General features: G+C 29.2%; 4 protein-coding genes across 7 annotated transcripts in view; 3 read left to right on the top strand and 1 right to left on the bottom strand.

Moving 5' to 3' along the window:
• The first annotated feature begins 15,926 nt into the window (after positions 1-15,926).
• Positions 15,927-16,854, top strand: LOC105136332 (uncharacterized). 4 transcript variants are annotated; one of them, XM_011041627.1, is made up of 2 exons: positions 15,927-16,391; positions 16,422-16,854. In XM_011041627.1, exons 1-2 carry the CDS (start codon positions 16,137-16,139, stop codon positions 16,776-16,778), a joined length of 612 nt encoding a protein of 203 aa, XP_011039929.1. In that variant the 5' UTR covers positions 15,927-16,136; the 3' UTR covers positions 16,779-16,854. The 4 variants fall into 4 exon arrangements, with proteins under 4 accessions (XP_011039929.1, XP_011039930.1, XP_011039931.1 ...); XM_011041628.1 differs by having other exon boundaries at positions 15,927-16,366; positions 16,403-16,854; XM_011041629.1 differs by having other exon boundaries at positions 15,927-16,364; positions 16,407-16,854.
• A 26,229-nt stretch (positions 16,855-43,083) lies between these two features.
• On the top strand, positions 43,084-43,889 carry LOC105136334 (Plant invertase/pectin methylesterase inhibitor superfamily protein). Its single transcript, XM_011041631.1, has one exon. The coding sequence runs from the start codon at positions 43,147-43,149 to the stop codon at positions 43,738-43,740; it is 594 nt and encodes a 197-aa protein (XP_011039933.1). The 5' UTR covers positions 43,084-43,146; the 3' UTR covers positions 43,741-43,889.
• A 15,045-nt stretch (positions 43,890-58,934) lies between these two features.
• LOC105136335 (ARM repeat superfamily protein) lies at positions 58,935-68,892 on the top strand. Its single transcript, XM_011041633.1, has 18 exons — positions 58,935-59,570; positions 59,653-60,175; positions 60,268-60,528; positions 60,731-60,822; positions 61,570-61,779; positions 61,855-62,259; positions 62,960-63,123; positions 63,321-63,414; positions 63,555-63,611; positions 63,983-64,117; positions 64,258-64,326; positions 65,369-65,482; positions 65,731-65,892; positions 66,044-66,172; positions 66,563-66,664; positions 66,763-66,842; positions 67,333-67,479; positions 67,851-68,892. The coding sequence occupies exons 1-18, from the start codon at positions 59,070-59,072 to the stop codon at positions 68,431-68,433; spliced, it is 3,828 nt and encodes a 1,275-aa protein (XP_011039935.1). The 5' UTR covers positions 58,935-59,069; the 3' UTR covers positions 68,434-68,892.
• An 806-nt stretch (positions 68,893-69,698) lies between these two features.
• LOC105136336 (3-oxoacyl-[acyl-carrier-protein] synthase II, chloroplastic-like) overlaps positions 69,699-72,089 on the bottom strand; it is a 6,292-nt gene continuing 3,901 nt past the window's right edge. The window contains exons 10-14 of the mRNA XM_011041634.1: positions 71,208-71,362; positions 71,037-71,117; positions 70,677-70,736; positions 70,437-70,570; positions 69,699-70,116 (exon numbers count right to left, since the gene is read on the bottom strand). Of these exons, the coding sequence (XP_011039936.1) occupies positions 70,454-70,570; positions 70,677-70,736; positions 71,037-71,117; positions 71,208-71,362 (413 nt within the window). The 3' untranslated portion in view covers positions 69,699-70,116; positions 70,437-70,453. The remainder of the gene's footprint in view (positions 70,117-70,436; positions 70,571-70,676; positions 70,737-71,036; positions 71,118-71,207; positions 71,363-72,089) is intronic.

A 72,089-nucleotide genomic window follows, 5' to 3' on the forward strand; every position in this document is an offset into this window, starting at 1 on the left:
CGCAACAAAATAAAAAGGAGGAAGAATCACCATGAACCACCACATGTTTTCCGCATCCCTACCACTAGAACCGTCGTAAGTTACCGTCAGGCTAGCTTCCCTTCCCTTCTTTTCCTTTTTGTTATTCTTCTTTTTTGTCTTCTTTTTTTTCTTTTTCTTCTTCTTCGTGGTCTCTATTGTTCTGCAAAATGAACAATGGAGAGCTAATCCACTATTCACTAGGTTAAACAATGCTGACCAAGACCAAAAATAGCTGAGTCGGGTCCGGTCTAGTCCAAAAATTAAAAAAAAAAACTTTTGGGCTGATGCAAATTTGATATTAAAATACCTGGTTTTCTTTGAAATGTTATAAAATTTTCAAAACTAAAAAAAAAAAAGAAAAAAAAGAAGAGCTTGTTTTTATGCAAACGACCAAGTCTCTCAAAAGATTAAAAAAATTGTTTTTATGCATACGACCAAGTCTCTCAAAAGATTAAAAAAAAATCATATCGTATTTTCATATAAAAATTGAAAATATGTATTAGCATGCATTTTGGCTTTAATAATCAATTTATTAAAGCCATGAGAACTAGGCCAATATTTCAAAAATTCAAAAAAATATTTTGTTTTCTTTTAGTATTTGGGAGGCGAAACATATATGTAAGATATATTCTTGATATTGAATAAAAAAAAAAAAACAAAAAAATAGTTTGTTTTCTTTCACTAATTGGAATTATGAACTTAAACGTAAGATGCATTCCTAAATTTTTTTTACATTAAAACTGTTAGGTTTTTACCCGATAAGATAAGGACCTCCTTATCGAGGAGAACTTTTATTAAGCTATAGATGAACAACAATTAGAAATACAATAACACCACTTTTTATCAGGAAATCAAACAATACAGCTTACCTTAGAAAAGGCATAATTAAGGTGTTAATATATTTTCTTTACACAACCAATCCCCATACCTGATCTTTGAGACCAGTTAGGGTTTTCAATGACCAAAATACTAAGTGGCGACTCTCATTCCTTTTTTCCACTAATAAAAGATAAGAATTTCTTATCTTCTCCACTTTCCTGATACAAGAGTAAACGATCATCGTGTCGCCACACACGTGCGACAATTACTATTTTTTTATAAGAATATATCTTCTTCCCTAAAGTAGAAGTTGAAGTTTCAAAATATTATTAAATGTGATTTATCCATAATCCTTCTCATTAATTTTATTTTAAAAAAATATTTATAATAGTCATATGATTACTAGCACCAAAATTAAAATACCAAATACCTTGGTCTTATTTAGTTGAGTTATGTGCCATCGAACTCATCAAATCTCCAGTAACTCATTCCTTTTCTATAAAGTTGGCTTTGTTACTAGCTTTATTTGATGGTGATGATCGACATTCATTGCTATAATGTTTATATTTATGATATTTATATCATTAAATGTTTTTGTTTTATCAATATTTTAATGATTATTGTGTAATCACTTCTCCTTTATCTTAATTTTTTCACGAAACATTATTTCATTATCCTTTATAATTATATTGTCCTCTTTCTCCTCTAAATAAACCTTTCCCACCTTTGACTTTAGATTTTGAGAAGTTAAGACCTCTTTCTTTTTATGATATCCCCCTATGCTTATCTCTATGTATTGATATGCAGTTTTGAGTATAGTGCTTGCTTTAACATTTTATCTTCTGAACATTTTTTTGATAAAAAAGCTATGATTTCAAATATTGCTTTATCAAAAACCTACTACATGATTGCTTTGAATTTATAATCTTTCCTTTTATCATCTTTTAAGAGTTTTTTTTTTCCTCTTCTTTGAATGATACTTCTATTTATTTGTTAACTAGTTTTAAATACCCATATTCTACTATGTCTGACATCTCTTAAGAACCCAATAATGATCTTATTTGTATGTACCAATTGTTATAATTGTGTTTGTGGCCTAATAGATTGCTCAAATTAAAAGTTAAACTAATTGCATGTAGGTTCAGCCTTATTGGATTTCTTCATCTTTTCCAAGTGGCTCCTTTTGACTTGACTCGTGTCGATTTGACTTGGTTAAACTTGGTTCAACTTGTTAATGTGGTAGGTGACATAGAAGAAACATGGATGAGCTGGGCCTAGAAATCAAATGACTAGGATGATTATTGAGTAGGTTGTGTGGATGGTGTGTATGAATGGTTTGAGGCATGTGCAACCGATTTTGAGCTTCTTTTTTATTATGATTATCATGATAATGTTCTTCTCAGCATCATTGTGATAGTGTTATATTCAAAACTCGTGTTTTAAACACTTTGATTTCTAAGTAAAAAAATCCACCCTCTATTTTTGTTTTATATGCTTTAATACCACTTGTTGGTGGAATGTGTGTTTGAAGTCACTATTGGTGTACCTCTAAAAAAACGAAATTCACGCAACAAACACTAAAATCAATAAAATCCATAAGCTTGTAAATCTCTCCTTTTAACTCTGTGATTCTCTTGATTATTCCACACACTTAACAACGCATATTACAAACTTATTTATCAAAAATGAAATCCTAAAAAAAAAATCATTAATTATATCACTTACTATACATATTACAAACTTAATACATGCCTAAAAAAAATCATTAATTATATCACTTACTATGTCTAAAACTATCTTCTTCATCCTTCTGTAATGGTTGCACCTACCATTATTAAACTTTCTTCTTTTCTAGAATATATGGGTATTGCATATTAGTTGCTCATGAGTCAAATTTATTCGTCAAAATTGAGCACCTTTACTCCAAACATTCATAACTCTAATTTGGATGTTTAATTGGGTTGTAAGATTAATAGAAAGCTAATTTGATATTAATGAAATATTATTTTTTTTATTCTTATAAAAAAATCAAATAAGTAAAACAATAAAAATGGAGGGGTTTATATCATGTTGTCTTGAATTGTTTTTTTTAGGAAGGGGTTTTATCGAATCCTTGGGTGAGAAAGGGCCAATCAAGCCAAAAAAAAAACTAAGTCATTTCATTTAGGTTTAAATGGGTTAATGTCTTATCTAATTACTAAAATAAGTATAGGGTCTTTGGGTTTTCAATCAACACAATGCACCTAACCCATTTTGATTATCATCCCTAATTTTCTCTAATTAAAAATATCAATACATGAAATAAATAAATAAAATCTATTTCATAAAGCTTAGCTAAACCTTTATATTACACAATATACTAAAAGGGTTCAGTACCATTGTTACTATTTACATAAGCACAAAACACTATGAATTAGAATAGTATAATAGCAGCCCAGCTCTTAACACAAAGAGTTGCAAGAACAACAAGGGAGGGGTAAGGATATCTTTTCACTAGGGTATATTTGGCATTGAAGGGATGGTTAGAGAGAAAATAGCCAGCATAAGTTATAGTGGGCTGCAAGCCATGGGGAGCGGGCACCTGGCGCTAGTGCTGCCCATACAAGGACACCTAGTGCTTCGGCAGCCTTGTCCTTGCGTGGGGTAGACCCAAGCGCCACCTAGCACTTAAATCTTGGCAAAGACCCGATTGGCTATGGCAACCCCAACACCACGTGAAATTAGGGCAACCCAAGCGTCACATGGCTCAAAGGCAGCACAAACATCAGGTTTTCGCTTCTCATTGTTATTATAATATATTACTTATAATAAAAATACTAATATTTATACCACAACTGATAATATTTTTAATATTCATTTTATTAATTATAAATAAAATAATAATATTTATAGCAAAAATAATTTTATTTTTTATATGAATATTTTAAATTTTAATAAAAATAATAATATTTTTAATGCAAATACTATTTATTATAATAAAATAATAATATTTGTAACACCATGAGGTAGCACGCCTGATTGCTAGGGAAGGGTGGCCTAGCACCACGTGATGTTAGAGAAGACCAAGCATAGGTGTCCGCTTTTTATTGTTATTATAATAAAAATAATATTATTTGTGTTATAGTTATTATTTTATTATTATAATTAAAAGTATTAGTATTAAAAATAGTATTATTTGTATTATAATTACTTTTATTTTTATTATAATTAAAAGTTTGAACACATTCATGTCCAACCCCAAGTTGAGTCTGGACACGTCCACGCGCCAACTCCTAAATTGGATCTGGACCAAGTTAATCTAGACACGTCCACGTCCAACTACATGTGTGTTAATATAATAATATGTGTTATAAATATTATTATTTTTTCTTATAATTCAAAGTATTCATATCAAAAATATTATTATTTGTGTTATAAATATTATTATTTTTATTATAATTCAAATTATTAATCTAAAAAATATTATTATTTATGTTGTAAGCATCCTTGAAATTTTTAATATTATTATTTTATGTTATAAATATTATTATTTTTATTATAATTAATAGTATGAATATTAAAAATATTATCATTTGTGTTATAAATATTATTATTTTTATTATAATTAATAGTATGAATAAAATAAATAATAAATTTGAAAAAAAATTAGTATTATTATTAAAAAATATTATTTTTTATATTATAAATTTTTATAATAATTTTTATGAAAATAAAAAATAAACTCTTGATGAGCGTGGGCTTCCACCTAGTTAGATATTAGACTAGTCCCCCTGTGAGCCCCGAGATACCAACCACCATGTACAAGTAACCTTTGGTGGTCTAAAGATGCCGAAACTCTTCTTGGCTGCAGCACTGAGGTCATGATGGCTCTAGTATCTCTGAATTTGACTTGGCTTTTAGAAATTAGACACAAGTCAAAAGTTATACATGTTGATACCCGATTCTTTTTCCTCAACTAGGCTGATATATCCCACGCATAATCCGGCCGGTTCTCGATTTGTTTTGACAATCTAGTTGGATTATCACAGAAGTCTTATACTATTTTCAACATAGGTTTTAGGTATAGTTGTTTATGTAATGAAAAAAAAGTAAGCATAAACCTAGATTTGAACTAGTAACATGCATGAATCCATGTTAGTAGCTATCCAAATAAAAAAATAAAATGAGTATCTCCTGATACAAGTGTCGTCTTACTTTGAGGAAGGGACATATGCAGGAAATTTGGAAGAAGGTTGCTGGAAAGAAAGCTTATTGCACTTTTAACATGGATATAGACTCTTAAAACCAAAGTGTGCACGTCTCCTAATTAGTCCTAATTAAAATCAAAGTCCACGCCGAATGGAGATGCAGTGACCATATTGTTTGGTGATGCTCATGGTTTTCAAGTTCCTGGTAAAGATCAGTTAGCTGGCTGGTATTGATCATTCAAAAAATAAAAAGTTGGTTGCAATTTAAAAAAACAAAGTTCGTGTTGATTCAAGGTTCAACTTCAATTTTGTTTTGTTTTTCTTCTATTATATATAGAAATCTCCACGACCAACTACTTGTTTATATTTTAACGTAGAGATGTCTTAATTACAACCCGAACTTTGACTAGAAAAACCTAAATGAATTTTCTTAAAAAACAAAAATGAAACAAAAAGGTGAGCTTTAGTCTATAGTCTTCCCATTTTGATTTTATTATAAAAAAATATTAGAAAATAATATAAATTATATTTTAAAATCTCACTTAATAATTTAAATTTTTAAGTTGAATTGGTTCTTTAATATAATATTATAGCCTTGATAACTAAGTAGTCACAAGTTCAAATCTCGATATTTTCATTACTTTATAAAAATTAAGTACAAAGTAATGTAGGTTTCTACAAGTTTCGAGTTCAAAGAGTTTTTATTTGAGAGGATATGTTAAAAAATAATATAAATCATATCTTGAGAACTCACCTAAAAACTTAAATTTTTTAGTTTGTTGGTGTAATACATATAATCTCTTTCACCACATCAACAATTTTTTAGTTAAATTGTTTTTCTAACAAAAATTCTTGGCCTAATACATATAATCTCTTTCACCACATCAAAAAACATGTATGTAAAATCTTAATTTTGTTAATTGTAATGTCAAGGGTATAACAAATAGGTTTTAAGGTGTGAAAATCAGTATTTTTAAAGTATTAATTGTCTTGACTATATTTATTGCAAGGTTAGTGTAATATACCTTCATAACATATTAAAATCTTATACTTACAGACATTAATTTCTATAAGTTTATTGATAAGTTCTATTTTATTTATGATAAACATAAATAAAGAGTTTATAGAGAAAAATTAGGAAGGAAAAAAGATTGTTTCTAATTTATTTTTATCAATATCAAACTAATATTTAAAAATAAAATAACATTTATTTAAACCAACATGTTTATAAAATTTAGAGTTACACGTTTTCATACCAATTTGTCTATAGAGTTACTATAAATTATTTAAACAATTTGACAATAGATGTCATGTATAATTATTAAATTAATTAATTCCAAAAATAAAAAAAAATCATTTATATTAAATAATATCAAGTGTCAAGTTAACTACCTTCTATACAAGCTGTATTTTTAAAACCATCAAGACCAAAAGTTATGAACTTGTTGAATTTAAAGTGTTCTCATGTATTCTTTCACACGAGTCAAGAACATCACGTGAAGTATGAGTTAAAATGGTCCAGGTCTAAGAATGCCTGAAACTGCTATGGAAATTTCAAATTAAGGTGGATTCATGAGCTCTGTGCAATTTTGACTCTATAATTAAAAATAATAATAAAGCTTGAGAGTAAGAAATTTGATTGCATAATGTTTCAAAAAAAAAAATTATTACAACAAAATGTAGTAATGTATTAAAATGCATATTGATAAAGTTAAAAAAGAAATCAAGCAACCACTCCAAATGGTAGCTTTCCACGAAAATGTGTTCGATTTTGTAATAGTTAAGTTAGCCTCTGTATTCCAACCACTACCAATAAATAATTAAAGTATTGTAATAACGTGCTAACATGTATAAAATCATCATGTCGTATATAGTTCAATAATTAAAGGGATCGGTCCTAAAAATAATAATAACTAATGTTATCCATTAAAATTTATTTGATGTTATGATTAAGATTATTTTTAAATAATTTTTTATATTAAAATATATGTTAGTAATTTTTTATTTTTTAAAAATTATTTTTAATATTAGTATATTAAAATGATTTAAAAACACAAAAAATATATTAATTTAAAATAAATAAATAAAATTAATTTTTTAAAAAAATACTTTTAAAATACAAAATAAACAGTTTTAACTAATTTTATATTATATTGTGTGTTTTATATGAGATTGGGTAATTTTTAAATAATTTTAAATAATTTTAATAATATATTATTTTAATATATTTTTAAATAAAAAAATTTAAAAAATTATTATTATCGTGATTCCAGAGAGCTATTCAAGTGAGTGGGGGGAGCCATTCTAGAATAATTATATATATCCACCATGTACGGTCAAATACACCTTTGGGAGAAGAAGGGAAAAAAGCAACGATTTGTATCAATTTAAAGAAGAAAATATATAATTGCATAATAATCTAACAGGTTGCCAAATTATCCAGCTATTTTGTTCGCTGCCAGTCCAGATCCTTAGAACAGAATGTGGTGGATATGCACTTATATTAAATACATTTCAAATATTTCCAAGTCATACTGACTTTTCAAAAAAAAAGAAGTTCTTATTGCTTTCTCACCCGATTCATGTTCTTTGATGGCTTCCAAGTTTCTAAATTGGAATTGCTTTTAGATCATATCTCGACCTAGCTAGACCATTGATTTCAAGCAAAAAAGTTATGAAAATGACCTTTGGAATTTAAGCAAAGGTCTCATGAAGTGATATATTATTGGGTGTGAACTATGAAAGGTTTGAAAATTGAATAAGAAGTTTGAACAAGCTCTCCAGAGTTCGTATAAGTGTGTATAACTTCAACCCCAGCTGGCCCATTAAACCACCATCAACGGTGCTTGACGCCAGAGGGCGACCTTTCTCGGTGCCCAATCTCAGCAGTCAGCACTGGCATCTAGGTATTCATAATCACACCCCTGGAAAATGCTTAGAGACGCATGCACACATGGAAGATTGAATAGCATGTAATAACTTCTGTATATCTTGATCAAATTAAAAAAAAAATATAAGAATGCTCCGTTAAAAATAAAATGAAATTTATATGGATACTTGAAAGGCATGTTTGAAAGTGTTTTATAAGTTGTTTTTTAAAATATTTTAAAATATATCAAAATAATATTATATTTTTAATTTTATAAGTTGTTTTTTAAAATATTTAAAAATATATCAAAATAATATTATATTTTTATTTTTTTAAATATATTTTTTATATTAGTATTTCAAAATGATATGCAATCATCAAGAAAATATTAATTTAAAACTAATAAAATATAATTTTTTTTTAAATATGGTTGTACTGCAATGTGAAAAGAACATAAATTAATGTGAGGTATCTTAAAGAAATTATATGGATGATATTTAAAGTATTTATTAATGTTATAGTAATATAGGATGCATAACCCAGCATATTATATTTATATTTTAGTATTTGATAATTTTATCTTTAATCACATGATAAAACTAAAAAAAAAAAATCTTAGTTTTTTTTTGGTTAAACAGAACACCAACCCACATGCATTATAATAAAAAAATAAATAAAACCCTTTTTATTTCCTTTGTCTATGAAATAAAGACACAAAACTTTCTTATAATAATAAAACGAGGTAAAACATTTAACTTCAATTTCTTTCTAACTATACTTCATAAATATATTATTGAGGATTTTTTATTAGTTATCATTTCATGTGTGTATAATTCATTGATGTAAAAATGAATTACAAAATATTAATTTCACTCCAAACCAACGGATTTTTTAAAAAACAAAAAAAAATAGAATTTTTTATTCATGCAAAAGACTACAAAAATTCAAAAAATTGTCTAAAGAAAACCTTTTATAAAAAAATTTAAGAAAGGGTTTTTTGGAATCTTAAATTATCTCTATCTTTTAGACTGAAATTGAGTGAATCAACTTCATAACTTGTTTTGGACAGTTTTTTTTATTTTTTTTAATGATCAGTCTAATTTTATAATTTTTTTCCCTACATCTTTTTTATAAAAAATTTTAAGAAAGGGTTTTTTGGAATCTTAAGTTATCTCTATCTTTTAGACTGAAATTGAGCGAATCAACTTCATAACTTGTTTTAAACAGTTTTTTTTTATTTGTCTAATTTTATAATTTTTTTCCCTACATGATCTTAATTTTAATAATGAAACAAAATGATGCATGAAGAGAGTAGACATATTTAGATTGACAACCTAAATATCATATGTACATAATAAAGTTTACGTGTAAGTTAATAGTTTTTTTAAATAAAAAAAGATTTAAATCGATATTTCATGAATTAGAAGAAAAAAAATTATTGATTCTAAAAAATCGACTAGTTCATTTAATAACTCAAATGATCAATTTTATCTAGAATAAATAAGAGATAAAATTATAAATAACCAAAGATTGGCAAAGAAAATGCCTCACTAGGCAGGGAAGAAACAAAAAAAAAATGGAAAGGGGGGATTAGGGTTCTTTCTATTCTTTCTATTTTCTTGGAAAAGGTTAGCAAATAGAGATTAAAAGAGTTGTTGAGTGATCTAAAGAAAAAAAATTAGGTGGTTTAGAGGATTTTTAAAGAGTTAAAAAAGTTAGGGTTAGGGAGCTTAGGAGAAAACAAAGAAAAGGGAAGGAAACTCGGTTTGTTCTTTCGTTTCCCACTTGGATTAGCATTCAATTAAGGTGAGAAACTCATTTAAAATATTTGGTTTGAATGATTATGCAACATTTGAATGGATGAATATGTTAGTGTTTATAGATGTTGAATTTCAAAATTTTGTTAGCTAAAATGTTCAATTATAATGGAATAATATTTAATGATATGAAAATGGTTAGGTGTCAATTTAATTAAAAGAATTAAAAAGAGGAAAACTTTATCCTCGGTATAGTCATTTTTAAATTGCCTATGAGAGGAAAAATGAAGAAGTGTAGGGAATATTTGATTGGTTAGAATTTGAAGACCATTTTATCACCAATTATCAATTAGGGGCACTGAACTTAAATATGCAAGCCTAAAAGAATTTGATGAGGAACTCGTGCATGATTTGTAAGTTTTAAGTTTGGTTTAATAATGAAATGCGGAGGAAATGATAAATTTATTTTCATTTGATGTAATTAGGATAAAAATAAAAATAAAAAAAAAACTTAGAATATAAAAAAATAAAGTGAAAAGTCTAGTGTTATTGAAAGGGGTTAGTGTCGACCAAAAAGGAAAAAATCGAGGAAACTAAAACAATGCATAAATATTATTTTTAATACTTAATATAACATGTATGGTGATGTGGAGAATGAATTGAAAATAAATGAAAATCTTGCCTGGTAATGAAAAGGTCATTTATATCTTAAATTATGACTATTAAAACTTTGTAAGAATTATGAGATTTTAGAGTTATGTTGAATAATGGTTTGAGAAACAAATGTTAAAGAAAATGAATGAGTCTTTTTTTATAAAATTTTAATTATTTAAAAAAAATTGATTTATTAGAGTGTTATGTTTAATGATGTTATAGAAAGTAAAAAATATAAGTTTTGAAAATAAAATTTTCATTATGAGTTAAAATATTATTAAAAATTAAGTTGTTTGGTAAACTTATATTAAATTACTAAATAAATAGTGATGTGGATACACATTGATATAAAAGATACTACTGGAGTAAGATCCCAAGTCAAAGAGGTAGGATCTTCGTGAGTAGCATGTAGGAGACTGACTCTTTTATTATAAACATGTTAGAACTATTAATGATAATTCATTTTATTTTTCATGAAATTGAATGTATTTAGTTGTATAGGAAGTGAGATAAATATGGAAGGAAATACGAAACTGACTAGTTCTCTGTGTAATACTAGAAGCATCAATTTAATTAATGATCATGAATATAAAATTGACTAGTACTCAATGAAATATTAGAGACATTAATTTGATTGATGATCAAGAAAATGAAATTGACTAGTACTCATTGTACCACTAAAGCTATTAGTTTGATTATTGACTGGAATATAAAAATTAATTAATACTCAATGTAGTATTAAAGATATTGATTTAATTAATAACTGAGAATATAATAATGACTAGTACTTAGTGTAGTACTAGAGGCATTAATATGATAGATGACTAGGAGGTACTTAGTGTAGTAGAGGCATTAATATGATAGATGACTAGGAATATGAAATTAACTACTACTCAACTTAATACTAGTATCAATTCAGTTAACATCTGGGATATAAATTGACTCTTGGAAAGAAAAAAATACAGACATTGATTTAATAATTGGTTTTCTGTTTATAAATTAATTAGCAAACTTTCTTATCTTGCTATATCATATTATAATTAATGCTAATTGTTATAAATTAATTGTTTATAAGATCTTGATAAACGTATGATGTGTAGTAAATCACTTTTGTAATTTTGTTAATGGATATTAAAGTTGTAGTTAGGAAAGATATAACTCATTTTATAAATTCAAGTATATTTCTTTTGGCATGCAAGTAAATTTTAATAATATGATATATAAAATATTTTTTATTAAATTATAACTTCAAATTCTTAAATTAGTCTTTCTTTTCATTTATGATTACAAATACATGAGATTTTATCAAACTATTTGAAAGAGAATTTGTCAAGCCAAGAAATTAAGTGTTATATAATAAGTAAATAAATGAATAAAAAATAAATAACAACAAGGTCAATTTTTTAAAAAAATTGGTTGACTGATTGGATTTATCAATTGATTCCGTTAACTATTTAATTAAATTAAACAATAAAAATTATTATTATCTCATTTGGTTAATGGAATTGGTCAATTTTTTAACCTACCAACAAGAGAAATTATAGAAATATAGAAACAACCAGTTGATCAAATTATTGAGTCGAATTACTCTAATTCACTATTATCATTAATAACGGGCTATTTATATATAAAAGAATTTCAAATTTTGTGTTTTATTTATTTTTATATAGAGTAAATTGTGTTGCTAAAAGTTGGGATCTTTATATATTTAACTCAACCTATTTGACTTAAAACTTGGATAGCAGTTAAACAAGTTAGCTTGAATTAAGTATAATCTTAAGCAATATTATTTTTTTATAAATAAAATAATGTTATTTAGTATAAATAAAAAATAATTTAAAATGAAATTCAATTCAAATTAAATTATTAACTAGATTAACTTGATGGGTTGAACCCGTAGACTGTGTATTCCATTGTTGAAACAATTGAGTCATTAGATCAATTCCTAAGGCTTGCTGAATTCTAGCATGCATCTTCAAACAAATCTTTTGAATATTCAAAGATCATCAAACGTCCTAAATGCTAGGGGCCTTAAATCCAGTGGGAAATGGGCTTAAGGAAACAAATTAGGGCTTTGAAGACCCAAATCATCATTCTTTTTCAAACTCAGACAATTCTTTTCGATCAATCTAATCCTTTTTATAAACTGAAATACATGGGGCAATGGCCTTTTGTATTCTTCAAAACCCAAACTAAAATCAATCCAATCTATTTTCCAATTCAAATACGATGGGTTATTTGGACACTTGGTCTCACTATAAGTCTTTGGACTTCAGTCTCATTAGTAAATCCATGCATTAATTTGGATCATAGATAAGCACTCTTCTCTAATCTCTTTAGTATGCCCAACTAATACAAATCCACCAATATTAATTACAAGCCCAAATATAATCCTTGAGAAAAATTCATCTAATTATGAGCCCTTTTTTATATATAATCTTATTAAAAAAAGATTTAAAAAAAAATGAGTTTCGTTATTTAAAAGAAATTCGTAAATACCATACCAATACTGTGGAACATGGAAATTATTTTGGTAATATCTCCACCGTACCACCGATAAATATTTTTAACAAGGATCCTACTCTCATTTAGTAAGATAATAGCAGTTAGAATTATGTAATTTATTAATAGTTTTATTTTAATGATATATGATGTAAACAGAAATTAATTTATAATATGAATAAATCTAAAAAAGCTAAATATAATTGTGAGTGTCAACCATAATCTACTTATGTGTGCGTTTTTTTTTTTTTTTGGTTCAATAGTAATTCATTCAATAGTTTTTCAATGGAAACTAAATTTTCCTTGGACGATATTAATAATGCTTTCTTCATGTCGACATGTTGCATTTTAAAAATCTCAATAATTTTTCTAGAATGTTGAGCTCAAGGTTTCAATTCGAATAATTAAAAAATATATATATTTTTTAACCATCACTCCACCTCCTTATAATTTTTTAATAAATATTAAAAAATTAATACATGCTATTCCCATATCAGTACGTCAAAGTCTCGCGTGCCATCACTCCACCTCCTTATAATTTTTTAATAAATATTAAAAAATTAATTAAAAAATTAATATGTGCTATTCCCATATCAGTACGTCAAAGTCTCGCGTGCCATTCTAGAGGCACAATATAAAACATGTTTCAATGGCCAAAGACTTTCAATTGTTTGTCTCATTCGATGTATTAGATAGTTTTTTTTACTTGTAATATGTTGTGTATTAGATTTTTTTACTTTATAAAAAAAATATAAAAATACTAGGAAGTTAAAAGTTTAATGTATAATAAATGAAGAATTTTTAAAATATTGAGATTGTAATAAATTAAATGATAAATTTTTTAAAAAAATATTGAAACACTAATATATTAGATTGATGAGGATTAGTCATGTTTAACCTGTAAAATTCTTGGTTTAGGACATGAGCATGTGACAATATTATGGAATTCAAATCAAAATTTTTTTAAAAAAATATTGAAACACTGATATATTAGATTGATGAGGATTAATCATATTTAACCTATAAAATTTTTCATTTAGGACATGAGTCTGTGACAATATTATGGAATTCAAATCAAAATAGATTAGGAACTTCAATTTAAATTAACCTTATACAAAAGGCCTGAAATGAAAAAAACATTCAATAAAAAATAAATAATAATAACTCAAGCAAACCTAGAACAATGTGAAGGCTTGAAATGAAGAAAACATTCAATAAAAAAAAATAATAACTCAAGCAAACCTAGAACAATGTCTCATTTTATGATATTTAAACTAGTTTTTTAAAGAAGAAAGAAAAATTCAAAACTCGTGTGATTTATCTGATTAAATCCATTAAATCGAATTAATTTAATAATATAATTGAAAAATAAATAAAAAATAAAAGTGTGATTTATCTGATTAGATCCATTAAATCAAATTAATTTAATAATATAATTAAGGATGGTTTGATGATTTATGTGGGATGGTTGATTTTTTTTTTTAAGATTGTGATTGTTTTATAGATATTAAATGTTGATGCATGAGTTACTTTAAGGTTGGTGTTGATTTAAGGTGGTTTGATGATTTATGTGGGATTGTTGATTTCTTTTTTAGGATTGTGATTATTTTATAGATATTTAAATGTTGATGTATGAGTTACTTTAAGGTTGGTGTTGATTTATTTTGATTAGTATAAAATTTATGAATTTTAAATGATGTCATGATCTAACAAGACTCATGAGGATTTTTTATTTTACTTGGTATTGAGTTATTGCACTATAATTTGTCTTGAGATAACATTTAAATGAATTCGTGATCTAACAAGACTTACTTGGTATTGAGTTATTATTGCACTATAATTTGTCTTGAGATAACATTCTGATTAAAATAGTTTGATTAAAGATGGTCTTAGTCTAAGTTAAATAAATTTTTAAATTTTATTGGAAGATCATCTTGTCATTAATTTCAGGTTCTGTAATTTTTATCTATTTATATTTAATATTTGAAATTATAATCTACTTGTAAGATGCTTTTTTAGTATTAAGTAAATCAATTTTCTTCTAAAAAGCAAAAAATCTTTCTTTCAAAAACACAATTTTATTTTAAATTGCATAACCAAGTCTCTCGTAAATAAATAAAAAATCATACTTAAAATACACGGCATAATTTAACATTTTTAAATACCAAAAAACTAAAAAAAGAGTTTTGTTTTTATCTTTAGATGCACTTATCAATTTAATAATCAGTTTATAAGAGTTTTGTTTTTATCTTTACATGCACTTATCAATTTAATAATCAGTTTATAAAATCTATAAGAACTTGATCTATATTTTAAAAATACCAACAAAATATATTGTTTGGTCCAATATTAAGGATTGTAAACTTATACAAAGATATATTTATAATATCAAAGATGTAAAAAATATATTTTGAATTTAGAATGATTAGTTTTGATCTTTAAAATTAAATCTACTCTACTAAAGTGAATTAACTTTAACTGTTAAATAAATTAACAATTAGAAAATATAATAGTACTTTAATTTATATTAAACAAACAAATAATTCAATTTAGTTTAGATTCGATGTATTATAAGTAATACATTTTCTCTATATACAATTAATTTTTTTATTTAGATTTTAAGATTAGTTAGGAGATTAGTTAGGATTTCTAGAGATTAAGGTATTAAATGATGACTCTGATTTTTTTTTAATAAGAAATAATAATGTTTTTCTAGTTAGGATTTCTAGAAATTAAGGTAATAAATGATGACTCTGATTTTTTTTAATAAGAAATAATAATGTTTTTATTTTTTTATTTATTACTATAATAATTTTAATTTTAAAAGAAAATCATTGCGACACCGTATAAGTGACACAATGGTATATATCCTATTTAACTTATTGGAAGATGTCTGTGTGAGAGAATAGATGTCAGAGTAAAATATTACTGAAAATAGAGGACCCAAAATGCACTTTGCTCATTTTATTTATCTCCTTTAAATCAAAAGGAGGATACGGGACGAGCAAGAGGCCCAGCCTTGACCGTACACGTGTCATATAACATTCAGTAAAAAATTAAAAAATCCAAGTGTCGAATTTGGTATATATTTGGGATCTACCACGGCGAGATTAGCAATTTAGCATCTTTGCTCTCGATTCTCGGCATCTATTGTCAGATTCGACTCTCTGGTCTTTGATTATAAATCCAACAGTCCACATTAACCCACACCTTAACATAAATAAGCATTCACCCTCCTCACTACCCTCACAACCTCAAAAACTACAGAGGAAAGGCGAACATATTTTCGTTTTCGTTTTAGCTTCTGGGTTTTCATTTTCTTCAATCATGGATGTTTTAGATTCTCCAATTGATGCTTTGGCTTTTGATTATGTGAATCTCGGGATTCTTGCTATCATTAACAATTTATGGACGTGGGTTGCCGTTATAACAGCTGCCGTTAGCTTTTGGAGGATCAGAGCCGCTGGAGCCGTCAAAACGCTGGCGGAACCATCACCTTCACCGGATTACATTGAACGCCAAATCACTGAGTCATCTCATCCCGAAACATCATCATCATCATCATCAACAACAACAACAACATCAACATCATGATCAACAGCAACAACAGCAACGCCTAAGTCAGTTACAGAACCAGCAGCTCCCGGTTCAGTGAGTTCAAGTCCATCCGTGTTTGAAGACAATGGACCGAAAAAAGGGAAGTTTGTGGTGTATTATCAAGATGATGACAGACAAAATGAAGGTAACCTTGACGACGACGACGAAGACGGCGAGGAGGAGTTAACGGTTCTTGGAGAGTGGCGTAGGTGTGGGGGAGAGATAACATTGTGGGAGAGAATGTTGAGGGTGAGCATGGGGGAATATGGATGGTACAGATGTCAGGATTTGACGGTCATTAACGGCAACGTTGTTAGGTTATGGGATGGGGTTAGAAGGGAAAAGAAGAGCTCGGGCAGTGTCGCTTGGTAGGTGGTCAGAGAATGTTTAGATGCTTGATTAAGTTGTTTTAATAAATGTAAATACATCAATTGTTGGTTGGAACAACCATTGAATCCTGGAAATAAGGTTGTTAAAAAAAAAATTAACACGATACGAATCCTAAAATTATAAATTTAAATTATAAAATTATAAGAAAAATATTTTAAATAATTATATATTTATAATTTGAATAAAAAAGTAATTAATAATCTAACACAATTAAAAAAATAATAAAAAAATTTTAAAATTTTTATTTTATTTACATTGATTCTTCTCATTAGAAAAATTTTAAAAATTTTATTTTATTTACATTGATTCTTCTCATTTTTGTACAAATTAACCTATTTATTTTGTTATTTATATTATTGATGAGAAATGAGTTCCTTTTAAATTTTAATAAACTACAAGGATGAAGTATATTAATTTATAATTTTTATTTTATACATATGCCAGTTAAAATAGAATAATATATTAATTTATACGTTAATAGTTTATATAAAAAATTGTAAAAAATAAATAAATATTTTAATTTTTAAAAAATAAAATTCACAAATAACTTGATTCATTAGAAAAATTATAATAATTAAAATTAAAAGTAACCTCTTGATTATCAAATTACACAAATTTTATAAAATATAAATTTAAAATAATAAAAATATTAAGATACATATTATCAAAATATATAATTTTATTTTTTTCAAACTCATAAAATCAATCTAATTTTACAAATTTTACCAAATAAGTTTAACCAAATTTATTAATTTTTAATTTAATTTAACATACATATTTATAATTTTATGTGTCAACAACTCGCTCGCTCGCTCGCTCTCTCCCTCCCTCTCTCTGTTTTTTTTTTTTTTTTTTTTTTTTTTGTGACAACCTTACCTGGTAGGTAGCCTTTAATGTTTCAATTTTCGGTTTCCATTCCTCTTCTTTTTTTATATATATAATTATGAAATATCCTTAATCATTAATTGCTAGTACTATACTATACTGCCGTTTCATCTAAAACGAAAAAAATTGATAAGGAGACGCAAGTGTTAAAAAAAAAAAAACAAAGCAAAAACAATCTAGCTTGATATGTTTCATTAATTGAAGTAATATAAATAAAGCAATACAACTATAATAAATAAAAAAATTAAAAAAATTAACAATGTAAAAAAGAGTTAAAAAAAATTAATTAAGATTAATATATTAAATCTACAATTTAATTGTGATTAATGGAAAAAATTCTAAAAAATTAATTGAAAAGGTAGTGAAAAAATATACATATTAACTCATGTTAATTTACACCTTGTAATTATTGGAACAAGATTGTAATAACTTAATTGAAAAAAAATACAAAAATCAAGTTTTAATAAATAAAATATTAAATAATAAAATTAAAAAAATTAAAAATAACCTTGAAAAAATAAAAATCAACTTGTGTTAATTTTCAAAACTTGTAACCCCCTTAAAAAAATAAAAGTCGACTTGTGTTAATTTTCAAAACTTGTAACCCTGTTAATAAGTGAAAGACAAACCCTGTAGAAAGCAAATCTAAGAAATAACAAAGCAAAATTATAAATTAATAAAATATCAACAAATAAAATTGAAATAAAAATGCAATAAAAAAACTTCAAAACAAAAAAAAATAACAATTAAAAAAATGAGAGTTAGATTTGACACAAAAATAATTTAAAATCAAATGAGGAGGGGTAAAAAATAAAACTAAAATTTAATTAGAAAAGAAAAATAATAAAAATAAAAATAAAAATTAAATTTAATATAAAAATAAAAATAAACCAATTGGGGTCACAATGAATAAAAAAAAGGACCTGGATACCAAAAACACATAAAATAACGGATGTACTCTTTAGCAAGGAAAAGAGAGGAAAAAAAAAAAAACACTTGAACCAACCAGTGCTCACGCGCGGCACTGCTGAAAAGTAAAGTGTCGAGCAGCCAAAAGACAAATCGGCATGAGATATCGACCAGGGGTCCGTAGTGGTGCCGTTGAGGAAAGGGTGCCAAAATCACGAAGGCCACTATTGCAGATGTTGTGTTCATACGTTTCATACGTCCCGAGAGCGCTCTGTGGACATATATTTTCGTCGTCACAAACAAACAGATGCTTTGGGGGACACTAGACTAGGACCTCTGCTCTCTTTCTCCTATGTTTGCCTCTCTCGTCAGCAAATTATCAGATCCAAGAACAAAGATTTGGCTGGCAACGTTTTCACAACGAAAAACACTCTACCACTTGAACTATACATGCATGCATATTCAAGAATGAATGGATAGAATTTAGATATCTAATTCCATAGTTTGCTTCTCTACACAAGAGCCGCGAATCATTTGCACAATGAGGCAAAAGGATTGTTAACTAATTCCTACGGATCAAGCTACATGAACCACAAACCAATCAACCATGTGTTATTATGTCAAATGAATTAGATGGGCCACCGAGCATCTTTATTTTTGTGATTTAAAATTATTTTGATAAATATTAATCTCTTTAATTTTAAATTAATATTTTTTTATGTTTTATGTATTGATTTTAAAAATAAAAAAATAGTATTTTAATATGTTTTTAAGTATAAAACATTCCCATGTAATAATTGCATGTAGGATGTAACTATCGAATTTTGAGAATACCACATATTTACAGGCGGGCTATTAGTGGTTTGTTTCATTTTGGCCTCATGGTTCCAGAAATATATTGAACTGTCTCTCTCTCTATATATCTGTATAGATTTTGCTGACCTACCTCCTGTCCGCCAATGAAATAATAGCAGCGGCCATTGGAGGTGGTGCTCCGTTGTGGTATATTCCTTTGGAAAATCAAAGGGGCCAAGGCATCTTCCCGCCAATAACTAGGATATGCCATGCAACAAGCAGCCATTTTAATCATAGCCTCTCCTTATCTTGGCTCTTTGAAAATTCATTCCTATGATATAACGAGAGGCCCCTCTCGGGATATTCTTTGGCATTTTAAACATGAATCGCAGCCTCCATGCAGGTCGGCAGGTTTGATATACAATTTGTGATTGTTTTGTAGACCAAAGTTCTTATTTTCTCGCTACTTTTTTATAGAAATAGTGATGGACAATTTCTAATGGTAATAATGAGGAAATATATTTTGTTGATAGTTTTCTATGAAAGTGCTGAAGGAGTGTAAAAAATAATAAAAAATCAATAAAAAAATCATTGAAAATTCTATCAAAAAGTCAACACGTCATTATTTACTAATGAAATTCCAAATGAGATAACTCCATCAACAAATATAAATAATTTATAACAATCAATTCCCTCCCCCCTCATTCTTCTTCTTTACCATCCTCCTGCTAAAACAAAATATAGGTTGCTTCTTATTTCTTTACAAATCTAGCCACCCAAACTCATCGGTGTTGATCTACATCTATTAGTAGTTTCAACATTTATTGTTGATTTTTTTTTTTGTGAAGTTTTGATATACAAAATAAGCAAACCTACCTATTCTTTTGTGATCCATTTATTTTTTTTTGTTAATTTATTATTATTATTTTGCATATTTATAGTTCTCTTATATATTTAAGTGTTTCAAAACTTTTTCTTAAAGAAATTTATTGTATTAATATATGATTTTTATGTTATGGTTTGTTTGAGTTTTTGAGAAAATTAATTTTTTTTTGTCATTTGATAAAATTAAGTTTGATTTTGTAATCTAGATGTGTTATAATTGCAGAAATGATGGGTTGTTTTAATGGTTATCAATTGTATTTTTTTTATTTTATTATTAAGTTGAAAATTTAGATAAATTTAATTTTTTTATGGAATTGATATAATTAATATTATTATATATAAGTTTTATAAGCAATGGGTGATTATTTTTTGATATATTGAGATTCACCTGAAAGTTTTATAAGCAATATTACATTCAAGGGGTTGATGGTACTTTTATTAAATTTTATATCTTTTAATTTAAAGAATATTTGTGCAGGTGAAATTAGATGTTCATATGTGAAGTGTAAAAATAAAATGTTCTACCATAAAGATACTATGATGATTCATTTATTTAAAAATAATTCATTAAGAAATACTTATATTGGTTTATAGAGAACTTTATATTCCTTACAAATACCATTATCAACATCAACAACCACCACAATAACCACCAGTATAAATACCCAACTACAACAACTCTATAAGCAATAATGATGACAACTAAACTAGGAGAGATTAGAAGAGAGAGGAGATTAGAATAGAGGAGAGAAGACCAAGATCTTTCCCAATAATAATCTCCCACCTTTATTAGCGATTGTTTTATAGCCATAACAAAAGAAAAATGAAAAAAATACAAATCCAAACCAATAAACAACGCACTTCCGACATAATTAGAGCATTTATCCACACAACACCAGTCATGGTAGTGCTTGAGCTACATATGTTGACATTATCGAACTAGTTCTGGTAGCATCCAATTAACCTAGCTATTTTAGAAAGTCATTTCAAACCTTAAAAATAAGCTTTTGATAAATTTTAATGTATTATTGATTTCTATGCATATTATAATGAATTGTTATGATTATTAAAAATTTTGAGGTCCATATTGATGTGTGGCAATTCTAGAGTCATGATGCCATCAAAGATTTTTTTCAAAGGTGGAATAAGGTTAAATCAATATGCCACGATCCTAGATGTAAATGTTTTAAACTCATAATACAATTTTATATATGTTGGCATTGTGCTTGAAATGTTATGATATGCGTTAATGGTGTTAATATGTAATATTATGGTGTTTTAATAGTTTTATTATTTACTAACCAGTTTAAGATATTTATATCATCACTAAATGCTTTCCTAAAGTGTTGATTAATAGGTAATGAAAATACTTAATACAATACTTTATTGTATTTAAAATATTTTTGATATATCTTTCACTTTGAAATATGGTGGCTTTTTAATAATTTTATTATTCAGATACCCATTTATGATAAATGAATCATCACTATGTGCTATCCTAGAGTGTTGATTAGTGGATAATGAAACTGCTTAATACACTACTTTATTGTATTGAAAATATTTTTAGAACATCTTTTCCTCTTACAATGTTGTTGTATATTAATGGTTTTATTACTCACAATCTCACATAAAATAAATGAATTATTATTAGGCGTTGTCCTAAAATATTAATTAATGAGTAATGGAACTTATTAATATATTACATTATTGTATTCAAAATATATTTGAAATACCTTTCTCTTAAAAATATTATAATGTATTTTATTATTCACAAACTCATCTAAAATAAATGAACTATCAATAGGTATTGTTCTAAAGTGTTGACTAAAGGGTAAAAAAATTACTTAATATATTATTTTATTGTGTTCAAAACATCTTTGTAATATCTTTCTCTTTGCATTATTATGGTGTATTAGTGATTTTATTGTTCACATACCAACTTAGAAAAAATGAATTGCCATTGAGCATTGTCCTAAAATGTTAATTGATAAATAATGAAATCTTTTAATACATTACATTATTGGATTCAAAATATTTTTAAAATAACATATAATTCCTTGTAATTTTGTTTTTTTAATATGTATAATAATGTTTTTTCTTTGTTTTTTTCACAATACCCCAACAACACCCTTCAGAACTACTATTCCAGTTATCCAATTAGTCACTTTTAAAACGTAAAGTCACCTATGGTGACAATATATTTTTAAAAATTTATAAATGAAAATATTTGTAAAATCTTGACTTATGTTTTAATTGCAAATATTATTTGTAAATAATCCTATTGTTGTTTGAACATGAATGTTTGACATTTATAATAATATGTGTTTGATTATTTTATATATATTTTTGTTTCAGACACCTTTCTTTGAAAATGCAAATGGATTTAGGATGAATCGGTGTAATCTTACCTAGGCCTATTATATGTAAATGGTAACACCGAGACTCATTTCAATCAACATAATTTGATATGGGTTTATGCTCCTCAATTTCTCACCATCCCGTGAGTCCAATGCTCACTTTTTAAAAGTGAGGATTTGACCTTACCATCAAGCCTATTTTCAAATCAATATTTTGGTTTACTCTATTTTTTTTTACTTTTAATAAGAAACATATATATACTAGTTTAGACAAACTCGTAACGTATAAGTATATTAGATATATTTATCATTAAAAAAAAATAAAAAATAATTCATTTTAGATAGGATATATGCAATGATTATTATCTTTCTATTATATGACAAGTCTGTTATCTAAAATTTTAAAAGTCTAATTAAGGTTTTTAGTCTCATATAAGTGTGGTGATTTATTTTTAATTTTTAATTATTTTTATGGATTAACTCGAATAAATCTTAAATATCATTGTTTTAATATTAATTTTTTTATTAAAATTATTTTTTAAGAAACATGATGGCGCCGACAGTACATTTTGTGCACTGTACGCTAACCAGATGAAGCAATTCAATAGTCTTTTGCTAATTGATCTCATGAGCTCGCCAAGGGACATAATTACTTGGAATTGGCAGATGAATTTCGTGGATGCTAATTGCCAAGCCCGCGCCCTTAAGCCGTGTCCTTTGTGACGTAACATCTACAAGAAAGACAATAATTAGGGCAATGGCATGCTCAAGGAGGCAAGAATCAATCAATTTTGCCCTAAAGACGGAGGGGTCCCATCATGACCAACAGAAACATCCATTAAATTGGAGAGGACCCATCCTATTGCTGATGGTGGCTCTACAACCCTACCTCTCGACTTTGCCGATCGTGATGGCAACTCAGCTTCACATGCATAGACAAACAACTTGCAAATTCCAGCCATATTAGCACGGTGGCTGTCCCCTCGGGCTCTCTTGTTTCTAGAGCACCAAAGGAGACCCTAGACACAAGTAATCACATGACGTGGTGTTTGTCATTTCACGGTCCAACTGTGATTTTTTTAAAATTAAAAGTGTTTTTAGTTTTAAATTATTTTGATATTTAAAATAATTTTTTTAAAAATAAAAATAATATTATTTAAATATATTTTTAAATAAAAAATACTTTAATTTTTTTTTTAATATTTTCAAACAAACACTAAAAACTAAGTGGAGTATGGTGATGTCCGTGTTTTTAACCTTCCAATCTATACATTGTAAGTCCACACTATTTATATCACGTACGGAAAGTATAATATATAGATCAATGTCTCCCTTCAGATGACGGGACTGTCTTGATTAAGGGTGATTATTTTCTGTTTAACTTAGTTTTTACCTTTAAAAAACAATCAAACTGGAAAAAAAAAACCAAAACCGAACCGGAGTCGATCCAAACCGACCAGTTTCAGTTCAGTTTTTGAGGTCCAAAACCTAAAAAACCTATGGTTTTTTTTCTTTGTGACTGAAATGTGCCTCAGTTCAGCATCAAATTTACTCCCACAAAACCTCATTAACATCATAAAAGGAAAGAAAGAAAAGGAAAGGAAGTCATGTTAATTGTTATCTTCTCTAAAAAAACACAATTGCCAACATCATATGTTGGATATATGGACAGAGAAGGAATGAATCTTGGCTCTACTATAAAAAAAACAAAATGCAAAGGAAACAACAACAACAGCAAATACAATCTTCATATCATAAGCAGTGAAATTTAATCACTCTGGAAAAATCCCATCTTTTTTCTCTATTTCCCCATCACCATCATCTCCATCTCTACCCCCACCTCCCCCACTACCAGAATCCACCATTGCTTTAGTCTCTCCATCAAAATCCTTAACCCCATAACAAATTAATCTCTGAAATTGAACCAAAAGTTTCAATCTTAGTGAGGTTTTAATTTTCAAGTTGGAGTTTTGGAGGAAAAGAGGAAATGATTTGGTTTATTTTTAGACATTATCTTTGTCTCTAAACTTTTTGAGGGAGGGGGCGACTGTGTCACTATGGATGAAAAGGTTAATGGGAGGGGAGGGGGCAACTGTGTGAAACTGAAAGTGAAATAAATGAAAAATGGTTTGTGCTAGGGTTAATCGTTAATGTTAATGGCTAATGGAAGGGAGGAGGTGGTGCAGCTTTTTTTTTCATTTCTAAACTGAACTGCTTTGGTTCTGTTCGGGTTGGCTGGTTCAGGCACACCAAAACTGCAAACTGAACCGAACTGGATATCTTTTTAAATTTTTTAATTGGTTTAATCAGGTTTTTTTACTGGTTCAATTTTTTCAATTAATTTTTTTGGTTTTTTCTGTTAAATCAGTTTTTCAGTTTTTTTACTCACCCCTAATCTTGATTATGTTCTAACCAGTTTACATAGGATAGCACTATAATGCATATTTGATCAAAAACCATTTACATAACAAAAAAAAAATATTTCGGGTATTGAGAATTATTTAGTATTATTATTTAATTCATTTTAATGAATCAATCTTGAAATTTATTTACCTGACTCTTTATCTAATATAAATCTAAAATTAAATTGTATGGGACTTGTTTTAACTTGACCAGTACAAAGATAATCTGATTGACCAGTAAAAAAATAAAAAATAAAATTCAGAAAAAATAATGAAATTAACAAAAGAAACCTCCCAACTTAACTCTTTACTTGGGTAATGTTAAAATTAAATCATGTGAAAGTTATTTCGGGTGTAACCTAGACCACTTAACCATTTCAAAATAACTAGTAAAAAAATTATAAAGATGAAATTGAAAAAAAAGGATGAAGATAATCGAAAAAACCCTTTAACCAGATTCTTTGTCAAACTCGAGTTTGAAATTAAATTACGAGAGAGTTGTTTCAATATGATCTAGTCAATTTAATTAGTCTAAAGGTAACCTAGATAACTATTAAAAAATCCTGAGAAAAAGATATAAGATCGAAAAGAAACATTAACAAATAAAAAAAAAGTTGGACTAGAAAAGAAAATAAAAAGAAGCTTAAAAAAAAAATTGGACTAGAAAAGAAAATAAAAAGAAGCTTTACTATTCATATAAATAATGAAACTCCATTAAATATATCTTATCTTTTAATACGGAAAGATATGAATAATGAAACTCCACTAAATATATCATATCTTTTAACAGGGAAAGATAATAACATTTAGAAAAGATATCTATACCTAATGGAAAGATAAAAGATTATCATATTGCAATTATTTAAAGTCCAAAAAAATGTATTTGAACAAAAGCATGACTTAATGTATTACATGTATTATTCTAGTGAAACAAGGTTGGAATCCTAGGACTTTAATTTTTTCCAGTATAATTATATAATAAAAAAATAAAAAATTCATCATTATTAATAATATCTAAATTAAAAAAAAATCATATTTAGGCCGAATTCTAGCCCAAATAGTAGAGATTTTCAGCCCAATCCTAAAACTAACCTTGATATGTCTAATATTGCCCTAACACCCTTTACACTTTTTTTTTGGGTTACTAAGAGCTACACACATAAAAGTTTCTAGCACATATTTTTTTCTATACACACAAGACTTTTCATAAGTAGAGTAGACCATTTTTTATGCTAATAAAACTGTTCATCATTAATATTTTCACCAATAGCCTGCATAAAACAACAACCATGGCATAACATATAACCAACAAGCAATCATAATTATAGCAGCTCATAAATTTCTTAATCAATGATATTTTTTTTATAACAAAAACCCATGATTTGGGTATATAAATATACTTAATCACTAGGCAAAATCTAGATCTCATCTTGGCCATAAGCCAACAATGCAAAGGTGCCACATCATACCACATAAGTTTATCTACTGAAAAGATAGAGCTTGGCTTAGCAATTAAAAATAAGGTTTGATAACACACAATCCCGCTATAGGCTATACAAAGCTAGCTATATAAGACCATATCATTATAGAACATAAAAAACCGATCATTCCAGGCTAACTATAGGCTATAAATTCTTTTTTTTTCAATACATTTTTATTTATATATTCTTTTACACACACCACTCTCTTTTTAAATCTGCTGACTTAATCAACGGAGAGTCACTTGTTCGAACATGTGACTTGTTTAAAGCTCATGGATTCGTGGTCAAACCTAATTACACTAACAGTTGGGGATAAAGCAATGTAAAATCCAATTTCTATCTAAAGTTTTTTTGATTTTATTAGTGGCACGATCTATAGGGAACTAAAAAAAAGCTAGTTCATTCTCTCTCAATCATCATACTTTCCCATAACTTACAAAACTTTAGGACATGAAAAAATAATTGATCTTCCTGCCACATAAAATACAACTCCTTAAGCTTTTTAAAAACTATCTCATTAAGTGCAAATGCTCAATAATGTTATTCTAGACATAATAGAACAGCCGCACACCTTTTCATTTCATGAATAGAAAATGCAATGTATAACTTCATTACGTATACTAAAGGTCATAGAAAGCTCGAGTTTGATAAAAGTTTGGGAAAATAACTTTCAAAGTGTACTCGATACTCCTACTTTATGAAAAAGTCGTTGTTTCTATAAAAACACACTTATCCAAAAATCATATCTACTAGCATGACTATCTCCATCAATAATATTCCTCAACAAAAACACTCAAACATGAGACAATATCAATGATTGTATGGTACTTTAAGAATCAACACCATTTCCACTATGATACAGACTCTCTACTCTATCACAAAGTATTACATATTCATCTTTTCAAATATTGTGTCACTGTGAAGGCCAACTTTAATAATTATGATAGTCTTACATATCCCAAAAAGCACATCCAAAGTGTCACAAACATCCTAAACCTTGTCGCACAAAAATATAACACAATGTAAAAAGTTATCCTAATAATATTTCACGAATCTGCTAGTATGTGGTATCATAACTTGAACCCAACTATGTCATTTGCTTTTATGATTTATGTGTTAAGCTCATTTGTTATCTCAACATTAGCATTCTATCTAAAAAGAGCATGACCAAGCTTTTTCACATCACTTAATGATAAGATGAAAGCATCAAAGTTTATCTTTAGACACTTAACAAGAAAATGTTATACATGAAAAATCTACTAAAAAGCAATTATTTTTAAGAACTTGATTAGTGAAGTCTATAACTACTCATTATAATGTAATCATTTTTAATAGGACTTATATATATATAAAACAAGTAATAGATAGTTATATTCAAGTAAAAGAAATAAGTGTCATATATATATATATAACAAGTAATAGATAGTTATATTCAAGTAAAAGAAATAAGTGTCACCAAATAGAAACAGCATCATTTTCAAAAATTAGAATCATTTATATATATATATATATATATAACAAGTAATAGATGTTATATTCAAGTAAAAGAAATAAGTGTCACCAAATAGGAACAACATCATTTTCAAAAATTAGAATCTCTATGTTGTCATCAATCTTCTACTAAGGCATTATCCAAAAAAAACACTAAGGGATACATTTATGATTGCTTAATATTTTTTGAGCTCCTAACCACTCACATATTTGCTGCTATTTTATACGATATTCACCTCCAATAAAAAATAACACAAACACAATAAATCATAATATGTCTTGTCACTTTTATTGTGACCACGATCATGACACTGAAGAATATCATGCCCTAAAAAATAAGATTGAAAAATTGATCGCTAAAGGATACTTTTAACAATTTATAAAGAAGAAGCTGTAAAATAAATAAACATTAAAAAAACTTTGTCATATACTACTCAAAATCATATAATTTTCAAAATTATGTCTCTATCTTTTAAAATTTTTAAATAAAAATAGTAATCTTTTTTATGTCTTAAGTGAGAATGAAAATTCTATATAACAAGATTTCTATGACTCAATGAAAATCTCTATTATAAGATCTTCATGTCTTTAAACGTATCTCTATAAAAAATCTTCATAGATGAGATCTTTATATCCCTATTGATATCTTTATAGATGACTTAATGAAAAAAATTCATCGAGGATCTTTATTTAAATCTCCACATCTCATACAACATTTTCTTATATAGTACTTTTTATGATTACAAAGCATTTTTTTTCTAGATAATAATGTTCTGGAATGAAAATTGATAAAATCATTTCTTATTTATAGGAAAAACTCTCACGGTAACAAAAACCACAAAAATAAAACATTTATTTTTTATGAAGGCACAATTACAAAGGCATAACCACAAAGAAAACATTTTTCATACATACCTAGGCACAAAGGTAATGTTTATATAAGGAGTATTTTATTCTTGCACTTTTATTGGTTAAAGTTTTGAAACATGATTATTTAAAAGTCTTGGAGGGAAAAATGATAGTGCCTATTTTTTTTTAAAAAAATATCAAGTTGCCAAAATTGTCACAATTTTTAACCCAATACTGACATCAATCCCAGTTTATCCAATCTTACCCTGATATATCTTTTTATAAATTTTCTCGAGTTTTTTAAAGTCCATCGCTATATGCACAATCTTTTCATGAACACTTTTTTTCATACATACACAACTTTTCCTATGCAAAGTAGACACCATTTTATACATCAATGGTAATACTCATTATTACTAGCAAACATGAAACAAACAATTAAGGAATAACACAATAACCACCAAGCAAAATAAAATCTAGCTAGTCAATATGCAAAATCCAGCTCCTGTCATTAGCTATAACCTAGCTATCCAAATGTGCGAGACCATGCCATGCAATACAAATTTTAGCCATACAAAAGATAAAGCTCAACTTAGTTATTGAAAGTTAGGCCTAGCAACACACAATTTCACTTTAGACCCTACAAAACCAGCTATGCAAAACCATGTCACTTTAGAAAATAAAACCATGTCATTTTAGGAAATAAAATCCAGTAAGTCAAGACCATGCTATACAAAGTCATTTATATAAGGTCATGTCATTTTAGGCCAGCTTTAGGCTATAAACTTTTTTCTTTATACATTTTTATTTCTACATTGTTTTTCATACTCACCAAATCCATCTTGCACTTATTGATTTAATTATTGAAAGATCTTTTATTTCTACTAGCAACTTATTTTGAATGAAAATTTATGAACTTGTGGTCAAGTTTAATCACACCAACATCCTCAAATATAACTATAAAAAATTCAATTTTTATATAAAATTTTCCTGATTTCACCAATTATATAATTTAATGTTTATTCAACCTCTAAACGAAGTAGAAAAACAAGGAAATATTAAGGGAGTCAATTATTTGATTTGGGTATTATTGTCTTAATCATGCATTAGCATAATTTTATTAGGCTTACTAAGGAACTTAAATACTTTGTTTTTTAATGAGATTATAGTTTATGTTTTCAATATCAACAAATGATCTTTATCTGTAGCCTTTTTTTGTCATAAATTTTTTCTTGTCTTCATTATATATCCTATTATCATTTGATTAAATAAAAGGAAGATGCAAAGGTTTCTTTACAACAATACTCAAGTAGTGTGTTTTTCTTATTTTTTAAAAATATATTTACATCAAAATTATCAAAATTGTTTTTTTATTAAAGTTTCCTATTATGATTTTTTTAAGTTTGTTGTCTATAAAATAAATATTTTGGCTAAAAAAGTACCAAAATAAAAGATGTGGGTTAATAAGTTGAAGGGATTTTGGTTAAAAACAATACCTTTTTTATATCTTTATTTCAATATATATATATATATATATAGAGAGAGAGAGAGATAAGTAAAGAAAAAACTTGAAAGAAATTCAAATTGTTACTTTTCTTAAACAAAATTTATCAGTATATAATTACATAAAAAGTTTTATTGTGCCATCCAATAAATATTTTAATTTATATTTCTCATTTTAGTTTTTTAATTTTAAAAAACCAGATCACTTAAAAAAAACTTAAACTTGTATTTTTCATGATGTTATTTATTGCATATACCATTAATGAACAATACTATGCTAAGAGAAAATTATTGATTTTATTAAAATGATGTGTCTATATATATTATCACCCTATTTTACTTGTTTTTTTTTTAATTTAAGAATTATTTTCATAAAAAATATGTTCACGTCTTATGTAAGTTTAAGAAATCATAAATTATTTAGTTTAAATAAAATAAATTTGTTTAAATATATTTAGTATAGTCTTTATTGATATTTTGTATATCAAAAGCATGCATAACAATAAAATATAACCAAATCTTATTAACCTGCTTTAAATATTTATATGCATTACATAGTAACTAGGACAACATAATTGTACAACATATTTTCTTGAACCTTTTTTATACCATAAAAAACAATTATAATCATAAACACATTGTTTTATCAACTTAAGAAACTCACTTCAAGCTTCAAATCAATCGGTGGAAATCTAATCCATCAATTTGTAAATAAAGCTAGCATAAGTATATATCAAAGCTCGATGACTCATTGTTTATACATAAAGATTGAAAAAATCAACAAAAATAATTATAAAATAAAAACTCAAAAGAAATAATTATTTCAGATAATAATTATAAAGGAAAATGATGAGGTTCGATTTTATCTCATGGGTTTGAAGGCCAAGTCAAGGTCTAAGATAAGATTATTAATGTCCTGGTTATGACAATCTAATCCATCTTTTCTTGATGAAATAACTGATAAATTATTCTCAATACTCATAAAAGGTTCCCTCCTTAGAGTTTTGGGATTTTCTAATGATTAAGTTAATATCATGTAAGAGAAAAATAATCTCATTTTAGAAGAAAACCCTGGAAATAGATTTATATTATTTGTATTAGAGAATTGAAACTTATTAGAGGTGGTTATATTGGTTTCTTTTATAGCTTCAAAGATCCCCTTGTTCATGAAAAATGAGAAGGTTCATATATCAACAAAATATCTTTCACTTACCATGATAAAATATTTTTGACTCATTAGAGTAAAAGATACCTCTAATTATGAGTCTAGTGGTTCACCAAAACCACACACAAGCCTGAGCTCATCGCTTGGTTGAGTCTAGTAATGGTAGGTCTGATATTTTGTTGGATCCACAAAAACCTAGACTTAACATTTGGTTGAATCTAAAGATGATGAGTCTACTAGTTTGCTAGACTCATATATATTTGAATTCAATACTTGGTTGAGCCTATAAATGATAGTTTATTAGCCTAAAATTTGTTCATTTATTCATTATGAAAGGATTTATAAAAAAAAAAATGTTAATCCGTCGTTAAGTCATTAAATAGATATGCAAATCTATATAAAGGGGAATGAAAATAAAATTTAATAAAAGAATAAAGTGTTAGAGCTTAAGTAAAATTAAAATTAAAAATATAATAATTATAATAAATATTACAATGTGTTGGATATTCATTGCAGATACTAGCATTGTTCACACATATAGAGATCATTATGGATGATCCTAATCATTTTTTGATAATTCATTTTGGTCATCAAAGTTTTATTTTAGATAATTTGATCCAAATTTAAGGCTGATCTCTTCTAATTTCTTAGTCAATGGTGGGATTGGAAGAATTGGTACCAAAATAAAAAAGATATTAAACATGAGTGGAGTTCTAGAAGTTTTGGAAAAAATACACTTTGGTCCTCTAACTTTTGAAATAAGACAAATTATATGATTTTGCTCCCTCTATTTTTTTAAAATTCAATTTTAGTATAAAAATTTATTTTTATTAGTTTTTAGTCCTTAGTTGAGAGACGAGGGAGAGAAGTCGCTAAATTATAATGATAGAGAGATAAAAATATTATGGACACCGATTTACACCATTGAAACGATCAATGTTTGTATCAAATGATTTTATCTGATGGGGAAATTCATATTAAATGTTTTTTCTATCTTTAAAGTTCATGAGAGAACATATTTAAGTTCAGTTTTATTTTTAGTTTTGAGTTGATTTTAGTTTTTAAGGTAATTTTTTGATGTGTTAATGTAAAATGATTTTAAAAATAAAAAAATTATTTTAATATATTTTTAATTAAAAAATACTTTTAAAAAATATTTTATCCTACTCTCGAATATAATTTTACTAAGCAATAAAAGCCATCATTCCATCAAACCTTTTAGGAACCAAGTTATTATTGTAACTAATTTCGGTAACGAGGAGAGCAGCTGGCATAGCTACCACATGCCTTGAGACCATGAACTCGTCATGTTTTTTTGAATCTCCAATTAATGTTGTGTTGCCCCCAAAAAACTACATTAATTGCAACTCCCAGTCCTCTACCATTTTTTTTATCCGTACTGCCCCTTAATATTTTTCAGATCTAGAAATACCCTCCCCCCTGGATGGTTAGAAATCAAACCGGAATCCGATGAAACTCCTAGCTACATTTCTTATTTAACCACAAAAAATTGCTAAACTCATAATTTCCTCTTATGTTATCCTTGATTTGTCACTTTAGCCCCTGTGTTATTAATTAAGTTTACTAAACCAATACTATACGAAGTCAAATAAGGCCTACTAAATCAATTATTAAGATTTTGAGGGACTGATATTTTAGTGAGTCGTGAACTATCTACTTGATCCTTTCCTATTTGTATATATTTATGGATTTGGTTCATAAGATATTGCCTACATTCGTGTATATATTAAACGTATTTATTTATTTATTTTTGAATAAAAAAGATAGTTAATAAAATAATTTTAATTTTAGATAAAAATCTTGAATTTATCCGTATGCTTGTGTCACCCTATTCGTATCTATCCCTATGTTTTTAATTTGGTCAATTTATTTTTATATTCTCCATATTTGTTCAATATTAATTTAACCCACGTGTATCTCGATTAACTCAATAGCTAGCTTCTATCAAGTTTTAATATTAACTATGCATGCTAATTAAGTAGCATTATTAAATAATCTTCATATATGGGACGACTTTTAATATTTATATATGATTTATTCCACCAAATAAACTGTCTAGTAAGATATATGAAAATATTTTTTAATAAAAATCTGAGAAAATTATAATAAGTCCATGCGTAAACCATTTATTTTATTTTTACCAATTTGGCTTCTTTTTTTTTAATATTGATTTCTGCCAACTTTCACTAGAAATATTCAACCATCCTTTATCTTTAAGGAACCTCTAAGAAGTGACCTTTTTTAATATTTTAATTTACTGATCTTTTATTTTTGTTTTGTTTAATAATGTGTATAAGATCACAACCGACATGATTTATCTATTGTTAATATGTCCTTAAAACAATTTCTTTGGTGATATATGTCCGACGTACATTGGTTAATTAAGAGGTTTTATCTATTTAAAAAAATTAATAGTATTTATCCAGTTAAAAAAATATTAGAGAAAAAATTAGGTGGATGTGTATAAGCCATTTTTATTTATTTAATTTATATAAGAGATTGATCACAATAAATGAAAACTAAATTATTTTTATAAGAAGATAGAAAATAATGTGTTTTTAACATGAAAAAAACTTATCATTTATTTTAATGTGCTAGTATCAAAATAATTTTTGTAAATAATATTATATTTTTAAATAAATCAACCGTCACTGCAATCCTAAAAAAAAAAATACCCAACAAGCATTTATTTCTCCATAAGCAGTAACCCCACCCGTTTATTTTAGTATTTTAATTAATTATTAATTGTTAGTTATAACAGTTTAATGATAAGGGAATACACATTTTCCTGTATAATGGGACCAACCGAACATCTTTGTCTTATCAAGTTCTCAACGAGCTGCAAAAGTCATTGGATTAGTTGAACCAAAACCTGACCCCAATATTACTTCTATATATATATATATATGGCAACAAGTGGGAGTGAGAATGGCCCCTTGAACAGTGCCCATGCCCACATGACCTGTTTCAGAACTTGGATGGATGCCCGTGCTTGCTTTTAGATCAAACTGGAGCCGCATGCATAATGCTCTCTCTCCCTCTCTCTACACACTTATTTCAATTATTTTGTCATGGCAGGACCTGTGTATACAAATAATTGCGTGGTTTCACTTTCACGTAAGACACCGTTTGTTTTAGGCTTATTTATTTACTATAAAGTAATTTTTTTTAAAAATAAATTATTTTTTAATATTTATAGTATGATAAAAAATAAATTGAAAAATATATTTTAGTATTTAGTTGTATCATAAAAAATAAATTGAAAAATAACTTATTAATATTTTATTTTTTTCAAGTTTATTAAAATAATGGGGAACAAATTTTATAAATTAAAAAGTTAAATAAGAATGAAATTGAAAAAAATATAATTTCATAAATTATTTTAAATAAAATAAATAATAATTAAAATAATAAAGATCAAATCTAACAAATAAAAAAAATTAAAAATAAAGAAATTAAAATAATAATAATTATCATTTCATAAATTATTTTTAATAAAATAAGTAGCAATCAAAAGAATAAGAATCAATTTGATAGATTAAAATTTTTAATAAAAAATAATAAAGAAAAAGCAAATAACAATTATTAAAACAAGAACCAAAGTTAATATAAAAATTAAATTTTAAGGGATTAAATTGAAGAAAAATATTCAAAAAAAATATATATAGCAATTAAAAGTTTGAGGATCAAATTTGATATAATCAGCAAATAATATGACATTTCTAAATTTTTCATAATATTCGAAAAGTGTTTTCCGTTCAAAATTAAAGAAAAACACTTTACTGGAAACCAAACCAAATTTTTCCTTAACTGGAAATTGTTTTCTATTGACCAACTTTTCTAATGACAAACAAACACATGAAAGTTTGGAAAGTGATTTTCAGGAAACCACTTTCCGTCAAACAAACGAGGCCTTAATATAAAATAAAAATAAAAATAATATTATTTTGATGTATTTTCAAATAAAAAAATACTTCAAAAACAATCATTACATGGTAATAGCTTTCAAATTCAATAAAATCAGACAATTTTACGATTTAAAAAAATATATAAAATTATGTATTCTGATAATTTGTATTTTAACATTTTCATTATTTTAAATTTATATCTTGCAAAACTTGTGCAATCTAATAATCAAGAGATTGATTTTAACTATAATTATTATAATTTTTTAACGATATAAGTTATTTATTGATTTCATTTCTATAAAATTAAAACACCCCTTTATTCTTCATAATTTTTTATATAAACTATTAACATATAAATTGGCATATTATTCTATTTTAGCTAGCATATATATATAATAAAAGTTATAAATTGATATACTTAACCCTTGGAGTAATTAATGTTAAATGGCCTATCAAAATTTAAAGGTACTCATTTCTTGTAAATGATGAAGTAAGTGAGTGATTTGTTCAAGAAGTAGGGAAATCAATGTGAATAAAATAAAGGCGTTTAGACTTTTTTATTGTTTACACTGCACCATTAAATAGTTTTACCGACGAAATAATTCTGTCAGTGACAAGAATGAACTCCATCGGTGAAATAATTATTGACGGCCTCACCAACGGAACACGTCCATTGGTATAATAGTCGTCGCTAACTCCCATTTTCATCACTAATTCTGTCACATAAAAAAAACCACCCACCAACAGAACACCAACGATCTTACAGATGAATACGCGCGAGCCCAAAAAAAGTTTCTCGCGGGAACATTACTGACAGAATAAATCCGTCTACAATTTCAACGGTAATTATGACATGGCTGGTAATTGTTTGGCAACTCTCTGTGAAATACCGACGGATAATGTTCGTTGCTGTTTTCGTCGATATGTATTTGAAATATATATAAAAAATAATTTATTAATAGTCAAAAACCTTAATAAACAAATAAAATTGGATTAAACATTAAAAATATAAAAGTAATGTTAAATAATATTCATTACAAATTTAATGTGTTTAAAAAATAAAATTAAATTAGAAAAGTGACGGAGCTGGAGGAGGAGGAGGAGGAGAAGGAGGCTGGTTGTTCCCGGGACCATATGGCCAAAAAGAAGCTGCACAAGTATTGTTACCCATCTTTGATCTCATCTCCATGACTATTTGATGAAGCTTATCATAATTCATCGAGAGTTGTTGATATTGTTGTTTCAAGGCAATAAACTCCTCAGACTGAGTGTTCGATACTGATGGAGAGCTTCCAACGAGTTGAAACACTACGAGCCGAACTCAAGTTTTCAGCCGTAGTGTTGGAGTGCTTGTAGATCTAATTTTTATCGGGTCCACCAGACAATCCCACCTCTATCCACAAATCTAGATCGAAATCTGGATGGGTCGAAGGATGGTCTCCATATCTCTCCCTTAACCGGCTATTATAGGTCTCTTGAAAATTCTGTCAGTAAAAAAATCATCAAATGCAATTTAACATGCAATTTAAGAAAATAATAACTTACAAAATAAAATGAATGAACGAACATACCACGAAGTGCTGAGCACGGTTGTCAACGAACTACTGCACCCCCTTTTGGCAGTCTTGACTCCTCACATATGTCTCTACAAACAACTCCATTGGACTCGGTTCACGTTCAAGAGACGCAACCTGTAAGGAAAAAATAGGTTGAAAGTTAAATATATTATAAGGAATGACAAATTAATTAATGATATATTTCATTAAAATTAATCTTACCATCCGCTTTGCATGTGCGCTGAATGGGATGGATCCGTCACTGTGCGTGGTCATCGAACCATGAATTTGCTAGTTCCGGTTGTCGGCGCTAGATTATGAGCGCCGTGAGAATTGCTTTGAGGTCACGTGCTCAATATATGCCGTCCATATTTCTCCCGAGATGAATGACGGTTTGAATTCCTGCCAAATCGCCACCTCATTCCATCCTTCAAGATCGTTATCCCTCGCATGTCTTTTTGATTTTTTTTTGGTGTCATACCAAAAATCACGCAACCTACTTCCATAGTAACAAATTAGAATTTAAAACATAAAATTATAAAACAAAAATAACTATTATTTTTTATGTTACCTAGTTGCCATGTGATTTTCCCATACCCTCTTCACAACATTGTTGTCTGCCCTATCCCACTCAAATTTATTCTGTGTATATAAATAATTCATATAAAATAAAAATAGTACAAGATATAAAATTATAAAAATCATTTATTAAAAATAAGCTAAAAATTAAAAATTAACACTGACCTGAAATCGCTTCAACCATGCATCAATATTAGGTTTCCACTCAGGATGTCTGGAAAACTGGCTCCATTGAAACAATGGAATCTCTATCGACGATTTAAATGCCAATGTTATAGTCCTTGCAGCCTCAATGTTTGTGAACTTGAAATTAAATAAAAGTAGTAATATTAATTAATTGTTCATAAATTATGTTGTAAGTATATATAAAAAAAACTAAAACCTAAACAAACTTACATTGAGAGGTCATCCTTTCATTATGCCTGGTACTTGCGGGTGAAGTGACCCCGCTGTGAAGGCACACCATTTTTGCGCTATGAAACCGCGCTAGAAAAGGCAGCATCACAAGTTGGCGTAGATCCCTCACCGTGATCAGCACGTAAGGATACGTCCTCCTTGCTACTAGAAGAACTAGTTGCAACCGTCTTCTGATGATGTGCTGTAAATTTTATTCTATGCATCTACACAAATTTATACGAATAATTACATAATTAACTTTGATTATTTAAAAAAAAATTCAACAGAATCTCCCCTATACTAGAGGGTCCCAAGTTATTGACAAAATCATATTACACTTCTAATTTTATTTCACATCCCGATCCAATCATCCTAGATCTCAACCGAACTCATCATCATCAACACAATATTTTATTCAATAACATCATATAATGATATTCAAGTAAAAGAATCAATTTCAACTATGAACATTCATTGTTAAATTGGTACCTAGAGTTACAAACATTAGATTAAAGTCATACATTTAAATTTATGGATTAATATTACATTTCAAGTTTTAGGAGACAAGACTCTTAATTTATAAATAATTACATGGTCAAAAGTAAAAAGGTAACCAAATCAATATCATTCCTAACACGATCGACCCTAATGGGCCTCAAAATAGAAATTAACATTTTTAACATAAATTCAACAATAACAATTATAACATTATAAACAATAATATCCTAAATTAAGATAAACTAATTAAATGTAATTCTATATATATAAATTAACATTTTTAACATAAATTCAACAATAACAATTATAGCAATACAAACAATAATATCATAAAATTAATAAATAAAATGAAAAGCTAAAAAACACTATACAAAACAACATAAACACAAAACAAACAATACACAAAACTAAAAAACACTATATCAATTCAAAATAAATTTGGGAATAAAAAATGTTTACCTTAATAGTGTGTTGAATTTAAGATTTTATCTACAAACAATACACAAAACAAAGAACACCAAAAAAAATAATCATAATTAAAATAAAAAAATACAAAGATAAAGAAAAAAGAATACATACCTTTTAAAACTACCACCAAAACAATAAAATCCCTTCCAAAAGCCAAATATAAACCGAGAGAAGAAAAGAAATGGAGAAGAAGAGAAACGAAACCAGAGAAGAAAATGAACCAAATAGGGGGAGGGGGGGTTTTATATAGCAATTTTTTCAACGGTATTACCAACGGACATTAATTGTTATTGGTAGCATTAAATTCCTTCAATAATACCATCAGAAATTAATTAAAATGCACACCAAAAAAGTTTGAAAATCCCGCTAGACTTTTCGACCCGTCGAAAAATCCATCGATATTTATGCAAACAAAAAAGTGTCTGACATGCATGCGCTTCAGGATGTGTGTAAATTCATCGGTGATGCGATCAGTATTGTACGTCGGTAAAGCCGTTGATATACCCGTCAATGCTTGTGGCACAATCCTGTAATTTTTTTGTAACTCTCTGTGAAATACCGACGGGTTATTTTCCGTGGGTGAGAGTGGCACAATCCTATAATTCTTTTCACTCTCTGTGAAATACCGACGGGTTATTGTTTGCCAATGACTCCATAGGTGAAAGTGGCACAATCCCATAAATTTTTCTTATTTTTTTATGTAACCCCATCACAAAATCTTGAATTGCAATCTTACGGCACACACAACACGATAACAAGGGCTGACCATTAAAGAAGAATAAATATTTAATGTTTCAAATTATTACATTATAAAATAAGGCTTTAGAACATGTTTAGTTAGTCCAAATTTTCATCTTCGTCCTCTATTGAATTGTTATCATCAGCTTCATCGCACTTTTCAATTTCGTTATCATCTTCTTCAACAATATTTTTTTTTCACTAGTAGAGCTCAGAACAACATTTAACTCCTCTACATCAACATCAACAAGACAATCATTAAAAATATAAAAATTCAAATTTTCTTTTAAGTCAATCGACGAAGCAACTCGGTATGGTTCAACCACCTTACTAGCTTGAAAGACTTCATCTATCACACTTGTGTCTTCGTTCTCATCCCGAACAACCTTGACACAACCAATTATGGGTCAAACCAAAACCAGAAAACTTCTGCTTACCTGATTGGAGACCAAATACAATGTCACCATACTCTGACATAACATCAAACAATTCTTCACCGAAAGACTCGGGGGTGCAACATCCTTTTTAACTTTGCCAACAAAGAAATCCTTTCTATTCTTTCTGTACCTGTGGTCGTGGCAAAAAACGACAGTTATAGTCAAAAAAAGAAGCTTTACCCCTATTTGTTAGCATGAATGCCTTGTTGTTCTCTATACAGTATGGACATGCTAGCTTTCCATGCATGCTCCAAGCAGAAATTATTCCATAAGCTGAGAAATCATTGATAGTCCATATCAAAGCCACTCTCATAACAAAATTATGTTTCCTCAATATGTCATAAGTCAAAGCTCCAGAGGACCACAACTGCATCAACTCATCAATCAAAGGATGAAGACAAACATCTATATTCCGCCCCGGACTGCTTGGACCTGGTATGACCATAGATAAAAACATGAACTCTGGCCTCATTCACATCCCTGATGGTAAGTTATAAACCGTCAATACACAACCCAAGACGCACATTCCTTAATTTAGTTGAAAAGTGAGAATGCATACTGTTAAAGTGTTTTCAGGCTTCACTATCAGAAGGATGAACCATCACTCCATCAACTGCATGGTATGATTGGTGCCATGTCATGTGCTCAGCAGTCCTTGGTGACATGAATAACCTCTGCAGTCTAGGTGTGATTGGAAGTATTTGAGTTTTTTATATACCACGAGAGTCTTCCCTCTACCAATTCTGGGTTTGTAACAGGAATGCTCGCATGTCATGCACTCGTTCATCTCAGCATTTTCAAGATGGTATAACATGCAGAAGTTAGGGTATATATCAATTTTCTAGTATCCTAAACCGAGGGGTTTCATCATGGACTTGGCAACATAGAAGTTCTCTTTTAGCCTGTTCCCTTCAGGTAAAATGCTTCTCGCCCATTTAATAATCTTGTCATAACCAACCTCACTCAACCCATGATCTGACTTGATGGTGAACACCTATACTACGACTGATAATTTACTGTGGTTCGTGCAGCCATCCTATAATGATTCGTCAGAATCTCTCAACAGATCAAAAAACCTTGCTGCATCTGCATTAGGTTCTTCTTTTACGAATGGACATTCCCTGACATTACCTTCATTCATTCTCATTGCATCCATAACCATATTTCTGTAAGGATTACTGTTCTCATTTCCAACTTCATGCATGTTGCTAGCACTAAAAGTTGACCCAACCACTTGTTCTTCCATGTTCTCATTAGGAACAAATAGTTCTTCGTGAGCATACCAACACAGCTAATCCTCTATGAACCCTTTGGTTAGAAGATGTATCGTTACAACATTTTGATGCAGAAACTTTAAATTTTTACACTTCCTGCATGCACACCTAATACCGCCATCAGTAAAATTCCTCGGAATAGATGTTGTGAAATTAATAAAACCCTAAACACCATTACAATAATCCATCCTCTGTAATCCTTGGGGTGAGTCCCGATACATCCATGAGCGATCATCCATGACTTCTATTGAACCTTTATAAAACATAACAAAAATATTGGTTTTCCCTGACATTATCCAACAAACTAAAACAAAACTTATGTTAAATATTCATTATCAATTGTCAACTATCAACGTTCATACATACAAATTTAGACATATATAAATTTACAGAAATCACAACTTCGAAATAGAATTGATAAAAATTAAACAAGACTCGTTAAACAAGCTATTAATTATTCATTTCATCACAACATGTTTAATCCGGTGTAATTCAAACAAAATTTCAACAATTTACAAACAAATATCATTTGACAAAATCTAAAACAAACTATAACAACTACAAAATTATACATTCATACTACAAGTTTCTTTGACAAATAACAATTAAACAAATACAAACGTTAATAAAATACATATACTAAAACAATGATAAAATCTACAAGAAACGAATATTATGACCATGTACAAGATATAAGAAACTTGAGTGCTCGTGCTGAGAATAGTGGAGAGTTGGGATGGGTGGTTAGCTGTAGTTTGGGAGGGGAGAGGTGGGATGAGAAAGAAGAAAAGGAGAAACAGAGGAAAAAAGTGTCGGCAAATAGGTAGGTATGTGATGGTTTTTTCTGATGGAATCACCGACGGATTACTTCCGTCAGTGATTCCATTAGTGATTTCGTCAGTGAAAGTGCCACGTCACTGTACGACTATCTCAGTTTGAGTCCCTCGATCATTTTGTCAGTAAAATCATCTAACGTCACCACGTTGTTGCATATTTCCAGACAAGCTGTATACCCTGTCGACATATACCGACGGACTATTTTTGTCGGTATATACCAACTGTTTCGCTGATGGAACTATGTTGTTGGTATACCTACAGATTTTGAGATGGAATTATGTTCATCGAGAATTATTACTAACGAAAAAGGTTCATTAGTAATTCTGTTGGTGTTTTGGTAGTGTTATTTTATTGTTTATTTTAGTTATATTATATTATATTATTAATTACTATTTGATTGAAATTATTAATTATTACTTAACTAGAATTATAATATATGATTAATTAAAATATTTTACTTATAATTTTATAATTTAAATTTATATTATATATTCCATCTCCTGTCGTGTCGTGTCGTGTTAGAAAAAAGTTTTTCACAATCTTAAGCATGGTCAATTAATATGTACAGGAGATTTGGTACATGCCGACTAGCAGCCAGCCACGGTGCATTTACTCCGTTGTATTATAGCACAATCATCCTGGACTAAACTAACCTTGTATCGATGTATCCTAGCTTACAAGAAAAAATAATGAAGGAGATACTTTCATTGCGTGGTGCATTATACTTTCATTGCGTGGTGCATGCACAGTCCAACAGATTGCACACACGAAAGAGTAGAAGGTCAATCCCGTAATTAGGTGTCAGCATGAAGCCCATACTCTAGCACCATTCCCTTATAAAATCCATCTGCCATAGTAATAGCATCACTCGCTCTCTTTCACCCCTACAGCTAGCCACATGAAAGAGTAAGAAACAATGTCTCCCCCTCTCTCACTCTTTAACCTTCTCTTCATCTTCATTTCCTTCTCCACATCTCCTTACTCCGCCGCTGCAAAGTCCCACAATGCACCGCGAGATCTAGTCCGTTCATCCTGCGTCCACGCTAGTTACCCTAACCTCTGCCTCCGCACTCTTTCCTCTTATGCAGGCCCTGCCAACACCCCACGTGACCTGGCCCAAGCAGCTGTCAAGGTGAGCATTGCACGTGCCAGGAATGTGTCAAACTACTTGAACACACTCTCGGGTCTTAAGAAAAAGCGAGCGCGAGTTGCACTGAGTGATTGTGTTGAGCAGATATATGACTCGGTGGATGAGCTGAGCAAGACACTGAGAGAGTTGAAGCACTTGAGAGAGGAAACGTTTAGGTGGCAGATGAGTAATGCACAGACATGGGTCAGCGCTGCCTTGACAAACGAGGACACGTGTCTTGATGGGTTTCACGAAGTTGGAAGCAGAGCCAAGGATGATGTGAAGAGAAAGATCACTAATGTTGCTAGGGTTACTAGTAATGCTTTGTACATGATCAATCGTCTTGATGAAAGTCGTGGGAGGCCGAAGCTCGGTCATTGAACATGGAAAGCTTTTGTGATTTGTAATATATCTTTGTGTTTTGTAATCCCCTTTTTTTTAGTGTTTTTATATATGGAAGTGCATGTAAGATTTCACCGACTTATTAATCCAGTTTGTGCTCTTAATTAGAGCGTGTTTGGAGTATCATTGAAATTGTTTTTTATTTAGAAATATATTAAAATAATATTTTTTATTTTAAAAAAATTATTTTTTACATCAATATATCAGAATAATCTAAAATAAAAAAATATTAATTCTTTTAAAAACATTTTAAAAACACTCATAAAAAAATATTAATTCTTTTAAAAACACCAAAATAAACAGCTCGTGTAAAACATGTAATGACACTCCCTTTTAACAATTTATTATGAATTTTAGAGTCTATCTGGGATAGGTGGGTGCAAATTAATAAGTTACCGACACATGTCATCATCCTCCCTACTCACAATTTATAATGAATTTAAGAATCTACATGAGATAGGTGGGAGCAAATAAATAAGTTACCAGCATATTTGAGTGATATTGAAGTATTAATTATTATTTTTTATATAAAACTAAATTAGTTGAAAATTATTTATTTTTAAATATACCAAATCAAATCCATACCAAGAATAAATCTAGTTCCAAGTAATATCTTTATAATTGCTAGGTCGTACCAACTCGTATAGCTAGCCATCTTATAGATCTAGCTGAAATTAACCCATAGCACATGTTTCTAGTGGTCCAGCAACGACATAAATTTACGTTGGCAGTTGAAGACAAAAGATGGTTGGGCGGCTGAGATGATAAATAGAGTGGAGCTGAATGCTGTCTGGTCACCGACTACAGGATGTAGTAGATTAAATTGAGTGAGGAGATATGCTTTCTTTATGGTTTCGGTCTGATTTTTTCTGCCTGTTACAAATTTTATTCAGGATATAGAGATTTAATTAATTTGATCATATGCACAAGCCATGCTAGATACTCTATGTATATATTTTTTTTTAAAAAAAAGAAGAAGGCAAAGGTCCCAATAATTGCAGGCACAAGGACATGTATGTGTTTTTATTTTTGTTTTCACTGTAATTCTTTTCAAAAAAGTATTTTTTTTATTTTAAATTAATATTTTTTTAGTGTTTTCAAATTATTTTGATACATTAATATTAAAAATAATTTATAAAAAATAAAAAATATAATCTTAATATTTTTCTGAATGAAAAACATATTTTACATGAAAAAAACCTTTAAAAAAATCCCTCATTGTGGTTTGAGTTCTGTCGGCTATTGTAATCAGCTGTTCTTCGGATCTAAAATAAAAGATTCTTTGATGTCTACTTTTTTATCACATGAAACTCATGTGATAGAAGGATTGTGTAAGAAATAAAAGCTCCTTCTCATGTTTTCTTTACCTAATCTGTTCTATATATTAATTAATTAATTATGGGAGTTTTAATAAATTCACGGGTTTTTTAAGAGAAAAAAAATGTGAATTTAAGTAATTATTTAAAGATTTTGTTTTATGAAACTAATTGTATTGGCTTTTTCATTAATTCTACTAATAATAATAAAAAAAACCCTTATTATGTTTACACTTTGAGTATATGGTATTAAATATGTCGAAATTAAATGGAAGAAAACAATGGACGGGCATCGAATCCATGACATTGACTACAAAAATTAGCTAATGAGTTGTAGTTACATTGGTAATAGTCTTTGTCTCTCCAAAAAATTAATAAGAATCTCCAATTTAAATCTATTCTTTTGATATTACAAAAAAAAAAAAACTACGACAGTCAAGTAACAAAAAACTAAAAACATTTTCGTGAGTTTGAATAGAGATCGAACACCAATATAGAGCCTTTTTTTTTTTTTTAAACAAAGCACCTTGGCGTAACAATGGTGGTAAATAGCTGTACAGGCACGAAATGGGGTTACCTCGTTCACTATGGAATCATTGCAATTAAGAAAAACGAAAAAAAGTTAGGGTGGATTTGAAGTTTCTAAATTTTTATAGTGATGGAGTTTATATCGGTTTCGTATCATATAAGGTTTTAAATTAAATTATATCTTTTGTATTTTCAAGTTTTTATATATATTTCATTATTGTTGAGCCCTTTATTTTCTTCTTTAAGAACTAATTGAGGCATCAAATAAAGAAAAAAAATTATCTGCTACCTTAATTAAATAAAATCTTATAAAAAAAAGAAAAATTACAAGAAAAGATTTTTTTAAGTTTTAAATAAACACAGAGTTCAGCCACCAACTTTAAATCTAAATTTATTTTATTCTTAGAATATCTTAATAACTTCTCTTGATTTTGAGATTATTCATACATGCTTTGTTGAGTTATTTCTAAAATTTATAAAACAATTTCATATCGAATAGTTTTTGCACCAATACTTTCTTTCTTGTTAGTTTTGACTAAAGTTATAAAAAAGAAAAAGATTAAATTAGTGTCTTTTCTTAGTTTTGTAATTTTATTGGTGACTTTATATCATTAATATTTTGCACTACTTTGTTTTTTTATTCGTGATTTCATATTTATAGTTTTGTATTGATAGTTTTTAATTATTATTGCTTACGAGTCTATATTATTTTGGATTGTGCTATTAACTGGTTGATATTTATGATTTGTTGTGAATTGAATTTTTAAATAACTAAAATATTTTAAATTAAGTGGCAAAAAGTAAAAAATAAGCTTATTATATTGAAAAGGAAAAACAACATATGAAACATGAGGGGAGTGACTTTTATTGAATATGAAAATATGAGAGAGTGTCTAATGAAATATTTTCTTGTTATTAACATGATGTTTAGATCTTGAAGATATTTTTCAAATGTGATGCATCCATATTAAAAGAAAGGGGAATTAAGCTTTTATGTTAGGGGTCATGGAACAACAATTTGAAAGAATGAATATGAAATTTGATAAGTGGTTTGAATGAAAAAATAAAAAAGATTCTAAATTAATAAAAAAAATTGAACAATCCCAAAGGATTCACAATGCTAGAAGGTAAGAGAAATTAAGGTTTCAGGCTTTAAAGGTTTAAAGGTTTATGGTAAAAAGGCATTTATAAACTTAGTAAAGGAATGCAAAAAAATTACAATGTTATTAAGAAAATTATTTGATGATTGTAAAGCTTTAGATAAACGTTTAAGAAATGCAAATTGAGAGAGAAAAGCTACTGTATTCATAATGTCATTAGAGGTAAAAATTAATAATAAGAAAAGCTCTCATGACATAAACAAGAGGCTAATAAAATAGGTGATATCGTTGCTCCAGATCTCACTATTTTTTTTATTAATGATTCGAGGATGAATCCTTTTGAAAAGAGAGGGAATGATATCATTCATGTAAAGGTTGAACAATTAAATTTGATTTTTGGCTTAATATTTTTCAATGTGTAGTTTTACTCTAACAAGCATAACGCTTAATCTAACCATTAGAGCGGGCTTAAAGTTCACCAACATTTTTGGAGGTCTTTTTTATACTTGGTGAAAATTTCAAGTCAATCAGAGTTCATAAAAGCATTTTGATATAGACTAGAAGTTGTTGTATAGGTTTTTTTATATGTTTCCTTATGATTTATAGACTTCTTATTTATCAAGAATTCCTTTTCTATGAGGACAATATATGTGGAAACAATTATGATTATTTTGGCGAGGGTTTCAATGGATTTTCCCATTCGTAAGGTTTCCTTATCATTCAATGATATTAGAATTGATTTTGAGCTTGTGTCTCATAGTTTTATGTTGATAAACATATTTTTAATTCAATTGCTAAACTGAACTAATATTTTTTCAGGTTATTCTAATGGCCTTTTAATATACATGGTTAGAATTTCTCGGTGATCATATATCAAGAGCGATTTGCTATAAGGTTCAAAAGTTATTGTGTAAGATTTGTATTAGTTTTATAGTTGTTTTGAATTTTTTTTTCTATTTTCTTTAGAAATATTTTATTATTTTTCAACATTGTTTAGGATGTTTTTACCTATTATAAATGGAGTTATTTAACTTGTATTTAGTTTTTTTTTTTTACAGGCTTTGATTTCAATAATTATTATTATGTGTATGAGGTTTTGCTCAAACTTTTTTATTCTTTACTAAACTATTCTGACTTATTAAAGAATTAATCAAGTTTGTGATGTCTTCTATACTTCTCGTTTGTGTCTCTTTATAAGCATTGGGTGGGGGTTTGATTACTTATAGTCTTAGTTCTTCAGTACAAATTATTGTTATGTCAAGTTTAATTACAAGCTTAAATTTAGTTTTTTTAGGAATGATCAGTTTGATTGTAGATTTTTAGATCATTATACCCATAGGATTCACATCATGAATAGTAAATTTGGTAAATATATTTTTTCATCATTTTGAATCAAATTTGTGTCTTACCTCGAATGGTCAACGTGTAAAGCAATTAAAGGTTGTGGAATTGAGTTAGGGGAGGTGTGCTTTGTTTTCTTTATAGCAAGTATAAACAACCTATCATATATGCTTTTTTTGAAAAGATAATAAAGGTTGGATGATAAAAAAATAATAATATTGGACTAAACACACGGACATGGCTTGCTACTGGTGGGCCAGGCGTTGAAGCAAGTGCTTTATGTTCCTTTTCTTCTTGTTCTTGTTCTTCTCCTTTACTTTTCTTTGGTTTTCTATTATTGCCCCTAAAAAAATTAATAGATTTATTTATTCTTCACTGTTGAGATGACTCTTGAGTACTATTATTATTTTTTATTTGATTTTTAATAATGTTTTTTAGTTATTATGTATTTGATATGAAAATAATAGTACTAATAATAAATTGTTCTTGAAAATCTACTTCAAATTGATTTTTTCTATTCCTAAAATCTTTAAATATATTTTTAACATGATTTTATCACATTTATGATTTTTTTAGCTTTCAATCACACATAAAATATGGACTTACTATTTTAATATTTTTTTTCATACTTACTTTAACAATCATAAAATGATTTTTTCAAAGAGAATCAATTATCACAATTTAAAATATTATGTTTACTAAGATAAATAAAAGATATTTTAATAGGAAAATTTATCTTGATGAAAAAAAAAATAACATGAGTATTAGTGGGTGTAATAACAATGGGAAACAATTTATTAAGAACTAAACATTTATTTTAGATTTGCAAAAATTTTGGTACCTATGTAACACAACACGTGTTTATAAACTAGTTATAGACTATAATAAAAGGGTGTACATAAGGCTTGAATCTTTTTATAGCATAATTATATAAAATTAAGCTTGAAATTATGAGGGGAAATGTTAAATTAAAATATAGATGATTAAAAAATAAAATGCAGAGAAAACACATTACTCCCTTCATATTAGCACCAATTGTTTTTTATATAAAAGTTTATTTTATTTATTTTTAAATTCTTAGGCTTGTGAGGAAAGAGAAAAACTTACTAGAAAATGATGATGGAGAGAAAAGGTTATTCTTTATTACAATATCAGCAACCAAAATGATAAATCTTAGTGTAAAAAAGCTCCATCAGATGAGAGGAGTTCAGTAGTTTCAAAAGGTATATCGATATTGAGAGATAATTTTTCTTGTTTTGATTTTGTTTTTGGATCGTTTTGGGGTTTTTGAGCTCGATTATTTGGTTTTAAGTGGTTTTAAGATTGATTAATAGGTGTTTTTAGATGAAAATAGATTTTTAGAAAGAAAAAAAAAAACCAACCTCCTAGATTTTCCAGTCACTATTGTGGTCAACTAATGATTTATTGTCCAATTCTTCTTCTTTTTTCTCAAATAAAATAAAGGATAGATGACAAGTTATTTTTCTTAAAAAAAAAAAAAACAAAAGATGGCCTAGGTGCATGGGCCTAGGCTGGCTGGCCTATATGCTTAATATTTTTTTTTTAAGGTTAGGCCCAAACATCTAGCCTAGTCTTTTTTTGTCTTTTATCTATTTTTTTATTTTTTTGTTTTAATTTTATCCTTTAATATTTGATTAATTTTTATTTTTTTTATAATTTTTTTTGATTTTTTCATAAGGTTATTACAATCTCATGCAAACATTTGAGCTTAATTTTGCAAGCTTAGATTTTTATTATTTATAATTAGGTTAATTTTTTTTTCATAAAAACAAAGTTATCAAACTGAGTGGAGTCGAGGAACCAGGTTGTAGGTTTAGTAGATTAAGTCATAAAACCCAAATCAATATATTATGTTATTATTTTAATATTAAAAAAAATATCATCTTAAATTTTTTTTAAAAGCAAACTAAGCTTTTTACTTGTTGTATAGACTTTTTTAAATTCATCAAGTTAATTGGGTTACATTAAAAGTCGCTCAAATAGGTAAAAAGATTCAAAGAAAAGATGAAATACCCATGAAAAATCATAAAATGCTGAAAATATCCTTTAGCTTATAGCTATCACATACCACTATAGTTTTCAAACCTGACCTAGTGATCAATCCAATATAATAAACGGGTCACAGGTTAGATGGTGTGACTCTGGCCGATAAAAAAATTTAATGAATATGACTATGTTTGTTTGGAACCTTCAAGTCAAGCATTATCATTTTGTTGCCCGTCTTTTCTTTATCAAGCACATCAAAACAACCACCACATCTGATAATTAACAAAACATCTCATGCCATTAATGGACCATACTAACATTCTTCTCTTTTTCATTACTAAACATGCTTCGTCCCTTTCCAACCAGACAAAACATAACAACATCATAAAAAAGCAACTCAGTAGCTGCTGAAAGGGCCACCGTTATTCCACTTGTCTTCCATTCAACGTCTTATTATTTTTATTTTCTCTACAATAAATCTTTTCTTTCATTCATTTATTTTAAAAAAAACTACAACACTTTGTTTAGATTTCAGCTTCTTCTCTCATGGTTTGTCTAAGTGATGAGAGTTGAGTTTCATCATTGCTATCTAAACGATTATCTATCCAAAAAGGAAAGGAAGATGGAGTGAAGGAAGAGGAATCCATAAATTCTTGCAATTCAAATGAAGCTATTCCTAACATGATACGTAGCTTATAGTCTACAATTCCTTAAATTATGGTAGAAATAAGATAAACCTCAAATCTGAACAATTATGATAGGCTTTAGTAAGTTACAAAAAAGAAAAGAACAGACAAACATACATGTGGGTGTGACAATAAGAAAAAAATCAATGCCACATCAAGAACTGCAAATTCAAAAAAGATGTAGAGAATAAAGAAGAGAGAGTGAAAGAAGAAGAGTCGTGAAGAGAAATAAGTAACATCAGCTTCCAGATTTGAACTGGTATGGCTTGCCTTGATGTCTTCTGCTCCTCTGCTTTTCTTCACGAATCATAATTGAAATGGCTTTAAAGATTTAAGAGATTGGGTTGTCTCATTTTTGTTTTCATCATTTGACAGTAAAAGGCCAAAAACGATGTTGTTTTACTTTTATATATATAAACAATCGGTTGGATCTCAACTGGGTTTATTTAGATCGTCTGAATTTCAGATTGACCAGATTTTGCCGGGCCAAATCTCCAACTAATTATTTCTTAAACTCAACCTGGTTTTAGATTCTGATCAATTGGGTTTTGGAACCATCATCTCACTGGATGGGGTTTTAAAACTATCCATGCTACCACTGTGAACGTCGTTAGTGACTTTTCAATAGTGTCCTGGCGTAAGAATTATGAGTCTCATGATTTTGTCGGCCCATAAAAGGTTATGAGAATCACAACTAGTCGGTGAGGGCCATTAGAACACAAGAACTTGTAGAAGTTGGAAGACTACTGCTGAGCTGCCTATTATTAGTGTTGTTAGTGATAAAAGGTATGTTACTCATGGAAGCACGGAAGAGACGAGGATTGCCAGTCATAACTGCTTCCATAACGATTTTTTTTTGCAAGAAGAGAAGAGTTTTGCCAAGAGGGAGAGAGATCGAGAAAATATAGGGAAAATAGAGAAAAGGTTTGGATGATGCCATTTGTAGAGCCAATGATAAAGGATGAGGGGAGAAGGGAGGGAAGAGAGAGAGAGAGAGAGAGTATTCAATTTTATGTCCTTAATTTTTATTTTAATAAAACTAAAATTTATTTTATATATTAGAAATAAGAACAAACTAATTTAATTTTAAATTATTAAGCTTTATGTAAAATTATTCAGATTTTAAATATGAAGAATTTTATTTTATTTTATTTTATTTATAATATATTGAATATGAAAAATTGGGTAATTAACGTGCATACAATACAAAAAAAGCCAAAGAAAATAGTTTAGTAAAATATGTAATTTAATGGGTTGTACCCTTTAATTGGCCCTAGTATTCTTTTGAGTTTTCTTAGCCTCCTCTAAACTAAAATGTTTTAGTTTTATTGAATTTCTAATATCTATGATGTGGTCCTTCAGTTAAAGAATGATTGTCAACAAAAGTCAACAAGTAGATGATTAATATGCATCCGATTCTAATAAAAAGTATAAAAATAATTTTAAAATAAAATATATCATTTTCTACTTTTTTATAAATGAAAAAAATCAATATAGATTTTCATTTATAATTAATACTATAGTTAATAATAATAGATGTTAACATGGAAAATAAATTTATAATTTTAAAATCATTTTCAACTAAAACAAATCAAAACTAGTAAATGTCTAAAACTTTTCATATAAAAAAGTTCCTTTTGCCTTATTAAAACAATAAAAAAATTTACCAAGAGAAAAAAGCAATCAAAAAATCATTTAATAGTTTTTTTTGATATATGAGAAGTAATATTAGAGGTTGATTTAAGAATATTAATTTTGTTTATTTATAAAAAATTAAAAAAAATAAAATTTTTAGTTTAAGTTATTTTTATTATTACAAGTAGACATGTGTCAATCATCTATTAGTTTAATTTTATTATCTAACAGATCAAATCTGATGAAGGGATCACATCATTAATATTGAATAACATATAAAGACTCAATTAATCCAGAAAAAGTTGTAAAAAGACTCGATAAAAAATTCAAAAAGATATAAATATAATATAATTTCTAATGATCGATAAAAAAATTATATACATATATATATATGTATATAACTAAGCCTCATCGGCCATTCATTGCACACTTTGAAAGATGTTCTTTTCACTCAAATAGTGCATCTTTATTTGTTTTCAAGTACATAGGAAATTTTACACTTTAGCCCCTTAATTTCTTCTTTTTTTTTTAGTCTTTTTAAAATTGTTTTGATTTGCTATTGGTCTTGGTCTTGGTGATTTGTTTTTCATACATGTGTATTGAGATTTTAAAGTGTCGGAGGAATTGTTCTGTTGCTCTATTAATTTTTGGTTTAGTGAAATAAAGTTCAAATTCATTAATTTAAAATAATTAGAGCTTTAAGGATTGAATTTAAAGATTTAAGGAATATTCACTCTTTTTTTTTTGCTAAATTTCAAGGATTGATTTACATGGTCAGGTGTAAAGTTCATGTCTATTTTTTAATTTTGGTCCCTCAACTGTTTTGTTTTTTATTTGATCCCTTCACAATGACTTCAATACTTGGTTTTGCAAAATGAAATGAATTTAGGCAATTTAAAAAAAAAAGTGTTGAGAGACCTAAATTAAAAATAAAACAAAAATAGAGACTAGGGTAAGTGAGCAAGACAAATAGGTTGTCACATATAGGAAGCTTCCATTGTCTTTCCATGATGCTTGAAATGTCATACAATAGCTAAAAATTGGTTTCTAGATCGTGCTGAAATCACTCTACCACGTATTTCTAGCTGTCAAACACTTGTATACAGTGGTGCAACAATTAGGCTTTAATGAATCTTTATCTTATCCTCCCTCTTTTCTCTCTCTTCTCTTTAAAAATCATGTTGGTTTGTCAAAATTTAAATGTATGTTATCATTTGTTTGTTATATCAAATTTGATTCTTGTTCTCTTGATTTTTATTATTTTTTTAATCCTTTTATTGGTTGATTTTGTTTTTTCATTTTGTTCCTCATCATTTGGTTTTATTTAATTTTTATATCAAATTTGATCTTTATTCTCTTGATTACTATTTGTTTTTGTTATCATTTTCTTAATTGATTTTTTTTCAATTTCATCCCTCAACATTTGATTTTAGTTTATTTTTATGTCAAATTTGATCCTCATTATTTTGATTGCTATTTGTTTTGTTTTGGACTCATTTTTTAATTTATTTTTTTCAATGTCATTACGAAGCATTTGGTTAATTAGGAATTTTGCTTTTTTTTTTTTTTACCTTCTACTGGACTAGTTTTGGGCTCATAACCTAGATCATGAGTTTTAGAGATTAACTGGAGTTGATTTTAGTTATTTTTTAGTTTTATTTTAAAATTAATTTTTTTTAATTTCATCATTAAATACTTAATTCATAAAGAAGTCATCTTTATGTTTTTTTAATTTTCTTTATATGAGTTCATCATGATTTCATGTACTAGGTCATAGGCTTGGTATGTTAATTTAGGTCTTTTAAAAAAAAAAAAATTAGTTTCACCCTTCAACATGAGATTATTTGATAATTGAGCTTTAATATTTTATTTAATTTGTATTGGACAGGGTAACCCTGATATCACAATCAGATTGTAAATTTGGCACATTGATCCAATTTGGCTTCCTGATATCACAATCAGATTGTAAATTTGACACATTGATCCAATTTGGCTTTTGTTTTTTTTTTTGTTACCTTTTTTAAATTATTATTTTCTTAATTTCTTCCTTCAACATTAATTTTACTAGGAATTGAGCTATCACTGTTTTATATTTTGCTTTTTATGGGATTATCACTTTTTTATTTATTTTTTACTTTATTATTAAATAAGATTATAAAAACCTTTTAAGAATATTGGGAGGATATCTTTACTTGGTATTGACAAATATTTATATATATATATATATATATAATACATTAATAAAAAATACTTCTAAAAATACTATTAGAAAATAACAAATTACTTATACACACATGACATGTCATATTATATAAATTCTATTATAAAATAAATATCATAAAAAGAAAGTTATTTTCAATGTTTATCAAAGACTAAAACAATGCTTAATATCAAAAAAACTCTACTAGTTGAAAACACAATTAAAGGCACAAAAATAACATTAACACTAAAAAATAAAATTGAGCTCATTTTTATTGATTGACAGAGGCAATACTAGAAATAGAAAGTAAACCATATGTGCTTATAAACTAATATGTCATATACATAGTGTGCTTATAAAATTTTATTTATGGCAAGTACAAATCAAGCCACTAAATATCTAACTATATAGTTTTTGGTTATTATCTTAGGATAAAAAAAATAAATATAAAAAAGAATAAGACAAAATAAGAGACGATGATAAAATTATATTTGGTAGTGATTTATGAAGTATAGTCAATATCTTTGTATCATATTTGGTTCATAATGGACACGATAAAACAAAATATAAAAAATCAAAATCTAATTTTACTATTAACATGTATCAGTATCAAACTTATTTATTTTAAAAAATAATTAAATATTTTTTTACTTTAGTTTATGTTAAATGTCAAAATTAATAATGGTATTATAGTCCTAGTTATAAAACTCGAATCAGCTTAATAAATTAACACACGACTTGGTAAACCCGGTGTTTGGACTATTTTAGGTTTAAGAGAAAATAGAAGAAGGATTGACATGGTTTAACTTGAACAAAAACCTTAGTCGATCAGCAATCTGATCAACTCGCTATAAAACTTGAGTAAAAAAACAATTGACTTTTTTGAATTTTTCTTATCAAAACAACATTATTTTGATTATTTTGTTTTTTAAATTAAGTCAAAGTTGACCAATGTGAACTTTTCTACCCCATTACACAGGCTTTATCCTGAGTTAGGTTTTAAAATTATATTAATAATTATTTTTATCTTTATATGCATGAGTTGTACCATTTGAGAATTAAAAGTTATCTGTAAATATATTTTTGAAATAAAAAATAAAAAATTAACTTCATAGAAATGTCTTTTCATGACTTTATATTTTTTTCTCGTGCTAAGCCATAAGTTGAGTTAAATTTTTTCTAACGTAAAAAAAGATGTCCAAGTGATGATAACCTTAGTCAACTTAATTTAACTTGACAAACATATAGGATATAAGATCAGGATATCCATAGAATGCAAAACCACAAAACTCAAGTTCCAATAACCTAATTTTAAATTATGAAATTAGCAAGAAACCAATTTTTTTAAAAAAATGTTGAAGAAAAAACCTGAGTTAATCCGAGTTCACTCTACTAGCTTACCACCCACAACATGAGATTAAGATTAAAAATTTATTTTCTTAAATGACCTTGAAAAAGGATGAAAGTTAAATAAGTAAAAAATATTGAAAAAAAATTTAAGTCACTTTAGATTAACTTAACAAACTTATGATGATGATAATCTCATAAAAAGAAATAACAAAAAAAAACAAAAAAAGCTCAAGGTTTAATAACCTTAGTCAACTTAATTTAACTTGACAAACATATAGGATATAAGATCAGGATATCCATAGAATGCAAAACCACAAAACTCAAGTTCCAATAACCTAATTTTAAATTATGAAATTAGCAAGAAACCAATTTTTTTAAAAAAATGTTGAAGAAAAAACCTGAGTTAATCCGAGTTCACTCTACTAGCTTACCACCCACAACATGAGATTAAGATTAAAAATTTATTTTCTTAAATGACCTTGAAAAAGGATGAAAGTTAAATAAGTAAAAAATATTGAAAAAAAATTTAAGTCACTTTAGATTAACTTAACAAACTTATGATGATGATAATCTCATAAAAAGAAATAACAAAAAAAAACAAAAAAAGCTCAAGGTTTAATAACCTAATGTTAAATAATATAATAAAAAATATTTAAAAAAAAACATGAAACAATCTATGTTAATTTGACTAATCTGTTACTTAGAATAACCCTACAAAATAGGAATGAAAAGAATGATGACTAAAATTAGATTAAAAAATAATTGAAATAAAATGTTGAGATATGAAATTGAAAAAAATAAATTAAAAAATGAATAAAAAAGAGCAATAAAAAAATAAAGATCAAAATTTAATAAAAAATAAAGTAAAATAAAATATTAAAGGAAAAAATAAAAAAATAAATTAAAAAAATAAAAAAACAATTAAAAAATAAGAATCAAAGTTGGATAAAAAATAAATTAGATAAAATATTGTGGGACAGATTAAAAAAATCAAGAAAAAAAATATAAAAACAACAATAAAAAAATGAGTGTTATATTTGATAAAAAAATAAAACTATGGAAAGAGATGGAATTATATATATAAAAAATAATTTAAAATAATAAAGATAAATTAAAAGAAAAAGAATTATAATTAAAAAAAGAGAGGATAAGTTTAACTTTGGCTGACCTAACACAATTTTTAAGAAGATGAAGAACAACGAAGGGATTGAAGAAAAAAGAATCTCATAGCGTTGTGAATTGATCTGCATGTGCTACCCCATCAGCTCGTCTGCCACTGGACACCTTGAAAAACATGGCTGTTGAACCTTTTTGGTAGCCAACAAATACCGTACACACCGCTAAAATTCCATTGAAAAGACCATTTAAGTTTTGCAATGAAAAATGAAGATGTCACTCAATTGTAGTAATTCACAATGGAATGAACTTAGCCCTACAGTAAAAGAATTTAGTCTTATAGTGAAAGAATGGCAGCGTTTCAGGTTTGCTAGATTGATGACCCGACCTGTATTTCGTCGCAAGTTAAATATTTTTATTTTTTATAAAAACATACAAGTTTTTTAATATATTTATATAGTTTAAAAAGTTTACATTCAAATAATTTTTTTATGCATATATATATATAATCAAATAATTTAAAAACTATATGTTTAAATAAATGAATAAAAAGTTAGTGACGATACCTAAAAATAAAACTTGAAAAATTAAGAAACATGTGTAAATTAAAATATTTAACTTCAAAAAATAAGATATTTACCTAGATATTTTGCTAAATTTGTAAATTAAAATAATATTTTTTATTCAAGTAAACTATACTAGAAATAAAAATAAAAATTAAATTAATTAAATAAAATAAAAAGGTAAAAAAAATAATATAATGTTACATATATTAGAAATATTATCTGAAAATATTTTTTAATTTTTTAAAAATAAAATTTATCCATACAAAAAATAAAAAAATATAAATAAAAAAATCTTCAAATTTAAATATGTAATTGAAAAAATAATTGTCATTTAACAAGTCTCTCTAAATAAAATGAAAGAGAAAATAAATACTAAGTTAAATATAAATAATTTTTTTTTAGAGAAAAAACCTTAAAAAATTTAATTTAAAAAAAGAATTAAACAAAAAAAGGAATATGTCACTTAAGATTTTTTTTACAAAAATTAGATAATGTTTTGTTTAATTTGTCTAAATTTCAATAATTGTGTTAACTGAAAAATTAGAGCTTTAGTTTTTTAACCAAAAAACTTTTTTTCAATTTATTTTAACCTAAAACACTTATAAAACATCATAGAAACTTAAATGAATCTATCTAAGACCTTAAAAAACTCAAAAAATATCCAAAAATTCAAAATCAATTCAAAACTAAAAATCAACTCGAGTTCAAATATGTTTTTTCATAAATTTTAAAGGTAAAAAAATCTAATATGAATTCTTTCTCTTCAAATAAAACCCCACTTGATATAAATATTATTTATTTTAATAGATTAAATTAATATCACTAATATTTTATTATTTATTTTAATAGATTAAATTAATACCACTAATATTTTTCTTTCTTCAATCCTAAAACCCTGTGATCTCTCTTTCTTCCATTAACTAGGTACTAAAAAATAAAAAAATAAAAAATTCTTAGATTAAAATTAAATTAGAAAAATATTAAATTACTATAATTAAATAATTTATTTTATTTTTAAAATTTAATAATCAAAATGCATCTCTTAAAAAATTTATGATAAATCACCCTTATTTGTTGCTTTTTTTTATTATGTCTTAAATCACCCTTATTTGTTGCTTTTTTTTTATTATGTCTTTTCATAAAAAAATAAAATTAATTAATTTTTAATCAGAATTAAATAACTGAAAAACATTTAAGTACTATATTAAAAAAAAATATAACATAACTCATTCACAATAATATGTAAATATTTGGGTGATAGTAAAAAAACCTATGCCTTTAAATCTTTAATGGTTATATTTAATACTTTTAATAAAAATATAGAAATTCAAACAATTTCTTTTTCCTATACGCCACCTAGTTCTCTCCTTCCATAAACCCTAGCAAACCTCACCTGCTCAACTCGAAACAGCTCCTCTGTTTTTCTCTTCCCTGCAACGCCCACCGCCACCACCGCCACCTAAATGGAAGGCATCGAATTTGATGCCCCGTCACTCTCCTTCCCCGAGAATGATTTCTGCGACTCCATTCTCTCACGGTACTCCACCTCCACCCAAGACGACCACCAGCACCTCTGCGCCATAATCGGCACCATGTCACAAGAACTCAAAGACCAAAACCTCCCTTGCACACCTATCGCTTACTTCGGCGCCGCATGCTCCTCCCTAGACCGCCTCTCCTCCTCCTACTCTGATACTTCCCCTTACGTGATCGATTCTCTTATTACCATCCTCTCTCTAGCTCTTCCTCGAATTTCAATTCCAATATTGAAGAAAAAAAGAGAATCGGTTTCCAATGTTGTTGTGCGGGTTTTGAAATTAAATTATTCTGTTACAGCTGGAGCTGTTGTTTCGGGATTGAAATGCGTGGCTCATTTGTTGAGTATCAGAGATAGTTTTAACTGGGATGATATTTCTCAATTATTCGGAGTCTTATTAAGTTTCATGACCGATTCTCGCATAAAGGTATTTTTTTTTATCCTGTTAATTTGCTTTCCGATTCTTGATTCTGTAAGCCATAAGAAATCTTGATTGATTTTTTGAACAGGTGAGAAGGCAATCCCACTCTTGTATCCGTGACACCTTGCTAAATTTTCAAGGTACACCAGCATTAGCTCCGGCGAGTGAAGCCATCACCAATTCTTTCGAAAAGTTTCTTCTTCTTGCCGGTGGATCCAATGCAGTTGCTTCTACTGATGGGCCTAAAGGAGCCCAACACGTTCTATATATTCTCGATGCCTTAAAAGAATGTCTTCCTCTTTTATCAGTCAAGTGTGTGACTGCAATTCTTAAGTACTTCAAAACTCTCCTCGAGCTGCGGCAACCTGTTGTTACTAGGCGTGTGACTGATAGTCTGAAAGTAGTTTGCTTACAACCGGCTTTAGAGGTTCCGGCTGAACCATTACTCGACTTGCTTTGTTCACTAGCTCTTTATGCTTCTACAAATGAGACGTCTGCGGATAACATGACATTCACTGCTAGCTTGTTGGATGTTGGAATGAAAAAAGTTTATTCCTTAAATAGGCAAATTTGCGTTGTTAAGCTACCAATTATATTCAATACACTCAAAGGTTAGATGCTACTTTCCTAGAAGAATGGGTGTTATTTCTGTTTGTTTCCAATTTGTGTACTTGGTTGTTTCTCACTTTCTGTCTTTTGGCAGATATTTTGGCGTCTGAACATGAGGAGGCCATCTTTGCGGCCACACAGGCATTGAAGAACTCAATAAATAGTTGTATTGATGAAAGCTTGATCAAGCAGGGAGTAGATCAGATTACTATCAACAAAAATGCTGAAACTAGAAAGTGTGGGCCTACAGTTATAGAAAAAGTGTGCGCAATCATTGAAAGCTTACTTGATTATCATTACAGTGCAGTCTGGGACATGGTATTCCAAGTGGTTTCGACCTTGTTTGATAAATTAGGTATTTTCATGTTTTTCCTCACTCCTTTTCTATTATACCATTGGACTACTTGCCATAAGAATTGGTGAAGTTGTGTGTCATTGCTAGTTCTTCCAGCAGCTTGATTGGGGGGACCTTTCAGTTTTTATAATCGGTCTTCTGTATTTTTGTGTTCAATGTTTTTTCTAGGAATACACAATAGTCAACATTTGTTATTTTCCAGGAAACTATTCTTCTTATTTTATGAGAGGAACCCTTAAGAACTTGGCAGATATGCAGAGATTACCCGATGAAGATTTTCCTTACCGGAAACAGGTAGTTATTTGGTTCTGCACAACTTCATTCTATGCTATTAATACACACTCATTATATTTCTGATATTCTTTAGCTTTTTTTACCATAGCTCCTGTCAACTTTACTGGTCTTGTAACATCAAATAAATCTGTTAGGACCTGACATTCTTAAAATATGACTTTCCATGTCATTTGGAAATTTATGCGCTCTCAATGCAAGCTATCTTGCTTCACCATGTTGGAACTCCAACGTTTGATAATGCAGCATACCAATAGAATAGAGCATTTTTGGAGGCCTCAATATTCAAGAGCCTCCATCTGATTTGGGATGTCGCTAAAGTTTTGTACTTAATATGTTGTGGTCATTGACTAAAAAATCTGCTTCGACTAAACCTTTCAAGAACCAACAAGAGGAGGGGAGGGTGTTTTGGTCTGCTACAAATAGTTCACTGGGCATATTTTCCATTGTCGTTCTTGTGGGCCTCCATAATGGCTTCAGCATTGTTGTGAAGCAGCATTGATTGCACAATGGTCCATATGTACAGTGATTGGTTTGCTAGGATTTTCTTTTTCTAGCCTGCACTTTTTAATTAAGTGCCTCGTGTTACAGGGTATAAATTCTTAATTTACCTATAATTGAGCTCAAGGAAAACTTGACTCCATTTGCACAAATAAAGTGAAAGCATTTTTTTTTGTACTTGTTGATTGCTTCATTCATAATCTCAACCCTGCCCTTTTCTGATACGTGCATGTACTTGTCGATCTGCAGTTGCATGAATCCCTTGGATCTGCTCTTGGTGCAATGGGTCCTGAGACATTTTTAAGCTTCCTACCTCTTAAATTAGAGGTCGATGACCTATCTGAAGTTAATGTTTGGCTCTTTCCTATTCTGAAGCAGTATACTGTTGGTGCCCGTTTAAGCTTTTTTACAGAGTCAGTTCTGAGTATGATTGGTCTGATAAAGAAAAAATCTCGACAGGTATAAAATGACTAGGTAATATGGTGTACTTTCCTGCTACGTAGCATTTTAGTAGTGACTTCTTACCTGTTGCAGCTGGAGCTAGATGGAAGGATCATCTCAGTGAGGAGTGCTGATGCTCTTGTATACTCCTTGTGGTCCTTATTACCTTCCTTTTGCAACTATCCTTTGGATACTGCAGAAAGTTTCCAGGATCTGGAGAAAGCTTTGTGTGGTGCACTTAGTGAAGAATGTGATATTCGTGGAATAGTTTGTTCTGCCCTGCAGGTTCTTATTCAACAGAATAAGAGAATAATGGAGGAGCAAGATGATCTAACTGGTACAGAAGTTGGTATAGCTGAACAGCATGCTATTGCCCGCTATACCCTGCAGGTTGCAACAGATAATTTGAGGGTGCTTAGGTCTTCTGCTCGTAACTTGTTGACTGTTTTGTCTGGGATCCTCCTGGAATCTCCAAAAGACGATGGTGGTCTTCTGCAGGTACTTTTGCAATCTCAACCAGTGAATAAGAGATGCCATTTTATTTTTCATCGAGTCACATTAGAATTGTTGGTTTCTTTAGGTTATGTTTCGTGATTGTATTTTATATATCAATTTTGCCAACATAGTCTAACTGTCAAAAATCATTTTAGAGAAGATGTGACTTGTATTTTTTTCCATGGTATATGGGAATTATCTGTTAGATTCATAACATTTTTTGGATGGTTTATCTGAACCACCAGAACTTCTGAACATCACTACTATTTCCTTTTGTAAATCTTCATTTGCAGGTACTATTGCCAATAAGAAAATGCAAAATAGGTGTTTATATTTTTTTTCTTTAGATAAGCATATCTTCAATTGTTCGCTCCATTATTTCTGTTATGTGGTCAGTGCAGTCCTTTTGATGTAAATGGTGGTTGAGCAACATGAGATATTGGAGGGTTATTATATTTTGTTACTTGCATCACTTTGGTGTAATGCTGTTGGAGCCTTAAGAGGCACTTCCCTTTGCTGATAGTCTGTGAGGTTGGAGGGTTATTATATTGTTTTCTGTCGCTGCTCCTAGATTGCTCGTTTGGAGGATGAGTTCAAATTTATTTTGTTTGCTCTCCTTATAGATTTCTTTTTCATAAAAATTGCATCATAATTATTTGGCATGTTCAGTGAAGTTTTTATAATACAAGTACAACTCTTGCAGTCTACAATTCGTGAGTTTTCCTCAATAGCGGATAAAGAAGTAGTTAAGAGGATCTACTTAAAGACAATGCAGAAGCTTTTGGCTGTCACACAAAAGGCCACAAAAGCTGAGAATTCTAGAGATTCCAACTCCATGCAGATTGATGATTCATCAAATGACTCGAGGTTACCTTTTTTTCTCTTTGTATTGCTTTGTTTTTTATTTAATGTGATCTCTCTTTTCGTCCTCTTTAATATCATATGCATTTATGAATTGTCTTCCCAACCCACCACCAGCCAAATGCCCTTCTATTTGTACACATATGATGATATATGTCATGGAATTTTTCATTGTTTTTCACATAACTTCATTTTTACTGCAGAGCACGGCTATTTGACCTGGCAGTTTCACTTTTGCCAGGATTGGATGGTGAAGAGATCAATGTTTTATATAGTGCAGTAAAGCCTGCATTACAGGTTTGTCATTTCCTAAAGTGGCCTATTCTCCAGCTACTTCTTACAGACTTCATTGTTTTCACATGAGAATGATCTTAATTATTCTTCCTCATATATATTATTATTTGTATTATATTGATGGTTGTTATTATGATGTGAAGGATATGGAAGGTCTGATCCAAAAGAGGGCATACAAAGTTCTTTCAATTATTCTCCAGGTAAATCTGCCATAATTGCAAATGCTCCGTATTTCTTGGATGGTTTGATTGTTATCGCATATCAACTTCCACTGTTATCACCACAACTTTCTTGGATAGTTAAGAGTGGAATTTTGTCAACTGCTCGTAATGGACTGATATACATGATCAAAGTTCTAGCAGTGGTGGCAGATATTGCGGACATAAATTAATTGTGATTTTTCTTGAATATTCTTAGTGTTATTTTTTTTTTCTATATATTTAAGAAAGAATTCTGCTGAATATTCTGCTATGCAATGTTTTACTATTATAGCAAAGATTTAATCCTACTACATTTTGTGAAATTCAACTTTTCTAATGATTTTTTCTGTTTCGGGTTTCTGAATGGTCAGAGGTACGATGGATTTATTACACCACGATTTGGGGAACTGCTTCAGCTCATGATTGATGTGCTACCCTCATGCCATTTCTCTGCCAAACGGCACAGACTTGATTGTATTTACTGTCTACTAGTTCATATCCCCAAGGTTGTAAGACATGATTTTCCCTTACTGTTTATTTACCACAAAGTTAAAAAAACAATGCAGTTTGGATGTTGGAATCTGTTACTGTTTTCTTTGGTATGTTACACCTACCATACCTGAATTACTTGAATTTCTTGTTACAGGACTCAGAGCAGAGGAGACATGAAATCCTTACTTCTTTCCTTACTGAGATAGTACTTGCTCTGAAAGAGGTATTATATTATCACCAAGAGCAGTAGTCATTTTTCAATCTTTTTTTTTTTCTGGTTCTGATAGGTTATGATGTTGATTCTTTGGAGATCCTTTGTATAGCATTTAAAGAAATTACCTCATTTTGAGCATGCAATACAGAAAGCTGGTTGAGATTATTTGAATAACAGCATTACCTTATTTCAAGGAAAACTTGTAGAGATGAAACTGTGTCATTTGCTGACTATTAGAGTGTTGCTTCAATTTATTAACTGCCAACTGGGTATGAGATTATATGAAGACTGTACATTTTGTCTGTGTTGAGAATTCTGTGTCTATAATCAGGTACAGCTTTTAGGGAATGCTAATAGAAGATTCATAGGTCTTACCTTAAAATTGTTAAGAGATTGAATTGAGAACATGGGAAGGGATTTGATTTTTGGATGCATGGTGAAGTTGACTGACTGTAGCAGCCATAAGTTGTAGGGTATTTTTGAACTCGCTATGCTATATAAGCTGTTATCTTTTTCCATCACCTGTTCTAGTCTCCTTAAATTTAAGTTATTCACTACTCTCAGCCTTGTATTTCTTGATGCCAGGGTATGCTTGTGCTTGTCACTATTTAAACTGGCTTTCCTTAAGCAGAAGCTTGATATACAAGTCTCATGTTTCTACTTGGTTATTTAACTCCTGCTGAAGAAATAAAATTATTCTAGGTCTATTTGTAATGAAGTGGTGCATCATGGTTCATGCTCTACCCATAAACATTTTCCTACAAAGTGGTGGTTCCGAAAACTTAACATACACCTTTGTGATTGACCAGATATTTACTATAAAATTAAGCAGAGACTCCCATGTTCATGCTTGAGATAATATTGCTTGGAAATGCGAATGTGATAAGATTTTGTGCCCTTTAAAATGAAGATATCAACGAAAATAACTATCTATGTTGCCGGTTCCAAACTTGTTATGTGTCACATGCTGGTTTTGAACTTATCGCATTGTGTAGTTTATAAATGCTGATAAATATCTTGTTCTTTGTTTTTGTTAATGGTTTTATTATAGGTTAACAAAAGAACGAGAAATAGAGCTTACGATGTGCTTGTCCAAATTGGTCATACCTTTGGAGATGAAGAGAATGGCGGAAAGAAAGAAAACTTGTATCAATTTTTTAACATGGTATCAATTTTGTATTTCTGTCTCCAAAGTTTTATTGCTCTGTTGATTGAAATTGTTGTCATTTTCATACAAATTTGAAGTTCTAACAAGATCCGATTTGTTACTGGACAGACCAGCCGTGATCTGTTCATCTCAAGAATATAATATAATCATCCCATTTTTATTTTATTATTTTGTATTAAAAAAATTGTTTTACATGTATGTGGGTAAATTGACCACTCGGAAACACTTAACTTTTGCGGTCACAGGTTGCTGGAGGCCTTGCTCTTGAAAGTCCTCATATGATCAGTGCAGCAATGAAAGGTGTAGCTCGTCTGGCATACGAGTTTTCAGACCTGGTTTCTATTGCTTACAAGTTGCTTCCATCCACATTTCTCCTTCTGCAGAGAAAGAACAGGGAGATCATCAAAGTGCGTTAACTATCTTTTTGATGCGTGCAGTTTAGCATCATGTTTATTTGGGTCGAGTGAATTAAACTTGTCATTTCTTTTCTACCTTTCTATTTTGTGGTCTTTTTTATGCTGCCTTCTTTCTAGACTAAATTGGTAATTTTCTTTTCAGGCTAATTTAGGTTTGCTGAAGGTGCTAGTGGCCAAATCACAAGCTGAAGGGCTGCAAATGTTCCTGGGGAGTGTGGTGGAAGGCTTGCTGAGATGGCAAGATGACACCAAAAACCACTTCAAAGCTAAGGTATTGACAACACAAACTGTGTTGAACTTATCTTTACTTTGGCCATAAATAGTAGTGTTTAAGTGAGTTTATGGAAGAGATTTCCTTTTCATGTTGGCTCTTTGTTGCCTGTACATGGGTGTCAGTTGTGTTTTTCTTGAAGCTTGCCTATCTGTTTTTCTAGTGGTTCAGATTTATTACCATTGTTGTTGAGAATTTTTTTGTGGACATGCTTTATTTAACGCTACTATGTTCTTTCTTAGTGATGTTGGGTATGCTGTTGGACAGCATGTATGCAAGTCTAAAAGCTTTTGCAGCATTGTGCATGATTATTGCTCGGAAGGTATGTGGTTGCCATAAATGTGGTCCAAACTATCTAATGGTATTCCATTGCTTCCAAACTCTTTTCAGGTTAAGCACATCCTGGAAATGCTAGTCAAGAAATGTGGTCTGGATGCTGTGAAGGCAGTGATGCCTGAAGAACATATGAAACTCCTTACTAACATACGGAAGGTTTGTTTAGTGACATCATGATAATATGCCATTTTATAGTTTCCAAAGCACAAATTGTTCTTTTTGTTTTTTATTCATGATTGTTGAATATATACTAGATAAAGGAGCGGGGAGAGAGGAAGCATGCAGCAAGCTCTGATGAAATTAAATCTCATATGTCAAGAGCTACTACATCCAGGTCTCAGGCATATTAGTATATGGATTAATAGTGAATTTTATGCTCTAGTAAATGTCTAAAATGTTCTCAATTGCTTGTAATGCTCTCCCTTTATTCTTATTTTGTTCAATTCTCGCATGATTGCAATGATGGTTTGCAATATATTGAAAAAACAAAACACACAAAAAAGGGCAATGCATCTCCAATTTTTGTGTGCTCATGAAATACTGTATTTCTATTCACAGTATTGCATTCTAAAAACCTGGCTCATTCTGTATGGTTGCCATCCTCATATTTTACATACAAGAACACCGAGTCCTAACTGTATTCAATAGGAAGCGTCACAATATAGATTTTTATTGCATTCAATCTCAGACTGCAGTGCTATATTCCAAATGCATCAGCCTATCTGGTGTTTCTGGTAGAACGACACTAAGTCCGTGTTCTTAAGGATTCTTCTCTAATTTTGAATTTGTTAGTGATATTCTGAAAATTTTTGCTCTGCTGACAGGATAAGCAGATGGAACCATACTAAGATCTTCTCTGATTTTAGTGATGGGGAGACAGAGAACAGTGATGGTGAATACATGGATACGAAGACAGTTTCAGGTCGGCATAGCAAGTTTTCCTCCCAGCTCAAACGCAAAGCTTCACTAAGGTCAGTGACTTTTGATGATGTTACAAAAATTATGGATTCATGGGCTATTATATTCAGATTATTATATCATAGGTGACCTTACTATCTTAGTGACTAAAGGTTTCCTTTATTGATGTATGCCAACTGTACATCCCAGATCTTGCACTTTGCATTTTGGGGTGTTGTTTGGGTTCCACTAGATATTATTATTAACAACCCATCAACCGAATCAAGAGCACTAATTCAGCCTTTGAATTTATACCGGACTCTTGATGAATCTGATAGATGGTGTCTAATGGTTCTGGTAGAGGGTGCCACTGCACCATATCTATTAGTAATTACTTGCTCAAAACAATGTGAAATTGCATATTTATATGCCCAAAATTTTCCAGGTCTAAAATAATACACAGGTCAGACAAGAGCTTGCCAGAAGACTTATTTGACCAGTTAGAAGATGAGCCACTTGACTTACTTGATCGGTACAAAACACGATCAGCCCTCCGATCAACCGCGCATCTTAAAAGAAAGCAGGAATCAGATGATGATCCAGAGATTGACTGCGAAGGGCGGCTGATAGTTCGTGAAGGAGGTAAACCTAAGAAGGAGAAGCCCTCCAACCCCGATTCAGATGCGAGGAGTGAAGCAGGCAGTTTCAAGTCACTGAACTCCAAGAAAACTCAGAAGCGCAGGAAAACTTCAAATTCTGGGTGGGCCTACACTGGAAGTGAATATGCCAGCAAGAAAGCTGGTGGGGATGTGAAGAGGAAGGACAAGTTTGAGCCATATGCATATTGGCCCTTGGATCGCAAGATGATGAGTCGGAGACCAGAGCATCGTGCAGCTGCTAGGAAAGGTATGGCTAGTGTTGTAAAATTGACCAAGAAGCTTGAGGGCAAGAGTGCCTCAACTGCACTGTCTATGAAGCTCATCAAATCTAACAGTCAGAAGAAAGGCAGCAAGAGAAAGAGCAGGTGAAGCCATCTAGATTGGTCGATATATCAAGGAGGATCTGTAGTCCAGGTCATGAGATTTTGTACTTTCTTGATTGTTACAGTTACACAGTTGCGTGCTCCAGTTTTGACACTGATTCTTCTGGTTGCGGAAATGCACATGACAGAAAAACAACAGGGAAGCCAATTTCGAATGATGTAGCAATTTTGCTTGCAACTTGATTGGCTCATTCTGTCGTTTTATGTCTAGCAGAGCTCTTGATTCATCATGGTTTTCTTTGGCGCGTGAACGTACACGCGCCTGGGTTTAGTTTGGTTGAACTTGTGAAATGATCTCATGTAATGCTCTTATGTCTGGCCAACTATGCTGTTCAATGAAATGTTGGGTAGCTATCACCTCTCGCATTTCCAGTTCTCAAAAGCGAACATTCACAAATATGGATCCTAGAATTAAAGGCACGTCTGGGCTTTTTTTAATTGTCTTTACAAGAATGTTTTGTTAGCTTTATTCAATCGTTATCGTGACTCGTAAAAACACAAGATCAAAAAATCATACAGCTCATCTCAAATGGATAAGATGGAACTGTACTCTCCTGCTCGAGTGGTGTCATACTCAGATTTGCCGATCTTTCTACCATGAGGTCGTTATCATAGGCTAAATAAAATTTTATTGTAGTTGTGACTCGTAAAAATACAAGAGCACATCTCAAATGGATAAGATGCAACTGTACTTCCCTGCTTGAACGGTGTAAAATTCAGATTTGCCATCTTTCTGCCAAAAGGTCGTTATCATAGGCTAAATAAAATTTCATTTCGTTAATTTTTTATACATATACTTTAACCTGTCATCTGTCTTGTAATATAATTATAAATTCCAAGATAAACGACATGCCTTGCTTCACTTGGGCACACGCCATCGCATTGTGCCTTCACTAAGCTAATTAGAACAAGTCATGCAAATAATTGCTAAGAAACTGATTTAAGTCATGCCATTTTCGCGACTCATTAGTTGGAAACAAACCTCATCGACACATTGTTGAGTGAAATCTGTCTAAATCCTGCATCGTAACAACCCGCACCGCAACTTCTCTCACTTATCCTCGGATCTTGGAAAACTCAAGTCGATGACATGGTTATGATCAGCGAATATCTAGTAAAGAAGATCCTGATGATCAGGTGCAAGCATGGAAATATCGAGCTCGCCTGCCTAAATTACCCCGCAGCCGTCATTTCTGGGTGATGAAATGATACAACGTACCATGACAAAACATTAAGCGTACAAGCTCGACAGAGAGAAACAAAACAGAAGCATGCACATAAACCACCGCTATGCTACGGTAAAGCAGCAAATTGTTAGCTCAAAAATTCATTACAACTGACCACTAATGCAATACCCTTACAGCTATCCTTTTGGTACACGGAACAAAAAGTAAACAAGGCCACTTCTGATCGTTGATTGATGGCTCACAAGCAGATCAAGGCCCACTGTGGCTATTTATGAGAGAGGATTATAAAAACAACAGAATCAAAAAAAGAGTATTTCCAGTCGCCACCTGGTGAAATCTGACTATTCTCCCTTCGCGGGCAAATAGCCATCTGATCAATCTATCCTCGAGATATCAGATGTCCAACTAGTTACATTTCAAAGGTCAACTGAGCTTCAGCAAGCTCAGCAGAAAACAGGATACAGTGAGGATTCCAGTACACTCTGCAAGAAGTAGCTATGTCATTAATAGTCACTTACTGAACATCTCGCAAGCTAGCATGCTATATAGGATACATCTCCTACCAGACCTTCCGCATCTTGATATTTTAAACACTCGTTCTGCTTTTAGGTTTTCCCCCACTGAAAATTAAGTTGCTGCTGTAAAATGTCATGCAATGGTGAGATGATGGGATGAGCCTAGGCATCAATTCATACATTCATGATACATCTATTAGTGCAGTATGCGATGTTCCTATCCCCAGCTTGATGTGTTTCTCAAATTCAATTATTATAGCATAGAGTTAAATTACAAATCTACGCACCTTGGAGAAGCTCTATTTCACTTGAATGGGGCAAAAATGATCGATGAGTTGTGGCCACCAAACCCAAACGAATTAGACAGTGCAGCCTTGATGTCTAGTCTCTCTTTCTTTGGGCCCACTAATACACTCGTGTCCTGAATTTTTATTTTTGCAGCATTAGGTAAATTGAAAACAAACACCATCAAATTTAAACTTACAATGCCATAGCTGTAAACAGGAAAAATAACAGAGCAAACATACCATGCCTTGGTCTGGATTTTCTAGATTGATATTTGGATGAACCCATCCTGTCCGTATTGCCTGAAAAAGTAACAAAATACAATATCAACAACCAATGAAAAACTTGTTTTCTGATGGGAGTAGGGGAATAATAACTCAATACTATTAACGAATGCAAAATGCAATTTCAATGTTCCTTCTCTCTGAAAATACATTTATCCTCACAAAAAAAGAGGTAGGATGTTTTGGCACTCCATCTTAAATGTCATATCCATCCATACTTATCTTGGGTTCAAGAATTGAACCAACCTTTTCCTCCACTCTCTATTCGTGATTAAAATTGAGATAGGATAAAAAGGTCATGAATACTATCTAATTTACCTGTACTGCAGCAATGGCTTCCACTGCACCAGATGCTCCCAGTAAGTGACCAATCATAGATTTGGTCGAGTTCACCCTCAACTGCGAATGCACAAGAAAAATTGAGTGTTATACACTGGCAATGGCCATGCAAAAATTAGGTGATGTTCATAAATAGTTTATGGTACATACACCAGAGTTACGGCCAAAACAATGCATGAGAGCATTATACTCTTTGAGGTCTCCTGCTGGTGTGGATGTAGCATGTGCATTTATGTAATTCACATCCTCTTTAGCTACCCCAGACTGTGCTAATGCCTTTTCTACGCAGAGAATGACACCAGCCCCTGTTTTCAGGTGGTGTAGAAGCGACATTAGTTAGCTTGTAAAAACTCTGCATGGATAAACTATATAATCAAGATAACAAATTGCAACAGAAATTATTCATTTGCTTGCTGTAATTCAGAGAGTGATAACCAACTCAAGCACCGATCTTACAATCTAAAAGTGAATGGGCATTACACCTGGGAAATACGACATTTAGAATAAGGGTTCGCAGGCTTCAACTCAAAGAAATAACTATAAAGAAGAAGCGCAGCAGACTGTCCCAAAAGCCTGTGAAATTCAACTCAACTGGAAAATGCCTCATGCTGATTTTTAGGATTGCTGCAACAATCCATATGCTACATTGAGGACTCATCTTGTAAAGGACATTAGAATTTACCTCAAATAGATATATTAGAGTTACTTCTACCTACTAATCTTTTATAGCCTTGATATGACAAGAGGTAGACTTTTGTTTTTCAAGATGTGTTTCCCAAGACTTTGATGAAAGGTTTAAACAGGGCCAGATCACTAATTCCTTCGCATAACACATGTAAAAAAACAAGTACCAAAATCCCCATGGCTCTACAGTGATAAATAATGAAAAGCAACCACAAGAACGCAAGCACTAATTTGCTATGAACCCAGCAGGCATGGGTTCATAATAACAACCAATACCATTGCTGGCTCACAATTGATTACATAATCATAAGGTGGATCAAAATGAAAGAGAGAGTCAAGATCCTTCAG

Source organism: Populus euphratica, unplaced genomic scaffold (assembly GCF_000495115.2).
Source record: "Populus euphratica unplaced genomic scaffold, PopEup_1.0 scaffold53.1, whole genome shotgun sequence".
Taxonomy (NCBI): Eukaryota; Viridiplantae; Streptophyta; class Magnoliopsida; order Malpighiales; family Salicaceae; genus Populus; species Populus euphratica.

Excerpts from the sequence above, each read along its gene's own strand:
- LOC105136332 (XM_011041627.1), top strand. The coding sequence starts at position 16,137 with ATGGATGTTTTAGATTCTCCAATTGATGCTTTGGCTTTTGATTATGTG. Across the intron at positions 16,392-16,421 it reads CATCAACAACAACAACAACA|ACGCCTAAGTCAGTTACAGA; the intron begins TCAACATCATGA and ends GCAACAACAGCA.
- LOC105136334 (XM_011041631.1), top strand. The coding sequence starts at position 43,147 with ATGTCTCCCCCTCTCTCACTCTTTAACCTTCTCTTCATCTTCATTTCC.
- LOC105136335 (XM_011041633.1), top strand. The coding sequence starts at position 59,070 with ATGGAAGGCATCGAATTTGATGCCCCGTCACTCTCCTTCCCCGAGAAT. Across the intron at positions 63,124-63,320 it reads GATTCATCAAATGACTCGAG|AGCACGGCTATTTGACCTGG; the intron begins GTTACCTTTTTT and ends TTTTTACTGCAG. Across the intron at positions 63,415-63,554 it reads CAGTAAAGCCTGCATTACAG|GATATGGAAGGTCTGATCCA; the intron begins GTTTGTCATTTC and ends TATGATGTGAAG.